The sequence below is a fragment of the Cupressus sempervirens genome, chromosome 5 (assembly GCF_028749045.1).
Source record: "Cupressus sempervirens isolate cs-2001-9-10 chromosome 5, ASM2874904v1, whole genome shotgun sequence".
Lineage (NCBI taxonomy): Eukaryota > Viridiplantae > Streptophyta > Pinopsida > Cupressales > Cupressaceae > Cupressus > Cupressus sempervirens.
Window position 1 is genome coordinate 185,005,887 of NC_143122.1, and position 72,089 is coordinate 185,077,975.

Below are 72,089 nucleotides of genomic sequence, written 5' to 3' on the forward strand. Positions count from 1 at the left end.
AGCAAACATCATTTGTTGTTGTTGGAATTGCTGCTGAAATTGTTGTTGATAAATTATGTGTAAGTCAAGTGGGTCCATATGGGATTGCATGTCAGGAATGTTGCATGTTTGCACCACTTGTGGTTGTTGTCATTGTATTTGATGTTGTTGTTGATATGTGGTATGTGTGTTAGGTGGATGTAGACTTGGTTGCACCTTGGAAATGTGGAGTCCTTGTACCATTATAGGTTGTTGTTGTCGTGGGGGTTGACTAAGTCCTTGAGAATTGAACGTCATTTTTGTATTATGGTTTTGGTACCTTTGTGTTTTAGATGTTCCTGCTTGCGACATCATATTGACTTGACTATGAGATGTGTCCCTATTAGGAATGGGCATAATGTCAATAAGACTTTTCCTTTGTGCATCTATAGGGATGGTTGCACTTGATGTTTCACATGTTGTATTTATGAGAGACTCCATAGTGTTTGATGTCGTAGCACACGGTAAAGTTAGAAGCAAAGGTGTACTTTGTTGATTTGCCTCCAAAGAAGGTATGTCTGGCATCCCCAGAGCATGGGTCCCTTTAGGTGCATCTTGTTGTTGCATCATGTGACTAAAATCAAGTCTTAATGTCCTTTTGGGGTGTTTAGGGATTGGTGGTATTTCATCAAACAAGGGGTTAACATTGATGTGTTCAAATGTACTTTGGAGGATTTCAATTGTTGGTTCTTGATGGGACCTTATAGGTGCCATTATTGTGTTTGAAAACTCCAAAGGTTGTTTTCCCTTGTCTAAGTCCAAATTTATCATGGGTTGGATGTTTTCAATTATTGTATTGGTTTGATTCTTGGACCTAGGACCTTCCGAGTTTGGGTTAAATTTGAAAATTTCTTGTGCTACCAAATGTTTGAAGTTCTTGCAAAAACTTTTATTTTGACATGCCCTAGCCATTTCTTCATCAGTGATGCCATAATGAGTGTCAGAGTCATCACTTAGGTGTACAATACTTTGTTGTATGTTTGATGTGCTAGGTTGGTTGAATTCAAATGAATGTGATTGTTCATCTTCACGTGAGGTTGGTACACTTCCATCTCCTGGTGGCATTGGCATGAATATAGGTTCAAAGTTAGGACTCCATTGAACCATCCCATGTGTGGGGGAAGTGTTTGGAGGAAATCTCATGATAGGTGCATTGTTCAAGGTTTGTTGTGCCATAGCTTGATTATGAGGATCTTGTGGATACATATTCAAAGGGTCTGATAGTAATGGTTGTGATGCCTCGGTTTGGTCTTCGTCAAAGGTTTGTTGGATTTTCTTGCTCTTTCTTTGTCTTGGATGAGGTTTTAGTTGTGCTTGTGCCTCAGAAAATAAAGGTTGATAGAGTTCCTTTGGTCTCTAAGCTGCTTGTCTCCTAGTAAGTGTTGGCATGATACCTAAGAGTGCAAAGAGTAGTGGGTATGCAAGATATGAGTGTTTTTGGGATTTTTAATTGTTTAATAATGTTATGCAATGTGAAGAAATGCTAAATGAATTATGGTTTTGATGTGCAAAGTGAAAATATCCTAGGGATGTTATGCAAATGCAAATGCAAGGTGATGTTTTGAAGTTTGACTAGAGGGGATGAAAATGACTCTAAGGTATGCAAAATGACAATTAGGGTTATGTTTTGGGCTTGGTAATGATACTAAAGGTAGGTGTATGCAAGGTATACTATGAAAAATATGGTGTTCTAGGGTTCATAATGACGTTTGGGACATGCAAAATGAGGGTAAATGCTCAAGAAGGCAATTTGGTTGATGGACAATTTGATAGGGTTTGGTAGTGAAAATGATGCTAAGGATTTTGATCAATGCAATATGAAGGGGATATACCACTAGGGTAGGTCAAAATAACATTTGGAGATGCTAGGGATATGATTATGCTATGACAAGGGTATATGTAAAGTTTTGAACTTAGATAAAACCTTTTGAAAGTATTTTGCCTAAGAGTTTAACCTTGTGATAAAGGACTTTAGATCTTGACCAAAAACTAATAAAAGATGAAAAGATCAAATTGATAAAAGATGAAAAGGTCAAATATATCAAGACATAGATAGATTTTGACCAAAGAAAATGATAATAAAAGATAAAAAGACTAGTCAAGATCCATTATCCGTCAACACTGGGAGATACTCTAAGACTCATACTTGTTTAGATTTTTGACTAAATTCAAAGGTTTTGGGGGTTCAAAATGACGTTTAGAGGACTCAAAATGGTGGTGATGCTGAGTGGATATGTGATATGGACAATGCCTATGATGCAAAAGGGGATTTTGGGTGCAAGATGCGGTTTTGGGTCAAGTGCAGAATAGGGAGGCCTAGAGGCTCCTAGATGCAGTTTTGGGGTCCTAAAGTACAGGTCAGAGGCCCAAAATGGTCATGTAGGTACCCAAGTGCACCCTAATAGTGCCAAGTGCACCCTCATAGTACCAAATATGCCATTGATGTACTTGGAGCCATTTTGGGCACAGTTGGTAGTTTCTGGGCGCAGTTGGTAAGCTAGGAAGAATGTTTGCTGATTCTCAGGGGTATGGTTACCAAACTGACATGTCAGGAAGGTAGGATGCTAGGGTTGATGTTATGATGGCCTAGGAGATGAAAAATGAAGGTTATTATGTATATAATTATGTCTTAATTGAAGGTGATGATGATTAGGTGTTGTAGAATGCATATCTGGGCAAGCTAGTGCAAGGGGAGCTAACTAGGTACCTAAGGACATTGTTGAAGCCCCAAAATGTTATCTGGAACCCAAAACTGGATCTCAGGACCACCAATTGCACCTAGATAGTGAAGAATACATCAATGATGTATTTGGGGCCCAGTTGGGTGCAGTTGGTAGTTTTTGGGCATAGTTGGTAAACTGGGCTGAAATTGAGGCAATTCTGGGAGCTATTGTTTCAGGATTGATGTCACAGGGAGGTAAATAGTAGAGGACAGTGTTAGGGCTAGTATGGATGCTCAAAATGATGATTGGGACACCTAGAATGATGGATAAAGTGGTCAAGATGATGAATAGGTATGCAAAGATGCAAGGCGATGAATGCAAAGTGCTGATTCTGAGATGGGAATGCAAAAACTAAGGAAAGTAAAATTGAACCTAAATGGATGCAACATGAAAAGTAATAGATACTAAATGAGGACTAAAAGGTGCAATATGAAGTCTATATGATGTAAGAATGAAGGTTGGACTAGGGTGAATGCAAGTGAAATCTATGCAAGTGTGAGATCTATGTTTTGCCAAGCACATTGAGGAGCACAAGTCAACATGTTTTGCAAGGTTTGAGTGTGTTGAACCAAAGTTTGCAAAGTTTGATAAAGGTTGAAATGTTTTGGCAATGTGTGAGCTTTTGAAAAGTTCAAATGATATCTAAGGTGTAAATTTAAAAGTTTGGATTTTATCTTGGTTATGTTTTACACACATGCAAGACACATTAAGACAAGAATAGCTGTTGTAAAAAGTTAACAAACACACCACAACCTAGGCTTTTAGGACTATATCCACTGAATTCCTACTTGAACTAAAGTTCAGTCATGCTTATCTAGAGCAAACAACCTAGGATCTTGGCACCACAGGCTCCCCCTTACAGCACACTCACTTCTCAGGGCTACCAAGATCTGCTTCCCAAGGGGCATGACTTCCCAAGGGATTGTTGTCTCTACTAAGGACTGTGAGAATGTAGGATGTCTTCATAGGCATGGGTGACCCCTTGAGCCAGTGGATAGAAAGGATTTTGGCCAATAAAACATGGTTTTTAGTAAGGGCATTCCGTTCGGCAAGTGAATGATAAACTTTCACAGAAGGTCTCCCAGCCCCGAAAACCAGGGTTTGATGCACCACAAGGGTGCTAGAGGAGAGCTATCATGCAGCAATACCGTCGACACAACTTTCACTGTAATCAAATTTTATATAGTGGCTGGAATTTTGACTTGGCTTTGGCTTGTTACTGCTCTGAGGTCATCCCCTGGCATACCCAATATCAAGTATCTTGGTCAAAGGAAGGCCTCCTATAGAAGTTACATGGATTTCTCTTGCACCCAAGATCCACAAATGGCGAGGGGAGAGGATACATCCAATGGAACTCCTAGGGATCTAACACTATAGAAATGTCAAGAAGAAAAGAAAAAGGTTCTTTTTAAGCACCAAACGAAATGTTATCTAATCTAGGAAATCCACACACATAGTTTTGAAAGACACACAAAGTCTTCGACAACGTCTTGCAAAGCACACACATCAGTAGTTTGTTATGATCATATCTTCATCCAAAAATCACCACAGCTTGGAAATAGATCATTAGTAACACAAAATCACCTAATCTATGTCCTAGAGAGTGATAGGAGCTTGAAATGAAGATTTTGATTGGTGCATGTCCTTACCATGAACCTAGGTGTGCTCCGACAGTGCAAATTGCTCCCCAAAAGGCCAAAATGGCTCTGAACATCCCCAAGTGTGCCCAAATAGTGTAGGCTACATCAATGATGTATTTAGGGCCCATTTGGTAGTTTTAGGGCGCAGTTGGGAAGTCAGGTGCAGGGTGTGGGGAAATGGGTGCCTAGTCAAGACCTAGAAATTGAAATTTTTAAAGCTACACTCCCAAGTGCACCCAAATAGTGTAGATTGCATCAATGACATAGTTGGGGCCCAGATGGATGTAGTTGGTAATTTGAAAATAGAAAAAAGAGGCTTTGGTGTCTTTTGGGCTCCTAAAATTGCTCCTAGGGGTCCCAAGTGCGCCTTGATAGAGCAGAGTGCGCCCTAGGAAAAAAGGCTAATAGAATGTATGAAACAAAAACATATAAGCATTTTACTAGACTCCTTGATTAATCTATGTGTGAAAAGGAAGAGCAGATAGTTGTTATACCCTTCCAAGTGAGCTCCTTCCTTGCACCTACAAGCACAAACAAGAAAACCCAAGTTAGATATGCATGTTCACGTTGGGTTCACCAAATGTAGGACCAGAAAATGAGCTAAAAGCATAACATACTATGAGCAAATCACAAACTCAATAATCATACGTTAGCACCCAGTAGTCTACCATGAAAGCCAAACTAAACAAAAGAAAGCAAACAAAATAAAAAAACTCCCTTTTCCATTTGTAGCTCCCATGTCCTTCTTTCTTCTCCAAATGATTGTAGCTCCAAAGTTGCCTATAGTGCACACAAAATTGAAGAAAAATCCTATGATAGTGATAATGCCATGAGAATACTTGAAGTGTGATTTTATGTGAGAGAGAGAATGCAAAATGAAAATTAGTAGAGACTCAAAAAATCAAAGATTCAAGGACTCAAGACTTAAGCATTCTAGCCCCGAAATGAGAGGAAAAGTGTCCATTTTATAATTTTCATGTAGGGTGAGAGCATTGGATTTGTCACCCATAGACATGCGATGTGGCAAGAGATTCCTCTAACACATATGACAGAATATGCCAATTGTGAGATTCTATGACACATGCAAGTCAACTATGGAAGAGAAACTATGATGCGTCATAAGCTTCCTCAACCCACTTAAAGCCAAGAATCTATGACAAATAAGCCAAATAGGGACATGCATAAGAGGTAATAATAATTCCTATGATGCATATGATAGAATATGCCAAAAGTAAGATTCTATGACACACAAGAGTCAAATTTGGAAGAGAATCTATGACGCATCATAAGATTCCTCAACCCACTTAAAGCCAAGAATCTATGACGAATAAGCCAAATAGGGACATGCATAAGAGATAAGAATATTTGATTATGAAAAATCTCAGCCAAGTGTCAAAGGAGAATCCATGAGGTGTCACATCCAAGTGTCATGATGATGAAATATTTTATGGAATATTTGAATTAAAAATCCTTTTATTCCACAAAATAAGAATTAGTAGAAAATGGAATTAATGATGGAAAATAAAACTTAGGAAATTGTAAATTTCCATGGTTTGCAGATAATAAATCAATTAATTAACAAAATCAATTAATTGAGGATGATAATCAGGAAGAATAATTAGTGAGAATAATAGAATTAAATTATGGGTTATTTAATCCTATAGAGAAAACTAGTAGATGATTGGCCAAATTGATTAAATGAATGCGACCGTATCTTTTGATGAAAATGTAACGATGATGGATATCAAATAAGATGATGAAAAGGTAGACCAAAGCCATGGTCAAATTGATTGATTGAATTTGATAACATACCAAGGACACATGACATGAATTGGCTAATATGTAACATTTAACCAACATTGTAAATGCTATAGGATTGAAATTGATTGATAAGGTTGGATCATAATAACACTGATGGCCATTGTCAATATTATTAAAATGGTTGGTGATGCCATGATCTGACATTGAAAGCCTCAACAATGTCAAATATTGCATGACATGAATGATAGTTTGACCTAGCACTGAGAGCCACAATAGTACTAAGGTCAAATTGATAAGATTGATAGGTTGATAGGTTTCCAAGGCACTGAAAGCCACAACAATGCCTAGGAGTAGATAAATTATGATCGATTTGAGATGTTTGATATGTTTTGGGTTGATTAGTTCCCATTTTGAGAGATTTCGAGTTGATTTGGGGTGATTCTGAGTTGATTTGATATGATTTTGAGTTGATTTGATATAATGTGAAAGGGGATATAAATGACAAAATATGGTCAATCTGGCCAAAAGATCAAAGTTAGTAGAATGAGAAAATGGGAAAAATTAGTATGAAGAAGTGATGAGGTTGTAGATGTGAACTATTTTTGAGCATCTACAATACCTTTATCCCATCCATGGAAAATAGGCCCAAACCATGTAATGAGGATGGTGCAATGCGATATATCCTCTCATTAACACAAAAATATGTGTTAATTGGAGGTAGCTCATTGGGTATCTATTCTTTCTCAATGTGTGAGTACCAAAAGGGAACCTTGATGTTGCCTTTGGTCTCATCATCATAAGAACATGACCCCCCATTAGCAAGGAAAAATTGCATGCATTTATCAAATTTTTTAAATTCTTTTGACCTCTAGTTGATCTCCCTCTTTTGGCTATACTACATGTAGAGATTTCATCTACCATTTCCTCATTTCCCTCATTCAATGTAGATAGATCTAACAAGTACCTATTTGGTGGGTCCTGCAATCCATCAAATGGAAAGTGAAAGTGACATATATAAAATGTAGTAAGTTGAAAGTGATTATGCAATTATATTTCTATAATTATATTTTTATATGGACCTTCTTTGTCTATATATACATTATATGATTATATAATATGTCTATTTATAACATACTTGCTTAATGATAAACAAGAAGAATATAAGAAAATTATGTCTATTTATTGACTTATACCTGTTGATCCATGTCACTGTGCACAATCCACGCCAAACAGGTCAAATCTACTATAGTCAATTGACTGTTTGCAAAAAGGGTGACAATCAGACACAATATAAACATTGGTAATTATAAATAACATATGTTGTAATCATTAGAAATGAACACAATAAATATGTAATCAAATTTCTTGAATATGTTAATCATTTGCCTTAAGTTAGCTAAAAATTACATGATACACGTTTGCTACAAATAACTTAGAAGACAACATGAACAATAGGCAACATCGCAAACATGAACAAATTTCCCTTATATATGGAATGCAAGATCGTCAATAGAAGGGGTGACGATGTACCTATAGTCAATTCACTATTTGAAAAAAGGGTCATAATCAAACACAAAATAAACATTGGTAACTATAAATAAAATATGTTGTAATCATTAGAAATGAACACAATAAATATGTAATCAAATTTCTTTCATATGTTAATCATTTATCTTAAGTTCACTAAAAATTACATGATACGTGTATGCTACAAATAACTTAGAAGATGACATGAACAATATGCAACATCGTAAACATGAACAAATTTACCTTATATATTGAATGCAAGATTGTCAACAGAAGGGGTGACGATGTTTGTAGTTATTGATTATCTTCTTCTTCATCATCATCATCATCATCATCATTGCCATAATCACCATCAGCATCACCATCATCACCATCACCATTATCATCATCATCACCACCATCATCATCATCATCACCATCACCATCATCGTCATCACCATCATCCTGATCTTCATCATCCACTTCTTCATCATCTTCAATATCTTCTTCTTCCATAACATTATACTTTATCGACCTTCCTCTTGGATCATGTCTAACAAAAAATGACCAACCCTATTTATTTGGAACCTCTGAGTAAAATGCTTTCTCACATTGGCTTGGAAGAACATAGGGCTCATCTCCAACTAGCTCAAATGACCTTGTATTGATCATTGTAAATCCATTATCATGTTGAATAACCGTTCTATCTGGATCATTTTGATTTAGTCGTAACCTGTACCATTTGATGATGAATAGAACTACTTTGAAGGTGTTAAATTCACTCTCAATTATATCATCCAAGATGCCATAGTATTTATTTTGAGATTGTTGAGGATGTATGTCATTTCTAGATGATATATTGGTGACCTCGAAAATTGTAGTTATCCCAGAATCAAAAGTTTTCTTTGTGTCATCCAACCTTTTTATGCAGAATTTGTGGCCATGATAGTACATAGCTTTGTGGTGCTTGACCTATAATTTTTGAAGTGTGTGTAAATTATTTGCATCATGAGTTGATATGAAACATAAGTTGAGTTATGATCATTAATAAATTTCTACGTACCTCTCCACCTCTTAAACCCTTTACTAGATCAACTACCATTGGCATAACATTGGAATCTCCATTATGATGAGCTTCTGTAACCAATGAAGCAAAACCTTCCCATGTTAATGAGCAACCATTTTGTTGACATCGTTCAATCCATTTCATCATCCAATCAAGATTGTTTGCAATATACAAATGTATTGCATCCCACTCTCGACCACCTGTTTCAAAAAAAAATACACCAATTAAAAATAACTTATATTGAAGATTTATATGAATTAATTAACTAAAATTACATCTTAGATTTACCTCTCACTTTCCTCAATCTACCTTTTCCCATCAAGTACTCCCCTTTGAATTTGTTAATTGAGTTGGGATCCCAAATACGATCTACATGGATGTTTGCTGCAAACTTAGGAAGATATTTAGTAATGTACACCATGGTTTGGTATACCATATATCCCTCCACCATAGAACCCTCGGGATGTGATCTTTGTTGAACCAAGCCTTTCAAAAATTTCAAGTGCCTCTCAACCATCCACATTAACTTGGTTGGTATAGGTCCACACAATTCAATCTCCTCAACTTGATGTATGAGGTAGTGTTCTTGTGCATTGAAAAAACTTGGAAGTAAACACTTTTGCATTTCACACATCAGAAGAGGAATTATTCTCTTCCAATATTTAATATCTTCTTTATTGATTTCTTTAGATGACAACCACCTCATGTATTTTCCAAGATCATATATAACTTGTTTGACATTGTTGGCAAAGTGGTGTGGGAGAGATAGAGGTAGAACGTACTGCAATATTTGTAAAATGATCTTGTCAATATTTTATAAAAGAATGCAATTGAAACTACATGCAGTATATAAATATATAGTGAATACAAAATAACATGAATTACCTTAATAAATGTATGCCAATCATGTGTTTTCAACCCTGGCCCAAATTCACTTTTATTTGATATGACATTGTTTATGTTCGCAGCAAATCCTGTGGGAAATCATATTTTTTTTATGACTTCTTTTATAGCATTGCTCTACTGCTCTGACAATAACCAACTAAGGGCACTTGTATCAATCCGATCTCCATTGTTATTTGGTCAAATACCATTTTTCATTGCATGGTTGGATTCTTCAATGTCACTACAAGTTTTGACAATTTGATCTTTGTCATGCCTTCCATCCAAGATTTTCCATAATGTCTCTGCTACATTCTTTCCAATATGCATAGGATCAAACAAATGCACAATTGGGAGTTGCTCATAGTATGAAAACCTAGTAAATTGTTTAGGATAAATTTTTAGCCCTTTGGAAGTTGGACATTGATGTTTTGACGACCTTCACAACCATCAATCACATCATTAGTAAACAAAACACAATATCGACATATAAATTTGAAACAAAAAGCATCAAATGGAATGACATTACCTTGATGATTTATTTTATTATATGCCAACTTCCATAGGCAAGGTGTCATTCTCTGTGGCTTTGACATAGTCTCTTCTAGACCATTGAAAAGATGTTTTTCGATAATTTGGTACTTATGATTTCTGTGCAGAAAGTGTCTATTCTCATCAAACACCTGCTTTCTTAAACTTTTTGAATGATGAGATTTCGTCTTTGGACAACAAACTGGACATGAAAATGTACCCTTTGTCTGAAGACCTACAAGGTCGTGTATAATTGGATTAAATGTGTTAACTTTGACATACCAAAAAAGAGGTGTCAAGAAGAGAACATACCACAAAAATGTGTTAGCCCAGGGGCATCGTGTATTGTCCATACAAGCATTGCAGGAAATTGAAATTGTCTTTGTCCTATTGGTCTACAAATGTCATACATAGTAACCCCATTCCATAACACCACCAACTTGTCGATAAAGGGTTCAATATATACGTTGATATCTTTGACTTGGTACTTACCTAGTTGAATGAGCAAAAACATTACATAATTATTTTGACCATTTGATGTATTAGTAATAATAAATTAATTTAGATGACCACTAAATCAAAAAATACCTGGAACAATATATGTCAACATTATGTGCTCTCTCTTTATTGACAACCAAGGAGGTATGTTATTGTTGATAACAAAAATAGGCCACACTGAGTAAGTAGATCTCATCTCTCCATAAGGATTGACACCGTCTACTGCCAATGAAAGCTTGAGATTACAAGGTTCTTCTTTAAAGTGTGGCCATTTTCCCTCTATTTCCTTAAATGCCAAACCATCTGCAGGCATTCGCATAATATCATCTTGAATTCTATTGCGTGGATGGTAATCCATAAATTGTGCGAAGCTATTGCACTTGAATAATCGTTGCAGACATGGAATAATGGGAATATGCCGAAGAACCTTGCGAGGCACCTTTTTTGTTAATCAATCTGATTGATATCTACTGATATGACAAGTAGGGCACTGTGTTGCAAATTCATGCTATTTATGATATATAATATGATCATTTGGACATGCATCTATTGTTTGATCCTCCATTCCAATATCTTTCATTATGGCAAATAATTCTCGGTACGAGCGAGGTAGAATGTTTGATGGTGGTAACAAACACTCACCTATCAACCTACGACCAAAAATATAATTTCTTAACTTAAAGAATATTAATTGCTACACGAACCCAATGTTAATTGTAAGGGAACTACAAGTAAAATAATGAAAGAAGATGGAATACTTTAACATACATGTCATTGCTACATTGGATAAACCATTCATAACCTTCAAGAGTTGTTTTGGAGCCTTCATATAGGGACTAGTGTGCCTTCTCAAGTAAAGGTACATCAAACTCTGCATCATCATCACCATCATCATCATCATCATTATCATCTTGATCATTTTGATCATCGTAATCTTCATCATCCTGATCTTCTTCCATGGTATCATTACCTTCTACTTCAATATTCACACCTCCATGTTCCCTTGTTTGGAAATCCGCATTCTCTGAATTGTCATGGTCCATAACATAAAACTCAGGGATGTTGACCTATATGAAAATGATGACCTTATATTAACCATGACCATGATGTCATCATCAAATTGTGTCTTATGTAATTTATAAACTATTAAAATACATACCAAAGGGCAATACTCATTTCCCCCTTCAATGTGACCATATTGCCTACAATGTTGCTCAACTGTTGTGATTAGATATCTTTGAGTCTTTAAGCCTTACACATTTTGCAAGGATAATAACATTTTCCATCACCTTTTCTTTTTAAGTTAGACCACAATCTAGCAATTGTCTCCCTATTTTTTTGTGCATTGATATTGTCAGACATGGTCTTTGTTGAATGGAATGACTCGTTGGTGGAAGAAGGATGATTTGTTTGCAACCTACAAATGGAGTAGTAAGAGGAAGACACATATAAAAAGGAGTTAGGTCTCTGAACCAAGTAGGAGTTAGGAAATGCTGGAGTGGGGTCAGCCCAAGATATTTTGGAATCTTGAAGAACCTGGTAAAGGGTATCTAGAAAGGTGAAAATAAACAAGTATTTTTACAGCTACAAAGGAGGAATCGAGAGCATTATAAATAATGAAGAAGAAACTTAAATCCATACAACTTCACCTCTATTTACAATTTGACCTTTATGAAAGTGAAATATGATAATATACAAAATTTCCAATCACATTTTCACTTTAAAAAAAACACCAAATATACCTTTTCTACAATATGTTCTTCAAATTCTTTGCTATCAAATTCTTTAGAACTGCAAGCTCCTGTGCAGAAAAAAGATGAGATGTACTAAGTAATTTTTGATGGGCAATATTTAAACAAATCAACTATCAAAAAAAAAATTTATGAAATTTAGTTGCTTTATTATGTACTAAAGAATTGGCAAGATGTTCCCAAGTCTATCTATAGAATGCCTGTCTGCATGGTTGTTTGCAAATAGTCTAGTATGGTGCCGCTTTTGAACAACAAAAAATGTCACTGGGGCTAGTAATTTGGCTCAAGAGATGCACAAGCCCATTGACACCACAGAACTTTTAGTTCATCATATAGCATTCAACTATCTTCTTTAACAAAATCCAAAGAGAATACAAACAAACTAATGAGCCATGTCTATCTCAATTGAATAGCAAGTACTATAGTGAGTATTAGGAAACTGACCTTGTGAATAGCATCCAGTTCATAAAGTATTAGGAAAGTGACCTTGCTAATTAGTTTAACATAGATTGGTGAACAAAAAATTCATAATAAAAATCTGATTTTTTTCCACACTTGTTCAAACCATATAATGAAACGACAAAAAATGAATTGTATACAAAGACCATATTGTAGGCTATCCAAGTTGAAAGTGAATAGATGACCTTTATGGGGTGCTGTACCAAGTGGAGCAAGTATGTGAGAGCTTGAAGATGAAGGGCTCCTATTTTGGGGCCAATATTTGGTGGTTTCGAGGTGCCTAGGGAGAAGCTTTGATGCTAAGTCTTAGTTATGTAGACTTTGGCAAATTTTTTGAGCTTTCTACAAGTTTGTACCTACTATATCAACAACCACTATGCCCTATTCGAGACCTTCAGTATTCTAATTGACATCAATTATAAGTGTGCATCCAGATGTTAGCTACAATTGATTGGGGTGGCTTTTAGTGTGTACCAGTCTAATTTGACATGTGTGATGGTAGTATCAACGTGTTATCAACATCTTACATTATTTAGAAGAGGTGTAGTTCAGTGGGTAAATGTTTGGTCATTGTGGGAATGGTATTCTATGCTTTCTGTTAGGTTAATTTGTGTTGTTGTAGTAGTCTAATTTTATAATCTGAATGTTGTATTAGTTTGTTTCAATAATGTTCTTGTTATTTTGCTATATTGTAATGCATGTCAGTATAATGTCCCCTTTTTGACATGACATTCAATAATAAAAATAAAAAGTAAAAATATAAAAAATGAAAATAACATGTAATATAATTATAATTTAATTAAGTTTAGTGAATGATCAAAATGAATGAAATAAAGAGTTATGAGTATTGAAGGATTAAGATATAAAGGAGAGACCATTCTATGAGAAGAGAACATGAAGGAAGCAAACAATCATTTGGAAATAAATTATTATTTCGTGAGGCAGCAATGAAGGGTGGTGACTCAATTCCTTTTGAAGGGTGGAAATTCTTTTATAAATAAAATATAAAGGGAAGATCAATAGAAATTCACCATCAAATGTCATTTCATTCAACTAGATACAAAATTAGAAATCCATTCAAGAATCAATTTATGAAATCATTACACACCAATATATCAAATCAGCATTCATTCAATCATCACTATCAACATTTGTTAAATCATCAATCCTGAATCCATCAAATTAAACCATTCAATTGTCCACCTATCATCAATTGGGAATCAAATATCAAAATAACCAAACAATCAGACCAACAAGCAAAGAATCAGTCACTTATACAGGAAAATATCAACTATTCGAGTATCAACCATTCTAGCATCCAATCATTTAAATATTTATAATTAAGACAACAATTGGTTAAGCATCCACCCATCAATCCTTCAAGAAACGATAATAAAGAGAAATCAAACAATTGACAATGATCTATCAAATACATCAAGATATCGGTTTTGAATTCTAGTTAGTACTTGCAAACTAGAAAATTTCCACTATTCAGAAGGGTGACAAGAATCATAGTCCATCTTGCAAAAATCATTTTCCAGACTGATACATAGGCTTTCTCAAGAGTATAGAGAATAGCCCAAGCTTCCATCTAATTTTTAGAATGAGTACTTAAGGAAGTAGAAAAGAAAAACTAAACAGGGCTTAAAGTTCCACTACTAGTACCACCCATTCTTGTTGGACGTGGATTACTCCTTGAAAACCCATCTATATTGATTTTGAGGAAATCATTTGGGAGGGGAGAAAATAACCTAAATGGTTCACTTTCTTTACTTGCTGAACTCTGGGACCAAACCTATTTTGTGAAGAAAAAGAAAAGCCTTGATCCAAGTGATTAGCAATGTGGAGATCCAAATGAACAGTTGATTGAGATAGCTCTTGTTTTGATAGACCACCCTCTCATGAAATCTCATTCATATTATAATCTTGCACAATCTTATCATAGCAAAGGTGATTATGAAATTGCTGGCCACTACTACATGACATCAGTCAAGGAAAGCCAGAAGCCACAGGATTTTGTGTTGCCATACTTTGGGTTGGGATAGGTTATATAAAATTGGGAGATCTTAAGACTTCTCTCTCAAATTTTGAAAAGGTTTTGGAGGTTCACCCTAAGAACTGCGAGAGCTTGAAAGCTGTAGGCCATATATATGCTCAACAAGGGAAGTGAGAGAAGGCTTTGGAAATTCTAAGAAAGGCAACTAGCATAGATCCATGTGATGCTCATTCCTTTATTAAGATGGGTGAGTTATTGATATCATCAGACCCCAGTGCAGCCTTAGATTCTCTTAACATAGCAAAGTCTCTTATGAAGAAGAGCAGAGAAGATGTACCCATTGAATTGTTAAACAACATTTTGGTTCTTCATTTTGAGCGTGATGAACTAGAGTTGGCTCAAAAAACTTTCATGGAGGCATTAGGAAATGGCGTTTAGGTTGAATTCATCAATAAAAGCCCCAGTATACTTTTCGAAGTTTTTCTTGTGTGTTTAAAGGATATGGAATTCTTCCATCGACTAGAAGAAGAAGGTGTTTCACTTGAGTTTCCATGGGATAAAGTGACAACACTATTTAAATTGAGTTACTTTTTAAATACTATTTAAATATAATTTAAAATATGAATTTATCCATGAGAAATCCAATGAATAGGTGCTCCTGCATCATAGACATAGATGTTGATGCAAGGTATGATGTTACTAACTTCCCTCTTAGCGCCCTAGTCCACCAACTCATACATGAAACCATGGGACAAAAAAGAAAAATGTTGGATTTAAAAGCTTTTTCGATTAGTTATTAGGAGTGTGAACGAGGTCTGCATGTCAGATTTGAATGAAGCCCTAAGATTCATTCAAAGCCCCCACACCAATATCGGCATGGAGGCTTCGAGTGAAGCCCCTTGGGACCTTCATTCAAAGATTTGGCTTCATTTGAAGCCCCTAAGATTTAGCTTCCCGACTTTCCATGTGATTTCTTCATTATGGAAAGTGGGAACCATTATTGTGGCCCTACCCAGGAACAAAATTTTATCACCTAATTTTCCTTTTGTTGACTTCATGATATTTCTATGAAGCAAATAAAATAATAACTAACATTTTCTATGTTTCAAACTTCTATGTTGACTAAAAAACATCTGCTGAAATAACTTTATTTGACAAATTACATTAAAAAATTATAACATTTTTCAACCTAGACTTATATTAGACATTTTATAAGTTACACTAGATTAACATATTTAAAAGTAACTACACATACCTAAATGTGTGCACTACATAAGTGTGCGATAAAAATATATATGTATATTTCAATCTATATTGACATATGTTCATAATCACTTGTATGAAAGGAATGTATTCAAATATTTCAAGCTCATCTTTGTCATTTGGCTCCCCAAAAATGTGAATACAAGTAACAAAATATTATAGAAAGTCAAATATTCAAACTATTTGCTAAATGTTACAAGAGAACGATAGATTGTTCATTGTTGAATATATAAGATATTTCATATACCATAGAATAACTATTTTATGAATGAAAACTTTCATACATGGGATGAAGCATTCTGATTGTTTGAAAGTCTATTGGACATTGTGAGCTTGCATAAAAAATATCAAAATAGTCCTTGAATGCTTGAATGTTATTTTTTCACCTAGAAGTAGTGGTGAATATAGAAATAATGAGACATTTTATTTAATCTACTATATGGATTTGAAGCAAACAAAATTATTATAGCAATTCAATATATTTAATTAAAAATAGTCTAAATGTGTTCATACAAAAACTATAAATGATTATCCCTATTTAATTGATCTTTAGCAATTCCTAGTTTTTCAGCTAATGACCAGCCAAATGAAGCCCATAAAGACAACAAGACACAATTTATACCCAAATTAGCATTTTAGAATATTATGAGTGAACCACTTTTCTTTCTTTGTAGCCTATTTTATCTTGGAAATAGGATACCAAATCATGTTGTTATCCTTGATTTATAATCTTATCCTAGTTGATATTTTCTAACAAAAAATTCAATAATCTATTTAGATAACTTGTCTTTTATAGTGTTAACCATTCTCCAAAAATACATATTTTTTTTCTGAAAATATCTTCAAACTCAATGGAAAGCTCATGATTCAACTACCTCTTGTCTCCTATTGATGTATTTTGGGGATGATATAATAAATAATTCATTCCATCCTACATTGGTAATACTTCTGATTCGGTGAATACATCATTTCATCAAAAAGACTCTTTGCGTGGTGAACCTTTAGTATTTTACCTATACAATAGATAGATCAGAAGCAACAACATATTTAAATATTCTAAATATCTCTAGAAACATATATGTATATATGTAATAATGTAAATCAAATCAATCTGGAATATTTTCAAGATATAAGTTAAATTCTCATGGATCATTTAGAAGTCATATGTCACAAAAATCTTCAAGTGGGTTACAATTTCTTATTTTTGAAAAATAAATCAAATATTGAATAAATTTGAACCTAAGATTTATTTAAAATAATTTTAAGATATATATTCAATAAAAAAAATAAAAATAAAAATAAAAATAAAAAAAGATAATAGAACTATATCATTGAACATAAGAGGAACAAAATTTCATCACTTGACTTTCCTTTTGTTGACTTCAAAATCTTTCTGTGAAACAAATAAAAAACAAATAACATTTTCTATGTTTCAAACTTCTATATTGACTACAAAACATCTTCTCAAATAACTTTATTTGGTGAATTCAATTTAAAAGATTAGAACCATTTTCAACATAAACTTATACTAGATTTTCAACAATTTTCAAACTTCTATTTTGGCTACAAAAGATCTCTTGGAATATAGATCATCCATTGTTAAATATGTAAAATATTTCATATACCATACTATTTAATCTTGCCAGGCTATTTGAATAGCTACATGACACTGAAAAAGAAAATCTTTTGTACAGGCTAATATTGTTCAAGTTTCTTGATTATGTGGATGCATATCTACGACTTGCAGCCATGGCCTAGGCTCAAAATGAGATCCAACTAAGCCTAGAATTGTTTGGGGAGGCACTTAAGGTGGATAAAACCTCAGTAAATGTGATTACCATGCTTGGCAACCTGGAGCTAAAAATAGATCACTGGCTTAAAGCAAAAGAAACAATTAAAACTGCACAAAATATATCAGATGGTAATGATGGTTGTGCTGACATTTCTCTTGGAAACTGGAATTATTTTGCAGCTTCATGCAATGAGAATAAGGATCTAGACGTGGAGGGAATACATCTTGATAAGGCTAGGGAACTTTATTGTAAAGTGTTGGCTCAAAGACCTGGAAATGTCTATGTTGCAAATGGGGCAGGCATTGTGCTAGCCGAAAGGGGTCATTTTGATATTGAAAAGGAAATTTTCACATAGGTTCAAGAAGCTACAGTAAGAAACATCTTTGTTCAGATGCCTGATGTGTGGGTAAATCTAGCACATGTTTACTTTGCACAAGGACAGTTTGGGCTTGCAATGAAAATGTATTAAAATTGTTTGAGGAAATTCTATTTTGGCACTGACACCCAAATTTTATTATATTTAGCTCGATCATATTATGAAGAAGAATAGTGGCAAGATTTTAAAAGAACATTATTAAGAGCAGTACATTTGGCACCCTCAAATTACATGTTACACTTTGATGTTGGTGTTGCCATGCAGAAGTTTTCAACTTCAACGCTTCAAAAGCAAAAACATACTACTGATGAGGTTCATCAAGCATTGTTTGAATTAAAGAATGTACTCTGTGTTTTTAGCCAACTGTCAGTAATGCCAAGCCCGCATACACATGGAAAGTTTCAAGGATTAATATAGGCTGCCCATGTTGTAGCCCTATATGATTGCTTTCACAACCTGCTATCTCCGTGCATTTTTTCTATATGTATGCTAATTTGATTTAAGGAACTGTCAGGCTATGTAATTGTATGATTTGATCATGAGAAAAACTTTGTGGAATAATGAAATATGATACAAGAAACAAGGAATATGCACTATGTTTCAATGAATTTTTAAAAATGTCAAGGTTGATTTTTTAAGATGAGCATCATAGAACTTTACAAAATTATGAAGACAAGGCAGATTTTGTGTTGCTGAACAAGAAAGCATATTTCTAACTAAAGTATTGACATAAAAATTTAAGTAACTGTCCTAGAAAGTTATCTTGACCAAAGAGAGCATATTCTTAAAGTAGTGGCTAGGTAAAAATCCATTAAAAAACATAATATAGCCTAAATATGTCAGTATATGGCAGAGAGTTTTACATGGCATTCCTAGGATAAATAGAATAGTAGTCAAGCCCTATTCAAGAATGAAAAAGCTTGTTATTTTCGAAGGAGAGGACTTCTATCAAGATGAATCATTAAATGTGGAGTGCACTTTGTAATAGACATAAAAGATTGCATGAAAGTTGTGAAAGAGGTGCAAAAGATGCTCACTTTTTCATTGCAGAGTAACAAGTAGTTGGTGTTGCCATTTCTATTAGTGTGAATTATGCAAAGTAGCCAATTGTGTTTGATAAGAAACTTAGTGTCAATTCAGAGGACATCCATTTCAAAGGAAGAAGACATGATAAAGATAAGGCTCTTCAAGCCCTAAGGAGATCAAAAGCATTCAAAATTCTAGAACCCTACATAGTCGAGAGAAGACAGAGTGTGCAGAGTTTCCCCTAATAGTTGAGATCATGAACATAATCCAAATAGGTAGTTTGTGGAAAGTTGCATAGTATGAGTGAAGAATCTAATGAGATGATGCACTGCATATCATAAAAAGTGGAAAAAAACCTCCGAAAAAAACTTTAAAATACCATGTGATTGGAGCATGAAGGAGGTGGCAAGAACAAGAGCTAAAAAAAAAGGGTGATGACATTCAAGAAAGTACAAATGGAAGTCTACAATCATAGAAATAAGTCCCAACAAAGTTTTATTACAATGTTCTACAATCAAACACACCCATCAATGATCTGTAGCAAATGTGCCCTTGTGCCCTTTTTGATGGAGACCAGACTTTTTTGCTTCCCTCGCGCCAATGTTGATGGAGACCAAACTCGCAGCTTCCCTCGTGCCAATGTTGATGGAGATCAGACTTGCAGCTTCGCCGAATGAAATGTGAATTACATTTTTGCCCCTTTTTTTTTTTATGCTGCCATGTGTGTCACAATTCTGACAAAACTAATTGGTCGCAATTGTGACCCACACGGGCATGTTATTAAAAAAAACAAAAATTTTCTTTATAATGCGACCAACCAACCCATTTTAAAAACTTGGTCACAATTTTTGTTCACGATTTAGGGTGAAATGCACTAGTGATTCATCTTTTTCCCTTTTTCTTTGAGTGAAAGCTTGGCTTCAAATGTTTATTCAATGTTCTTGGCAGTTGGAACATAATTGTCATAGTTGTCTAGCTCAAATGTAGTCAATCTTCCAACTATGGCCTCTAAATTTATTTTATGATTTGCCTCACATCTCCTTTCTTGAATTGTAGAGACTCTGATTGCATAAATGGGAAGTAGAGTTCTAAGAACTTTTCTTATAATTGTCTCTTCACTGATATCTCCTCTAGATGCTTTGATTGCACTAACACATGCTTTAACTCTTTCAACATACTTTGCAATATTTTCATCCTCTCTCATCCTCATTTGATCAAATTGTCCTCTCAAACTTTCTGCTTTGGCTCTTCTCACATTATCACCTCCTCCATAGATTTCTTTCAGCTTGTTCCACATTTCAAATGAAGTTTTGCAACCCTTGATGTCATCAAATTCTTCATAACTCAGAGTAGATGCTATATCTATCATCATTTTATTGCGAGTCTTCATTTTAGCAATATCATTGACATATAATGTACCAGAAGGTTCTTCATATTTTTCATCAAGGTACTTCAACCCTATATCACCAATAGAAGCTAGATGAAGCCTCATCAATCCTTTCCATGCAAAGATGTTGTCCCTGTTAAGTCTTGGAATTTCCCTTTTGTAAGACATCGTGATCTTTATCTTAGATCCTTGAAATCTTTTCCTGTAAGAACCAATAGCTTTGATGCCAATTGTTGGAATTAAAGATAGAGTAACTGAGAGGGGTGGGGGGTGAATCAGTTACTAAACATAATTCCCTTAGATGTCTTAAAGATCTAGTTTCTACTTTTACTGGGTAAACAAATGTTGTAACTCGGTAAGATTAAACTATTACTTTTTCAAGAATTCATGCATGTAACTAAAAATAAAGTGAACACAAGAGACACTAGATTTAACATGAAAACCAAATATGGGAAAAACCACCAAGTAACTAGTCACCAATATTTCACTCTTCTGAAGTGAGCCCTGTTACGAGCCAACCCTGTTAAAGGTTAGAATACACACTGTTAGGTGTGACCATGTTAGAGGATTTAATCACCATGTTAGGAGTGGCCTTGCTAGAGGTCTTTAGAACAATTCAATTGAATTGTCACATTATCAGAGGATTTACAAAATGGTTGTTAAACCAACTCTATTAAGAGATTTGAAATCACTGCTACAATGGTTAGAAAGAAACAATGAATTGACCCGAACAAGATGCAATTGAATTTGTTGATTACAGGTCTCTGTTTAGCATCATTAGATCCTTCTTGATCAAATATGACTCTACTAATCCTCAATGATCTCTAATCATCCTTCAAATATGATTTCACAAAAAATAGTCTTTATACTACATTAATTCCACATTCTTCCACTTCATACTTTTAAAATTCACAACTTGACTTCTTACTTATACCATTCAGATTGTCAAGTCAGTCTATTTACATGTTGCATTTACCAGTAATCTATACACCAGTTGGCTATAGGTATTACTTTAAACAAATAAATGTTATTTCATAAGACAATAAAATCCTTTACTGGCCAACCTTTCTCGATAAATACTGCTTCTAGAAATTTCTTGAGTTAACCATCTTGACTCGGTTAACATTGCAATATCCTTAAAATCCTTTGGCTATTGAGCTTTCTCGGTAAGAACTGCTTCTTCTAGATTACCTTAGATGACTGAGTGAGCTCGATAAGAACTGCTTCTTCCAAGTTACCTTTGATGACTGAGTGAACTCGGTAAGAACTCTTTCTGTCACATTTTCTTCAATTACCGAGTGAGCTTGGTAAGAACTAAATTTCTTTGATTACCTTGAAAGCTCGGTAAACATTGTCCTTTGTCTAGCTAACCTTCTCAGCTTGGTAGACACTATCCTTTTCCTTGCTAACCTTTTGAGCTCGGTAGACACTATCCTTTGCCTTGCTAACCTTCTAAGCTTGGTAGACACTATCCTTTGCCTTGCTGACCTTCTGAGCTTGGTAGACACTATCCTTTGACTGATATAGAGCTAGGTCAAAACTTAGAGGAATATCAATCTAGCTCTCTCCTACTCCCTTAGCTCCTAGAGGTGGAGGAGGAGAAGGCAGTGGTAGAGGCATATCTGGTCTCATAGCTAGCTGTGCACCTCCTGAAGCTCATGCATACTATAAAAATTAAGGCACCTATTCTGCCTCATCTAGGAAAAATACAAAATAAGCCATAAAATAATATGCAACTCTTACCATCTATAGCCAAATCTTGTCTTTCTACTGCTCTGCTCTCTGCTCTACCCTCTAGGATACCAACTCCAACTATCCTTGCAAGTCATGGATCTCTCATTCTCTCTACTAATTGTGCATCCCTAATAGCTACCAAGATCTGTAGCTCTCTAAGCTATCACTATGCCACACATATCCTCTCTCTCACCTTCCTTGGAGCCTCCTATGTCTGCACTAGGATATCAGCTCCCATAGAAGGTTGGTCTGACATATTGTCATTAGCCTACTCTATTAGCTACTACTCCTTTTTGTGAAGCATTTGTCATCACCTCTCACCTATCCTACTGCCCCCAAAACTTGGATCAGATCCCATCTGTCGAGCTGGAATCTATACCTGCTAGACCCTATGCCTCACTTGCTAAGGTGCCTACTAGGGTACTTGTGTTGGTGCCTACTATGATGGTCTCTATGGCCCAGGAGCTCCAATTCCCACCAGGTCTATAAAATGAGGGAAGGGATGGCTAGAAAAGTATGCCTTATAGGTTGGTGTCATCCCTACGTCTACCACTACTGGAAGGTAATCCCACTATGTTGCAACTAAGTTGTGTACATCGATCATGGATCTCTCTAGATCGAACCTCTATGATCACCCATGGCTCAAATTCTTCACCAATCATGTATAGGAGCAATGCTCCTATGATATATCCTAAGGATTCCCATACTGATGCCATATATGAGTAAGAGGGAATCTCTCTACAATCTATGTTGATTAGCCTATCAGTGGCCATGATGCAAACATGTAGCTCAACTCTTGGGGTGCATCATCCTAGTCCTTAGTCTCTCTCTAGGGTCACCATATGACAAATACCAGGTCATCAAGATTAGCTCTCCACTGCTCAGTCTTCCCTAGAGTTTTTTGGGTAAGTTGGCCTCTATACCTATAAATGTATGGCTCTAATGACTTCCTCTCATCCTCAAAAATGGGCCATGTCATTGGGAGATGCTCCCATGCCTAGATCTATAGAAAATATACCCTGACGGCCATGCTCCTCCTCTCATGCTAAACAATCTCATGCATCTCACCAAACATATGTGCGAGTATGCATTGATCCCATCCAAATCTCTCTAGGGTATCCACCATCCTCTGAAGCATTTGACCCCAACCACACTCTAATCCATGTTGCCCTCTATCAAGCACCAGGCAATAGCTAATGAAAATATCCAAAAATGAGGACAACTTGTGGGTGGGACCATAAGTATGAAAAATCTCATCCCATGTGATAGCTTTCCCTATAATCAAGTCCTGTTGGAAGATGGCCTGAAGTGCCTTTGTACCTACCCTTAGAACTATATCATAGACTACTCTTGGCCTATGAATGGGATCCACAGTATCCTATATATATCCTCAGGAGTCACTATCATCTCTCCTTGTGGTAGCTGGAATGTGTTCATCTCCAAATGGAAATACTCCACCAATGTAGTCAATAGGTTGTGATTCACCAGCACTATTGGGATCCGACATAGATGTGACAACCCTAATCTATCTATGTGCACCATATCAACAGCATCAAGGTTCTACAAAAAAGCTCCATATGGCAGATAATGAGACCAGAATCCAATATCATCAGAGATAACCTACATACATGAGCAAAAAAAACATGCAACTAGTTAGTATCCACTTGAAAAATCAACACAATAAAAACCAAAATGCAAATTTGCAATGAAACATCAAAAGTTCAACTTTAAATTCTACAAATAACACAAGATTTTTGCACAAAAATACACTTTCTCATGTGACATCTTCATGTGAGAAAGAAAATCTTCACATGAGGAATGATGAACCATTTAGCAAAATACACCCAAAAATTGGGGCTTTCCATGTGAAAGGTGGGTGTCTCCATCGCAAGAAACCTCACTGCCCCATGTGATGATCAACGACACAAACTTCAAAAGACCCTAAAAATTTACTAAAACACCTCAAAATGCATGAAAAATTAAATGTGAGGCAATTTTATCGAATACTCATTGTAGTTCCATAGTCTATCAACTGGTTGTGTCGATGGGAGCACTCAAAATGATGAGAAGACATGAGGACCACCATTTATGCCTTAGAGCTCTTCTATTCATAAAGACAAAAGTGAAAATGATTTCAGAATGACCCTTTGGACTCTTGTATAAGTTTTGACCTAATTTTTTAAGGTGCTCTAATTTGTGCAAAAATCACCCCTAGCTAATTTGACTGCTCTGATTCCATTTTTAGGATAGAATTTCAAAATCTAACACACTTAAATAGCTCAAAATTGCATTTTGAAATTTTGGGACTAACCTGATTGAACACTTGTGCAGTCCAATTATTCTAATAATTTTTGAATTTTGGCATCTTTTCACATTACATTTTCCTCAAAATTTTTAAATTTTCTTGGGCAAAGTCAATTATGGTCAAATTTGGTCAACCTTTGGTCAAACCTAGTCTTCTAGACCTTGAAATCACTTCAAATCGAATCAAAATTTTCTTATGGTTGTTTTGATCTCTTCTATGATCTTTTCAATTATGGATTTCTTTTGTATCTCTTGATACACTACTTTATATCATATTTCTAGTGTGTCATATTTTGATTTCACTCTCGAGGGGGCAGGATGATTACATCATTCAGCCTAAATTTCAACTCAATCTGAATCTTCACCACTCAAGGCATCTTGTTCCTATCTTATGTCCTCATCACTAGAGGCATCTCATCACTTGGGGCATCTTGTTTCCCTCTATTTTGCATCTTTTTCATCTATCCTATCTTTTTGTCAATTGACCCTATTTAATAGTCTTTATTAGAGTTTGATGGACAAGTATTGGGGCAGTCTAAACCCTCACTCTTAAGGATCAAGCCTCATTCTAGGGATGATTCTATGAATCATGATTAGATCTTGTTATGTTTTATGGTTAGGTATCTAGGTGTTCTATCTAGATCCCTTAAGATTAAGCTCTATTCTAGAGATAATCTTTAAAATCTTGTCAATCTAGGTATCTAGGTGTTCTATCTAGATCCCTTAAGGTTAAGCTCTATTCTAGAGATAATCTTTAAAAGCTTATCAATTGGTCTCTGTGTCATTAATTTTGGAACCAATCTTATTACCTCCAGGTATCTAGATCTTCTATCTAGATCCCTTAAGATTAAGCTCCATTCTAGAGATAATCTTTAAAATCTTGTCAATCTAGGTATCTAGGTGTTCTATCTAGATCCCTTAAGGTTAAGCTCCATTCTGGAGATAATATTTAAAAGCTTATCAATTGGTCTCTATTTCATCAATTTCAAAACCAATCTTATTACCTCTAGGTGTCTAGATCTTCTATCTGGATCTCTTAAGGTCAAGCTCCATTCTAGAGATAATCTTTAAAAGCTTATTGATTGGTTTATGTGTCATCAAATTGCAGAATCAATCTCTTTTCTTGATCTATCCATCATGCTTTATAAATTTCTTTGAATTGAACATGTTTCTTGCACATTCATTCAAAGAGGGGCAAAATGTAATACCCAAAAATTGGTTCATTGCCATGACAACCAATTCTAGTCTATTTTGATCAATCCTAAACTCCTATTTTAATGGGCAATTCTTATTCTGATTTTTGTTACTTAAGTGTCAAATGCAGGAAACACTAATCTATATTAATCATATTACTCATTTAATTCCTAAAGTATTGACTTAGATTAGCTGCATTAAACCTATTGATTAAATTCAATTTAATTATAAGTGTTTATACATTAATTTAATTAAATTACTTCTTTAGCTAAGGTACAAAGGAATTAAATATTCTCATTCTAATTGTTGAATTTAATTATTCAATTTAGAATACTCAATTATGAGATCATGTTTAATTTCCTTAAATCAAATATCTTCAATATTCTCTCATCAGTTCAGAAATGGAAACTCTCAGTTGACTAAAATTAGAAAAGAAATTAAATCAATTAATTCTTTATTCCACTCAAAAGAAATTAGTTAACTTCATTTTCATAAGGAAACTTGCCATTCTAATCGAATCTCATTTCTAATATCAACCATTCACCCCAATTAATCTTGACTATTGATAGATTTTGGGAATTTTATTTAAGAGGCTTCTAATCCCTCATTATAGAGGTTGGAATTTGAATTACATCAAATCTTTGTCAAATTGTATACTAACTTATTTTATGTTATCATAGCTTTTCTTTCTTAGCATCAATATCATTTAGTTTAATACAATGCATACATATAGATTAAATGCTTTTTCTTATTTTTAGATTAACACCTACATCTTTCATCTAGATTAATTGCATTATCATATAGCTGCATAAAATCCTTCATAGTAAAAGGTCAAGTTGCCCACTCTTTAGTCTGAGAGTAAGTAGGCAAAATCCTTCTAGTTAGAAGGCAATAAGTCATTTTGTTGGATCTTTTGGATAAAAAATCCAATGTTTATTCTGAGATGATCTTGTAGGTAAGGACTATGTTGAAGTATATGTGAGGATCAGAGGCCCACAATTTCGCATATACACCTAGGGCCAATAGACTCTAACAATACATATAGAGTCGGCCAAATACATCTTTGACAATTATTTTAGATATTTTAGGTAGCCCAATTTTTGAAGGCCATAACTCTCAAACCATTGCTCTAATGGGCTATTATAACCACTTTTTGGAAATGCAAGCTCCTAATCTATAGGCTTACAATTGTACAAGCACCCTTCTGTCGAGTTTTCAGACCTCATTTGAGCACTCTAAGGACTTTAATGGTGATCCTAAAGATTTTTCTACAAATTTTTCCACCAAAAATATGCAATAACTTCTTTGATACCTATGCTTGAGCAAAGAAACTTTTATGGTAGGCTTATAACTCTAAAATGAACCTACCTATAGAAAATGAGAAAATTTTGAGCTCATATGAAAAACTTACTAAAAATAGCAAGTTCCCATAAAAGTTAAGATAGTTATAGCATAATGTATTGATTATTTACTTGAGGTTACAAAATGATTGGCTACACTTAGAAAGATTAAAAGAATAAGGTTGAACAAAGTTCATTTGCCAAGCTTGACCAAGCTAATAGTAGGTGTCGAGAAAAGTTAGTGCAAGCTGAGCAAAAAGTTAGTTGGAGCTGAGTGAAAGAAAATTCTAGTGGATGTCGAGCAAGTTAATAGGTGTCGAGCAAGACAGTTGATGCCGAGTAATTTTTAGTTGATGCCAAGCACCAGTAAAATCTAGTTGATGCTGAGTGATTTAAAAATAGATGTCAAGTAAAATAGTATGTGTTGAGCATTAGTAAATTGATAATGGTGAAAAGATCAAATATTCACCAAATAAAAGTCAACAAGTTTGTTTTCTTGGAACTTGTGAATCAAGAGGAAGATAAGATTGATGTGTTGGTGGCACAGAATCTTATGTAAACCATTGTGGAGGTGAATTCAAATGGATTTTAGGAGAAGTTTCTAGAAAAGAAAAGATATGGGGTAGATACATTGTATCCTACCTAATCCATCAAAAACCCTAATTTTTGTGATAGATAATGAGCAAAAAAAGTGTTCTAATTTCCTATATGTAGGGATGTTTGGTCATGAAGCAAAAAGGTTAGAGAGTTTGGATGTGAAAATATGACAAGGAGAAGGAAGGGGGTTTTCTTCATCAAGTGACCCAAGAGAAGAAGTTTGCAATGATATACTAAGCAAGAAGGATTAAAGAGGATGAATTCTTGAAGGGTGAACAAGCTATCAGAATTGGAAAGATTGGAAGCCTAGTAGAGTTGAGGACTGAATAGTGATATGTAATCTGCAAATAAGGTTGTAAGTTGTATTAGATCAAAGCTCTATTTTTACTTTATAACAATTGTATCAATATAGGGAAAATCCTTTGGTGTAAGGTTGACTTAATAGTCAATAAGAAATTCTTTAATAGGGTGGCATTCCAAGTGAATGGGCTAAAGTCCTCTAACAAGGCTCACTTTTAATAAGGTGATTGAAATCTCTTAATCGGGTCACATTTAATAGTGTGTGTTGTAACCTTTAACAAGATTTACCTTTAATAGGGCATCACCTTAGAAGAGTGAAAAAGGAGTATCATGTTACTAGTGGCTTTTCCCAAATTGGGTTTCCACATTAAATCATTGTGTCAAGTGTGCTGATGGATATGTTGTGTTTTATATTTTACATTTTTGTATGTTGATTTAACAGTAACATATCAATTTTGGTTAACACACAATGAATGTATGCATTGTTAAGAATGTTTTATGGGTTCATTGAATTATTAAAAGTTTTATTTGTACATCTAGATCTTGAATAATTGATTCAACCCCCCCCCCCCCCCCCCCCCTCGCCCGCCCTCTCAATTATTCTAAAAGAATTTCAACAATTGGTATCAGAGCCATCTACTTAAGAGGATTAATTTTAAGATACTAGAAGCACAGATATCAAGATGTCAAAAAGAGAGGTACCCAAGCTCAACAAAGATAACCTTTTTGTATGGAAATGTTTGATGAAGCTACACCTTGGATAACTTGGAGATTAAGCACAATCTTGCATTTCAGTAGAACATGTTGATCCAACAAGAACCATAATTGCTGAAGATTTGAAGAAAAAGAAAGAACACAATTAGGCAATGTTGGAGATTGCCTCTGCCCTAAGCTATGTTGAGTTTGATGATATCAAAGACCTTAACAGTGCAAATAAAATGTGGGATGCACTAGACACCATCTATGGAGGAGACAAAAATTTTCAAAGAGCCAAGTCAGAGAGCCTTAGAGGTAAGTTTCATGACATGAGAATGGAAGAAGGTGAAAATATTGCTCAATATGTTAGTAGAATAAAAGAAGTTGTTAGTGCAAAAAAAAGGTGATACTAGTAAAATAGATGATGATACTATGCTAAGTAAAGTATTGAGAACACTATTGCCTATGTATGCTATTAGAGTCTTTGCAATTCAAGAGTTAAGATGTATGCCATGAAATGATCTAACCCTTGAAGGTCTGGTAGGAAGACTCACTACTTTTGAGTTATCTAATTTTGACAACTAGAGACCAGAATGTATTGAATAAGCTTTCAAAGAAAAATTGTTGTTGAAGGATTTTGAGGAAGTAAAGCAAAACAAGAAGAAAAGAAAGATAAAGTATGCATCCAATGATAGTAGTATAGATGAGGAAGACATTGAACAATTGGAAGCATTGCTAGAAAGAAGATTTCACAAAGGAAAAGGTAAATTCAAAGGTAAGTTTCATATCATTTATTTTAATTGCAATGAAGTTGGTCATATTACTACAAGATGTACATAGAAGAAGAACTTTAGAGAAGGGAACAAGCACAAAAATAGAAGAGATGATGATGGAAGAGGCTACAGAGACAAAGGCAAGAAGTCATGCTACATTTTTGTTGAACATGACTCTGATGAAAATGATGATGAAGTGGTATATGTTGCAATGAAGAATGAATTAGATGAGGATGGGGCAACTACACTTATGACTTGTGTGAACAAGAATGACAAATGGATCATTGATAGTGGATGCTCACATCACATGACTAGAGACAAAAGTAAGTTCATTACCTTAACCTATTATGATGGAAATAGTGTCAGATTTGGTAATGATGCACCATGTTTGATTAAAGGCAAAGGGTCTATCAAACTCATAGACAAGATTTCATGTGACAATGCTTATTATGTTGAAGGATTGAATTATAACTTGTTAAGTGATTCACAATTGAACAATTTGGGATTCAAAGTTGAGTTTGAAAATAAATCAGCCAATATATATGATACAAATGGAAATTTGATTGGTAAAGGATCAAACTAGAAGTAATCTATTATATTTGGATGTAGAAAATGCTACTTGTCTTATTGCAAAATTTGATGATGTATGGCTTTGGCACAAGAGATTATGTCATGTAAACTTTGATAATCTGACTAGTACAATAACATGAAAAGAGTTAGAGGTTTGGCTAAGTTGAAGAAACTAGAAAATATAATGTCCAAACAATGTTAGCTAGGCAAGATGACAAAGTCAAGCTTTAAAAGTAAAGCTTATACCTCTAAGGAAATACTTGAAATTGTTCATACTAACTTGTGTGGACCTATTGAAGTGCAAAGCTACAAAGGAGATAAGTATATAATGATGTTTGTTGACGATTACTCTAGAATGATGATAGTCATGTTTCTAAAACAAAAATTAGATAATTTTCAAAATGTTTAAATGATACTTGGCAAGAGCTACAAAAGAAATAGGTAAGAGTTTGAAATGCTTGAGATCAAATAGAGGAGATGAATTCAATTCACATGAGTTTGAGATGTTTTGTAATGATAAAGGAATCCAGAGATAGACATCAACACCTAAGACCCCTCCACAAAATGGAATTGCTGAAAGAAGAAATAGGTCAATAATGGACTGTTCTAGAACACTCATGATGGATAAAAATATTACTCTAAAATATTGGAAAGAAGCTATAAGTACTACTATATACACCTTGAAATGTGTGCAAATAAAGAAAGGTACTCACTCAACACCTTTTGAACTATGGTATGGTCATCCACCTAATGTGAAATACTTTAAGGTATTTGGAAGCAAATGTTATATTCTTAAAGATGATAGGAGTGGAAAGTTTTATGCAAAGAGTGAAGAAGGTATATTCCTTGGTTACTCCACAAGAAGTAAAGCTTATAAGTGTTTAATTACTAACACTAAAAAAATTATGGAAAGTGCAAATGTGAATTTTAATGAGTTTATAGAAGTACATGAGGTTGAACCTACAAAAGAATCAGAAGCATACAAATCATTTGTATACTATTATGAAGGAATGCCTACTGAAGAAGATGCTACAAATCATGTAGCAAGCCAACAACAAGTCTCAACAACTACTGAGTTGCAAAATGAGGAGAATGCACAATCTAACTCTGAGATTGTCACACATGAAAGAGATGCTACAAGACCTGACAAAGATGCACATAGTGATACTAAAGCTAAGAGACAAAATACAACCACAAGAATTGAGCCTAGACTATCCAAATATGTCAAAAGACACCATCATACAAATCAAATCATTGGAGACAAAGATGCAAGGACAATGACAAGAAATAGATTGAGAAGTGAATCTTGTTTGTTAAGCATGAAGGAACCTAAGATAGTGAAAGATAAGTTGGAAGATGATGATTGGTACAAAGCTATGGAAGAAGAAATTGAGTAGCTAGAAAAGAACAAGACTTGGAGTCTATTTCCTAGACTAGAAGACAAGAATGTGATTGGCACAAAATGGGTATTTAGAAACAAGCTAGATGAGAATGGTGAAGTGACAAGAAAAAAAGAAAGACTACTTTGCAAAGGGTATGAACAAGAAGAAGGAATTGACTATGGTGAAACATTTGCCTCTGTTGCAAGAATGGAAGGAGTAAGAATTCTACTTGCTTATGTTGCATATAAATATTTCAAAGTTTATCAAATGGTTGCCAAGTCTGTATTTTTGAATGACATATTAGAAGAAGAGGTCTACATAGAATAACCAGTAGGATTAATGGATAAAAATAACAAGAACATAGTATGTAGACTCCACAAAGCCCTATATGGATTGAAGCAAGCACCAAGAGCATGGTATGAGAGGCTTCATATTTATCTTGTTAAGATTGGATTTGAAAGAACAAATAATAACAACAATTTGTATCTGAAGACAAATAAAGAAAAAGGTATACTATTATCTGAAATATTTGTTGATGATGCAATATTTGGAGAAGATGCTTTGCATAAAGATTTTGCAAATTAGATGAAGCAAGAGTTTGAAATGTCAATGTTTGGAGAAATCAAATTCTTTGTGGGAATACAAGTCTATCAAATGAAATATGGTGTATATATCACTCAGTCAAAATATGTCAAGGAGATATTGAAGACATTTGGACTTGAGGATTCAAAAATAGTAAGTACACCTATGGTGATAGCACTCAAGTTATCAAAGAATGATGATTCAGTTGAGGTCAATCAAATATTACATAGATCCATGATTGACAAATTGCAATATGTAGTACAACTAGACATGATATTGTGTTAGCTATGGGGATAGCTACAATATTCTTTGCTAATCTTAGAGAGAATCACTTGATGGCTATAAAAAAGGATAATGAGATACTTAAAAGGAAAAGAAGAGTATGGCTTATACTATAAGAAGAATGAAAAGTTTGAACTGAAAGCCTACACTAATGTTGATTGGGCTAGAAATATTGATGATAGAAAGAGCACCAGTTGAGGAGCATTCTTCTTAGAAAGAAGACTTGTTACATGGACTATAAAGAAGTAGATTTGTACTTCCCAATCTATTGTTGAAGCAGAGCATGTTGTTGCTGCTAGTAACTGCAAAAACATTGTATGGATCAAACAACTCCTTAAGGGAATAAAGGAAGAAATCATTGAACTAGTGACACTTTATCATGAGACTACAAGTGCTATAAATATATCAAAGAATCCTATAGTGCATAAAAAGACAAAGCACATTGTAATAAAGTATCATTATGTAAGTGAGTTGGTTCAAGACAAAGAGGTGAAGATGGAGTATATCAACACAAAGGAGAAAATTGTTGATATCTTCACAAAATCATTACTTAAGGATGTTTATGAGTATTTGAGAGGTAAACTAGGGGTGATACCCCTATCAAAGGCTATGTAAAAGATAGAGAGAGTACCCTGCATCAAACAAGCTAACATTCATTTTATACAAATTGATGCAGTTGATCTTACTTTAGGAACTACCTAAAGTAATTACAGAGCTATAATTACAAATTAGTCACTAGCAAGGTGCGAGAGGGAGAAAATTGAAGATCTTGCAAAAGCCTATGTATGCACATATCAAAGACACCAAGTGTTGTGTATATGTCTTTGGCATTATTGTCAAAGAGGGAGAAAGTACATTAGTGCAAGACAACAAATGGAGAGAGTACATCATCAAAAGATCAGAAGGTTGAAAGAAAGAAAGAGGGAGAAAATAGGAAACAAAAAGAGGGAGATATTCATATATTCTTCTGATCCATGAAAGAAGAGAATGCTATATATTGTAACCTAATCAGAAGAGAATTCTTGATAGAGGGAGAAAGTTTAAATCAAAAGCTTTATTTTTAGTATTGCCTTACTATTTCAACCTACTTAGTTTGATGGAACAAGATGTTCATCATTTATTTCACTGGTTGATCAATTTGGTTTGCCATCAATGCCAAAGATGGAGATTGTTGATATATGATTGGAAAGATCATTTGAGTGGAAAGAATGTTGAAGAACATTGTGTTTTTCAATCAATGTTTTTCACTGATGTCAAACCTACTACATGTTGGTAATAAAATTACTTATATGTTTCAAGCACTATCACTTAGTTGACTAATGAGGAAGATTTGATCAACAAGATGTAACAAAAGTACCTAAAGGAAAGGTTGAGTTATGATTATGTATTGAAGTGTAAGAATCAGTTAAGATAGTGATAGTATAATGTATTGATGATTTACTTGAGGTTACAAAATGACAAGCTACACTTAGAAAGATCAAAAGAATAAGGTTGAACAAAGTTCATTTACCAAGCTTGACCAAGTTGATAGTAGGTGCCAAGAAAAGTTAGTAGAAGCTGAGAAAAAAGTTAGTTGGAGCCAAGTGAAAGAAAATTCTAGTGGATGCTGAGCAAGTTAGTAGGTGTCGAGCAAGATAGTTGATGCCGAGTAATTTTTAGTTGATGTTGAGCATCAGTAAAATCTAGTTGATGTCGAGTGATTTTACAATAGATTCCAAGTAACACAGTATGTACAGAGCATCAATAAATTGATAGTGTTGAGCTGCTACATTATGAAAAAGATCAAAGATTTTCCAAATAAAAGCCAATAAGTTTGTTTTCTTGGAACTTGTGAATCAGGCGAAAGATAAGATTGATGATCTGGTGACACATAATCTTATGTAAATTGTTTTGGAGGAAAATTCAAATGGATTCTAGGAGAAGTTTCTAGAAAAGACAAGACATGGGGTAGATACATTGTATCCTACCTAATCCATCAAAAACCCTAATTTTGGTGATGGATAATGAGTGGGAAAAGTGTTCTAATTTCCTATATGTAGGGATGTTTGGTCATGAATCAAAGAGTTTAGAGAGTTTGGATGTGAAAATTTGACAAGGAGAAGGAAAAGGGTTTTTTTCATCAAGTGACCTAAGAGAAGAAGTCTACAATGGCATACTAAGAAAGAAGACTTAAAGAGGATGAATGTTTGAAGGGTGAACAAGCTATCAAAATTGCAAATATTGTAAGCCTAGCAGAGTTGAGGACTGAATAGTGATCTATAATCTGCAAGTAAGGTTGTAAGCTATATCAAATCAAAGCTCTACTATTACTTTATAACACATGTATCGGCATAGGAAAAATCCTTTGGAGTAAGGTTGACTTAACAATCATTGAAAAATCCTTTAACAGGGTGGCATTCCAAGTGAATGGCCTAAAGTCCTCTAACAAGGTTCACTTTTAATAGGGTGATTAAAATCCCTTAACCACATCACATTTAATAGTGTGTGTTGTAACCTTTAATAGGGTTAGCCTTTAACAGGGCATCACTTTAGAAGAGTGAAAAATGAGTAGCATTTGATTGGTGGTTTTTCCCAAATTGAGTTTCCACATTAAATCATTGTGTCAAGTGTGCTAATGGATATGTTGTGCTTTATATTTTACATTTCTACATGTTGATTTAATAGTAATATATCAGTTTTGGTTAACACACAATGAATGCATGCATTGTTAAGAATGTTTTATGGGTTCACTGAATTGTGAAAAGTTTTATTTGTACATCTAGTCCTTGAATAACTAATTCAACACCCCCCCCCCCCAAGTTATTCTAAAAGAATTCCAATAGAAGGAAAAAGAGTTAGCAACATTAACAATGAGTGGAGCTTAAGATGAGAGAGGAAATGCCATTTGGAAAGAGATAAGGAAAGTAAAGATCCAAGAATGGCCCAAGAATAAAAAGAACAATTAGATGAACTGGTAAGATAAAAATAAGAATAAATGGTTATGATGGAACAAAAACACCTCTATATGAGACAAGAAAACAATGCTATGCATGAACAATATCATGAAAAAATATAATTTTTGGAAGTTTTGGCTTGAGAATGAAAGAAAATGAAAGCATAGGTGTGCTAGCCAATGGATGAATTAAAGGATAAAAAAGAAAAGAAAAAAAGATAGATGAATTCCATTCAGAGCATGAGGAAGATGGAAGAGAAATTAATTCTCTAAGGAAGATTGAGACATCAACCAATCTAGGATTCAAGGTATTCAACAAAATAGAGAAAGGAGAGTCTTTAGGAATGAAAGACTTGAATTTGAAAAAGAACAAGAATGATAAAAAGAGAGATAGGACATCCAAAAAACATGCTTATTACTTTGGTGGTAAATTAGGACATAAACCAAATAGTTGTTGTCATAGGAAAGTAATATCTAGTCTCAACATGCTATAAAGGATACCACAACATCTATTACTGATATGATCATAATGAAAATGAGTGAAGGGATCATTAAAATTAGGAAACAATAAGAGGATATTTTTACCATTGTAATATGTATAAAAAAACCTAAGGATTATAGGCCAAAGAGTCATTCAAATCATTCTTCTATAAATATAGTAAGACATGTTAGAAATTACAAGTATGTTGAACATATTTTCTCTACCTATGATAATAATGGCCATCTTGCATTCCACTACTAGATAAGATCTCTTCACAAGAAAAATACTAGAACATGGAAATGTATATGTGTGACATGCTATAGATGTCATAAGATTGGTCATGTTGCCAAAAATTTCTAGACCAAATACAAATCTAAACAACAACAATATGGCAAGAAAGGAAAAGAGAAGATCATTGACATTGAGAAAGTCAACAATGACTTTGCCAAGCTCCAAAAAAAGAAGAAAGTAGAAGAAGTTGAAATTAAACCTACACAAATTATGAGCTTAGTGATAAATAGTGACACTTATGAATTAAAACAAAATAGAAAATCTTAGGGGGTTATGAAAGTAAGTAAAATCTTGCACTAGTCCCTGTATTTAAACTGACGAGTCACAAAATGTGATCTAAACATGAACTAGACATTTTAAAGAAGTCTAACATGCTTTAATTATGAAGGTAAGACAAGTACTCTCCAAAATTGTGATGCAATAAAACATTAATTACATAAATTAAGAGGTAGGTCAGAATCATTTTTACCATAGAAACCTTAATGTTACTATTTTAGATCTATAAATAGGCACATCACAAGGTGATTATCACTTTTATAACCTAAAATCTCTTGAGCTTACATATTCATAAAACCCTAGCTACCAAGTGTGATATTATTGTGAGAGTTCAGTGTGATTCTAAGGAAGATGTAAATAGTTACCTAAGAGAAAGATCTAAGGATGCTAGTGCAAGAAGCAACAAACTAGTTTATCAATCTAATAATGGAAAGGGAATTGTATGAAGTTGAGATGATAGATAAAAATGAAATTATGGGAACCCTTTCCTCACTCCCAAGTAATTTTATCCTCATTTAGAATGTAAGTTTATATCTAAAGGTAGAGATATGTGAGTTGGGAAATAAGGAAAATTTGAGAGCTACATCAATCATTCAGTCATAATAGAGCATTGAAGCTAGAATTTAAAAATCTAGAGGTAGCTATCCTATACCATGCCATGGATATCCCTAATTTATTTTGAATTATTATATTTGACCTATGATAACTAGGGTGAGTGATCAATACATATAGATTGAAAAACCCTACAAGATCAAAAAGGAGGTGACCAAGAGAGTCACATGGTTTAGTAGAATGATAAAGGAGATGAAAATAAAGTAATATTCACCAATAGAAGTGATGAAACTTATATGGTTCCACCATGATGTATGTGTGTGTTTGATGAAAGGTATCACTAGCCAGAGAGTAAAGTATGTAGAAAATGTGGTCACATAATGGCTCCATCATTCTAGCAAGAGTAATATTGTGCCAATAAAAGTGTTATATAGAGCACACCATATCATAAATGAGTAGACCCCACTTGATATATATATATATGCAAATATTGGAAAATATACTAAAAAAAAAGAGGGATTACAACAATCACATTTTAGAGTATCATACTATACTAGTAAGCATTTTATTTTTCTTTAGAAATGAATTCCCTAGATTCTAGAAATTTCAATGGAAGACAAAAAGTTATATTACTACACAAATCACTAGAATTTATAATAAGTTGGAATGTGATGGTCATCAACTACCTGATCTGTGTGTTCCTACAAAAACTAGATCATACTATGGTGAGATTTTTATTTTTTTGTTGATGATTATTCTAGGATGATGTATGTTGTATGTCATCAGGAGAAATTATATGCCTTTGATAAGTTTATGATTTAAAAAGAAAATGTACAAAATGAATTAGGATTGAATCAAATGTCTTGAGGTAAGATAGATGAGGATAATTTACATTAGAAAAACTTAATGCTTATTGAAAAGAGCATGGTATATTTTGACAAACATCATCTCCTAACACTCTACAAAAAAATAGAGTAGCAGAAAGAAGAAATATAACAATACATGATAGAACAAGGACTATGATGTTTAAAGGAATGGTATCTCATGTTCATTAGAGAGAAGCAATGATTATAATGGTTTACAAATTAAATAGATTTTAGATCAAACATATTATAGGTAAAATTTTATATGATCTTGGTTTGATCATGTACCTTCATCATTATTGGTAGTAAATAGCGAGATGCAAAAAAAGTATCCTATAAGTGATGGAATATTTGTTGGATATTCTATAAAGAGAAAAGCATATAGGTGTTATAATTTGAGATTGAGAAAGATAATTTAAAGTGCTAATGTGAATATGGTGAGAGATTTTAGATTCAAGAAAGATTTTTTTGGTACTAGCTAGTATTGAGTAGGGGGTTATCACTACTAACTCCAAAAATAGTTATTCTCTTAACTATTTCAAACACACTAAACAAAAACTAATTAAACAACAATAAAACTTTGAATATAGTTACTTAAAAGCATATAAACTCACACACAAAAGAATTCAACCATGGAAAAACTAATTTGTGGATAAAAACCCTAGATGAGAGGATGAAAACCATAGTGGGGATAATATACCCACTTTCCTTTTTATTGTAGATAAAATGTTGTGTAGTTAAAATCTACTGGGAACACATTTGGTTAAGAATTTCTGCAATATTTTAGGATTATAATCATCCTGTTAAGGGTATACTGTTAAAAGATTTTAGAACTCCTTTTAAGATGCACCTAGTTAGAGGATTTATTATATGATTTCTACTAAAGAATGCTTGTTTAAGATCTTACACAATTATTACAATTGTTAGAGAGAAAAAAATGTGATCTAATATATGTAGCACATTTTTCCTAATAGATCTCCAACAAATACCATTAGAAGATAATGCGATCTCCTCTTGTTAATTAAGTGAACTCTATGATTTTCTATATATCAGTCTTCTTCTCTTTATCTTCTTGCCCCTATATGTAATGCACAACTCTACATTTGAGTTGGTGTATTCTTACATCTCATTCCTATACTCAATGGCTCTAGTTCTTCATTCACTTCCACCTTCAAATATATTGAACGTATCATCTTACACTTTAGTTTCACATCACATATACTTATGCACCTCTTAGTATACACTAACTTCTACACTTTCTAGGACTTTTTTCCAGTCATCTTTAGCAACACTTTTCAAATGTGTGAAGTCATTTTTATTTATGGGTGTCAAAACCCTAAAAATTTATCTTTCTAAAAATAGTGAATTAAAATTTTGAATTGAACCACTAAGTAGTTCACAAATAAACTATGACACCTATGTCATAGGGTCTAGACTAGTAGCTCTCCTAGTCTTTTTTATCTCTAGCTTCAACTCCCTCGTTCTTTCTTCTTTTCACCACTCTGTCAGGTTGCTAGTCTCATTTTTTTTTTTTCCATGTATGCATCTACCATGTCATTGTGATGAATCTTAATTCTGACTATAATAGTATTCATCTCATATTCATCTCCAGTGCACATTGGTCAATATTTCTACTGGTACACGGCATGTTATGTTGTTCTTGACTAGTTTCCAATCAATGACAACACTTTAGTGTGTAATTAATTGACAACACTAGCTACCCTTCATAATAATAATGCTATTGTTAAGGTCAAAAATAACATTTTATTTTGACTCATATAATGAAATGAATTTGATATTAGCAAGTTAGAGTTAGAATTAGAATCATGAGAAAGAGTATTTCTTTGAGATTTACAATGGGATACTATTAGAAAAAATTGGCTAAGGTAGATATTGAATGTTGTCATTTATGAAAACATATATTTTAGTATGAAAAATATTTACCTTGAAGATGAAGTCATAGCATTCATACATAGTATATTTTCTATGTATCAGTTAGTTTATCTCATAGAGAAGATACAATTTTGATATGCACAATTGATAGAGAAATTATTGGTATGTGTGTAGTTAAATAAAGACAAGATAGAATTTCATAATGACATGTTCAAGTGTGTGAGTCAGTATGATTCATATGGAAGGAGATATAATAATTTCACCAGTTGTGATGGTATATAGACAAGAACCAAGTATGACAAGAAATGGTTAACTATGGATTAAGGAATAATTTTTTTTACAAAATAATTACTTAATTAATTATGGATGACATCCTAGATGTTAACCCTAAGAAAAAAAAGTTGTAATAATATCTTTTCTTAAGCATGTGAAAACTTGAAGGTCATTTGGATAGTATTTTGATAATCGCAAAGGTATAAAGGAAAGTTTGTAAGTACAAAGTAATGTATGCTTCTAAGAAAAACTATATAAACTTTATATGATGTGAATTTTGATGTATGATTAGAGACATGCAAGTTTTGTAAAGAACAACAAGAGTTATATCAAATATTGAAGATATCAACAACAAGCAAAGAGGTTTTTTTTGTATCTATCTCTTGTATCAAGGAATTACATTGTATATTGCATATTAGGGAGGTGTGCCCTTCTTGCATACACTTTTTATTTGTATATAACAACTCCTAATAGGGCTGAGGATTCTAACAAGGTTTGTGTCCTCTAATAAGAACTGAGACACTAAATGATAAAGGGTGATCCCCTTAAAATCATAAACACATAATAGAAACAACAACCAATTTGAGAACAAAATATGCACTTCTTATTTGTGTCACAAATGCAGAATTACAAAACTCTCAAGTATAGTATGCTAACCCACATGGGCACCTTCATACAATAATTTGCAAGACAAGTTGTGAAATATCACCTAGAGCTGTCGTAGACAATGTTTGGGTCTTTCTTAAATAGGCAATTTTATGCTGCATGGCAAAGATTCTAGACATTGAAACTTAATACCTAGGGTTGATAGACCCTAACAATACATATAGAGTTAGCCAAGTACATCTTTGACAATTATTTTAGATATTTTGGGTAGCCCAACTTTGAAAGGCCATAAATCATGAACCATTGCTCTGATTGGCTATAATAACCACTTTTTAGAAATGCCAACTCCTGATCTATATGCTCAGAACTATGCTAGTGCCCTTCCGTCAAGTTTTTGGACCTCATCTAGGAACTTTAAGGCTTCCAACGATGAGCCTAAAGATTTTTCTTCAAAATTCTCCACCAAAAATCCGTAATAACTTCTCTGATACTCATGCTTGAGCAATGAGATTTTTATGGAAGGCTTACAACTCTAAAATGAACCTTCCTATAGAAAATGAGAACATTTTGAGCTCATATGAAAAACTTACTAAAAATAGAAAATTCCCATAAATAGTAACCACCCTATCAAATAGAAAGACTGAAATACAAATATTTTTGGGGTGATGCAAGATTTATCATACACCTAGGGTAATTTGAGAAGTGACTCTGTCACATCTCAAGTGTTCATAGGAAAACCAAGATGGTTAACCTCCTTTTTTGCTAGCCATGATGAATCCTCTATTGGCCTCCCTTTCCATTTGACCAAGTATTCCTCATAAGTTTTGTTCCTTGTACTTTTTCCAACACAACTGTCTAGTATCTCCTCAATCTCCTTTGTAGCCAAACTAGTTGCTAGAATGCTCTACTAGATTTTTGCAACATCATCTCCATCACCTCCTTAATATTACTTTGTTAAATCTAAAATATTAAATACTGGAAAAATATTCAATTCAACAGGAAATTCTACTTCATACATATTTCCATAATCATGCCATTTCACTATCTTGCATAGGCCAAACTTCTTCATCTTTAGCTTGTTATATGTACCCACTAGAAAATAGTCCTTCCTTAAATGAACCATGACTTCATCTCCAATCTAAAATTCCTTATACCTCCTTTTTACATCTACCTTAGACTTATACTATGTATTCATCTTTATAATGTGCTTCCTCACCTCCTCATGGATGTTCCTCGAATGTTTAGAAAAATTTTGTACTTCAACACTACTTATCTCTTCTTTTTCAAAGTGCCTCAATTCAGAAGCATTTCTAGGACTACTCCCATATACAATCTAAAATCGTGATTTACTAGTACTCCTATTTATAGAATTATTATTTAAAAATTGTTCATATGGTAAAATTAGATTCCATCCTTTTGGCTTGTCTCCAACCAAACATCTCATCAAGTTTCACAAACTATGATTCACAACTTTTGTCTATCCATCAGTCTGTGGATGATGTAATGAACTAAACTTCAAATCTATCTTCAACTTCTTCCATAATGTATGCTAGAAATATACAAGAAATTTGGTATCTCGATCTGAAACTATACTCTTTAGCAAGCCATGTATTTGCACCACTTCTTTGAAAAATAATTCTACTACATGAACAACATCACTACTCTTCTTGCAAGGAATAAATGTGCCATCTTTGAAAACCCATCAACCACCACAAAAATAGAATCATGCCTAGGTTGAGTCCTCAATAATCTAAGAACAAAATCCATGTTGACATCCTCCTACAGCTTCTCTAGTACAGATAATGGTTGATATAATCTTGTATTCTACTTCGCTCCTTTCACCATATGGCATACTCTTTCAAACTTCTTCACATCTTGCTACAACTATGGCCAATAAAAATCTCAGCAAAAAGGCTATGGTTTTATCCCTACCAAAAATTTCTAGCCAATCCTCCACTATGCTTCTTCTTGATGAGATTCTCCCTCTTTGAACTTCTAGGAATGTACAATTGGATTCCTTTGAACAACATACTATCCTAGATCATGAAATCCAACCACCTTGTCCCATCAAGTGTAACAAGTTATGTACAAGCCTTCCATACTTCACCAAAATCAGAATCATCTGGATACAAAGTACTAAGTTCCTTGAACCCAACCACCTCTATCTTCATTTCTATCATCAAAAGTTTGTCTTTTACTAATAGAATATGCAACTTTGTTAGACTTCCCACTCCTATGTTTCAAATTAAATGTATAACTCTACAAAAACTCAACCCACTTTAAATGCCTTTGGTTCAATTTTCCTTGACTATTCAAATATTGCAAAGCTTGATGATCAGTATACAAAACAAACTCCTTAGGAATAAGATAGTGTCTCTACTTCTTCAATGCTTGAACTATAGCATAAAATTCTTGATCATAAACATAATATTTTCTTTTTGCATCATTCAACTTCTCACTAAAATAAGCAATAGGTCTACCTTCTTGGCTCAAAAAAACTCCTATTTTAGTATCACTAGTATCATAGTCTACTTTAAACACCTTAATAAAATCAGCAAGTGCTAAAACAGGTTGCTCAGTAACTTTTTATTTCAACAAATTAAACCTCTTATCTACTCCTACAATCCACTTAAACTCTTTCTTATCCCCTCTCATTATTTCAATCAAGGGTCCACAAATACTACTAAAACTTCTTGTGAACTTTCTAAAAAATGTAGCTAGTCCATGAAAAGATCTTACCTTTTCCCTACTCCTTGGATTAGGCCATTCAAGGATAGCCTTCACTTTCTCTATATCCATTTTGGACCTTCTATTGAGACAATAAATCCCATATACACAAAGTCCTTCTTTACAAAACTACACTTCTTCAGGTTTATCGACAACTTTTCTTCCCTCAACATATCAAACACCTTGTGAATATGGGTCAAATGCTCCTCCAATGCCTTACTAAATATCAATATATCATCTAGGTAAACAATAAAAAAATTACTCAGAAATTCCTTTAGTGCTTCATTCATAAGCCTCTTGAAAGTGCTCAGTGCATTGGTTAGCCCAAAAGGCATGACTAACCACTCATACAGTCTTTCCCTTGTCTTGAAAGTAATCTTCCAATAATCACCTTCTCTAATAAAAATCTAATGGTATCCACTCTTCATATATATCTTCATAAAATACTCAGCTCCACTCAGATAGTCCATAATATCATCCATCCTTGGCAATGGAAATCTATACTTTACTGTGATCTTGTTGATAGTGCACGAATCTATGCACATCCTCGTTTTTCATTTTTATTGTGTGGTAATACTATTAGTATAGCACATGTAATTAGAATCTCTTGAATCAACCCCTTTTGCAAAAACTCATGAACTTGTCTATCCAACTCTTCACTTTTTGTTAGTGTCATTCTGTGCACTGCTTTGTTCAGCGAACTGGCTCCTAGAACCAAATTCATTTGGTGATTGATCTTCCTCACTAGGGGAAATTTTTTGAGTACATTATCTAATACAATATTACAAAATTATCCCAACATATCTACAACTTATGTAGGTACCTCCTCTACTTCTTCTTTACTATCTTTTGGAATTATAGAAAAACACACATGCTCATAGTTCATACCCTTGAGAAACTCTTTTCCATCAATAAAGAATATTCTAATAGCACTACATACCTTTTCTTCTTTATCCTTCAATGGTTTCAACTTATGTTTCACTCCATCCATGGTTAGAGTGTAGGTATTTTCTCACCCATCATGTACAACATGCATGTCAAACTATCATAGCCTACCCAACAACATATGACATGTATCCATAGGTATGATATCACATAGTACCCCATCTTGGAAGCTTCCAATCTTGAACTTCACTAAACACTACTCATTGACCATAATCTTGTGGTCATCTCGCACCCAAGAAATATGGTATGGATGCAGGTGTTTTTGTCTCTTCAGCTTCAACTTGGTGAACATCATTTTTGACACTAGATTGTTAGTACTTCCACCATCAATGATCACATCAAAATGCTTATCTTCACATCTGCACCTCATGTGAAAAAAACTCCTTCTTTGATCAGGTTCATTCTCACCACTCAAAAGGACTCTCCTGTTAACTAGGACTTCTCCTCTTTTAACATCTTCAGAATGTAAAGATTTGGCATCTTCATCAACATGTGCAACTCTAGCTAGACCTTTATTTTTTTGATATTTCATTCCTTGGAATTGGGTACATTCAAATTCTCTATGCCCTTCTTCTCTATAGTGAAAAAATTTCCCATAGAAGCCTCCTCTTCCAAATCCTTGTCCTCTACCTCTTCATCTCTAATCTCTATTGTTCTGATCATGGAAACGATTAGAATTGTTTCCCCTTTGGTTTTGATTGCTACTTCTAGCCATATTCTTGTTCTTCTAGTCATCATTATGACCCCCATAAGATCATCTACCGGATCTTCAACCATGACCTCTTCCACTATTCTTATTATCAAACTTCTTTCTCAGTCTATTCTCAAATCTTAGGGAAAATTGGTATGCCTCCTCAATATTGTTCATTCAAACCAGAATTAGCTTGTCCTAAATGCTTGGCCTTAACCCATTAAGCTAATAGGAAACTTTCTCCTTATTAGCTTCTGCATAGCCAGTTCTAATGAGAACTTGGTTGAACTCTTCGGTATACTCTTGAATAGATTTTCTTACTTGCTTCATTCCTTGCATATTATTCAATAGATAAAGCTCATAATGCATAGGAATGAATTGCCAGTTCATTTTAGATATCATCCAATCCTATCTAGTGATTTTTTCCTTTCCCTTTCTATTTTGCTTTAAGTAAACCTCTTGCCACCAGATCTTTGCATGTCCCTTCAATTTTGTCTTTGCAAACTTGACCAAATCTAGATCCTCATTATCTTCATACTCAAAGTACTCCTCTAGTTTATTGATCCAATCAATCAGCTCTTCTCGGTTAATATTTCTTGAAAATGTGGAAACTTCAAACTTAGGTCTTTTTCCAATCTTGGAGATGGCCCTAAAAATCCTCTCTTCCTCTGGGTTTAGAACTACCTCTTCTCTGGCATTTTCTTCTACTTTGTCCTCATCCTCGCTTTCATCTCTCATAGGAAGATTTATTCCTCTTCACATTTTTTCTTCCAATGCTTGCATTTTCTTTTGGAGGACTCAAAAACCTTCAAGTGTAACACCTACAACTCTTTTTCTACGCTCTCTTCATGGAGGAATTTTTATGCTTCCAGTGAAACCCTAATGCAAACTACTTCACAATCAACAATCTATCTACACACTCAACCCAAAGCATGGTCTTGGTACAAACTACCTCACAATCAGTTATCTATCCACACACTCAAAAACTCTAGCTCTAATACTACTTGATGAAGGGTGCTCCCCTTAAAACCATAAACTCATAACAAAAGAAAAGAAACAACAGCCAATGTGAGAACAAAATATGGACTTCTTTTTTGTGCTATAAATGTAGAATTACAAAATTCTCAAGTACAATATCCTAACTCACTTGGGCACCTTCATTACAATAATATGCAAGACAAGTTGTCAACTATCACCCAGAGCTATCCTAGACAATATTCGAGCCCTTCTTAAATAGGAAATTTTGTGCTACCCAAGAAGGTTCTAAAAATTGAAACTTAATACCTAGGGTTGATAGACCCTAATAATAGATATAGAGTCAGCCAAGTACATATTTGACAATTATTTTAGATATTTCTAGTAGCCCAACCTTGAAAGGCCATAAATCACAAACTATTGCTTTGATTGGTATTATAACCACTTTTTAAAAATGCTAGCTCCTGATCTACAAATTTAGAACTATGCTAGTACCCTTTTGTCAAGTTTTTAGACATCACCCAAGCATTTTAAGGCCTCCAATAGTGAGCCTAAAGATTTTTCTACAAATTTTTCCACTAAAAATCTGCAATAACTTCTCTAATACTAATGCTTGAGAAATGAGATTTTTATGACAGACTTACAAGTCTAAAATGAACCTTCCTATAGAAAATGAGAATATTATGAGCTCATATGAAAAACTTACTAAAAATAACAAGCTCCTATAAATAGTAACCACCCTATCTACTAGTGCTTATTAAAATAGAAAAGACTAAAATACAAATATTTTTGGGCTGATGCAAGATTTCTCTTACACCTAAGATGCTCCTACATCACTATATACATGTAATAGACTCCTAACAAGGCCAATATCTTTAACTAGGTACTTTTGATTAGTGGATCAATTTGTGGGTACCACCCCCACTAATGTGTTCCCTTAGCCAGGGTTTCCCTAGTTAACACAATATGGTGTTATGATTTCTCCTGTTGCATGATTATGTTTACTTCTTAACTTAATGAGTTTTCTTTTAGGTGCAAGTTATAAGGCAATTAATAATATCTAGGTTTGGGTTAAATTTTGTTGAATACCTATTCACCTCCGCTTCCAACATTCCCTATTTTGAACAATTAGTATTAGAGCATAGTTACTTAGAATATGCTTAACAACTTGAGTGATATCCTTATGGATGTGGAATATTTATAGAAGAACCTAGATGAGTCTCTTGAGAAGATCAATATCATCACTAAAGAAAGAGATAACTTGAAAGAAAGATATGAAGATGCAAAAGATTTCATTGGTAAGCTAAAAGACAAGATTGAACATCTCAAATCTAGAAAGGAACCTAAAGATAAAATTAAGGATAATGATAAAATTTCAAAATTGATAAAAGAAAAAGATATTTTGAAACTTGAATTGAAGATCATTGAACTAAAGTTGAGTTTAAAGAAAGATGGTAGAAAAATTGAGTCAAATCTAAAAACTTAGAATGGCAATCTTAGATCCCATCTTACCAAAGTTACATCCAAACTTGAATCCACCAAGTTATAATATGTAGAAATATAGAAGTAAAACACTATTGTGAAAGGAGAGCTAACCCAGACTAAGAAACAATTAGAAAAGTTATATTCTAGTAGTGAGAAAATTGATGAGAAATTATATTTTTAGAGACCTTCCTATCATAAGACTAGTCTTGGATATTTATTGGAGCCAAGAAATATGAAGCTAGAAAGGAAATTGGTTTATAGATTCATCTAAGAAGATTGTACAAATTGACCAACCTAAACAAATTGATGAATCTAAGCAACTTGAGAAGACTAAATCACCTAAGGAAGTAAGGTACAAATTCAAAGATAGATTCATTTCATGTAATGAAATTAGTCATATGAAAAGGGAATGCACAAGTAAACCATTTAAACATGTCACTATTTTTTATTGTTATAATGGTCATGATTTTGGTCATAGAGAAGTTGATTGTAAGAAACCTAAATTTGATAGTAATAGTATCAATAGTAGAATGTTTAGAGGTACTAACCCTATCGGAGAAAGAAGGAGATCTAATGAAGGAGATAATAGAGAAAGGAGGAATATTGTGTGTTCCAAATGTAATAACTTTGGGCACATTACCACTAATTGTAGAGTACCTACTAACTAGCCTGGACCTAATTAAAGAAATAATGCACCAGTATGTCAGCTATACAATAACTTCACTCATATAGAAAGATTTTGTAGAATGGATATGAGGAACATCAATAGGAATCTAAGTTTCAGATGGAACACTAACAAAAATGTCAAAAGGAATGATAGAAACAATAACAACTAGAAATATGAGTTGAGAGAGCATATAGAAGAATTGAAGGAAGAATTTGTCAAAGCCAAAGATCCATTCAATTCACATGTAATAGTAGAAGAGAAGTCATTTGATGTACCTGAAGGAAGACTAAAGTTGGAAATCATATGTGATTCATGCTATTTGAATTAAGCATCTTTTATAATTGAAATAAGCATTAGTAAGACCAAAAAAGGTAGCCAACTAGGAATTAAGACAATTAGAAATAACTTTTTATGAATTGTGTACTTGTGCAATTAATATAGAGATCAATTTGATAAGATTTAAGATATGTGAATGAGATATTGTGCACCATTTTAGTGTGTTAAGAGTTAAGGGGTAGTAAAGAACAAAGTGAAAGTGAATTGAAGGCAAATTGAAGTGGAAAACTCACAAAACCTGAGTTACACAAAAAATTGAGGTATTTTATATTTTACACAAGAATTGAGCTATAAATTGCATTTAGAATTTGATTGTTAAAATGGACAAAAAATCTTAATCCATAATGTTGTAAAAGAAGCAAGACATAAGATTAAAATTAACCTAGTAAGCCCTTAGCAGTTGACCCTAGCCTCACATTTTCTAAAGTTTTGGAAAGAGTCATTCAATTAGAAGATGCGAGTAGTTATTGTTGTAACTTAGATTGCACCCTTATGTTGAAAATTAACTTCAATCAATATAGTGAAACATGGGATGCCATGATAAGGTTCGGCTTCCTTTGAGCCACCTATTCAAACTGACTTTAACTTGATAGGAAAATGGGTAGAGAGAATGCATGTAACATAAACTTAAACTAGAAATGAAGGCGATTCACCAAAACTGTGAGGTGATTCAAGTTTGAACTAAAACCACAACTAGAAATGAATGCAACAACTTGGTCATAGAAAAATCCTAGTAGCATTAAGTGCATGAAATATAAAAAGGTGCAGGATTTAAAAGAAGGAAACTTGTTCACAACTTTTCAAACCAAAATTACACACTAATTACACATATTTTTCTGAAACTATCTCTCACATGCCTCATAAAAACTTAACTTTTAAGCCAAGGATTTGTAAAAATCACACTAACTTAAAGCTATAAACACTTACAATACAAGTCAAAAATTAGATATAGAACCAAAGAGGATCATTGCTATAATATTTTTAGAAGAATCAAAAGCTCAAAATCAGCACCACAAAAAGGGACATGAGCTAAAAACAAGACTATCTTTCCAAGGGAAAAAAAATGCCTCTTGCAATGAGATAATATGCAAGAACTAACTAGAATAATACCCAAGAATGGGGGATAAATAGGTCTAAACCCCACAATTTGCATTATCCCCAAAATTGGAAACTAATCAATGATTTCCATCAAATTAGCTGAAGATTGCAAATTGTCATCCTCATGAATCATGTTGCAAAATAAATTTGACATCTTCTAGAAAATTAGTTGGTATGTGTATCTAACTTTCCCTTTTATGCAATTCCTCCTACCCATTATTTTGGGAAAAATAAATTCCACCAACACTGTAATATTTGCATTTTAAAAAATATATCTAAATAGGATTATTTATATAAAACACCACTCATTCAAATATTTGCATCTATAATAAAATCCAAAATATAATTAAAATACCCTTATACCCACTTTGGATTTGATTTATTAAAAAAAACCCTCTTCTAACACTTAGAAAAATAAAACATTCCCTACTATGCATATTAAAATGCCACCCCTTTTTATGAATATATTAATACATTTACATATATTACTATTAAAATAAAGGAATATGAAGAGGAAAGATGTCCTAGCTGAACTCAAACTTTGACTAAAACAAGGAGGAAAAGTTTCCATTGTGATAGTGAGATGAACCAGTTTCTCTAGCATCAGTTTTAGAAATAGTAGGAACTTGAATGCATAAAGGTAGGTATTCAACTTTGCTTCTTCCATTTGGTCAATCTTTTGTGAAAATGAAAGGATTTTTTGGATTTATTTCTCTAATTATTTCTTTATAGGAAAGATGACCTCTTCCTATCACTGGTAGAAGACCTCTTTATATTTATTTTTTGTATTTTTCTATAGGAAGACATCTTGTTCTTTTCACCCATTCTCTTTAAAATATGATAACTATAGAGGTAATGGGTTGCATGTTTCATACTAGCTTTTACTTTGTTTTAATGCGTCTAACCTCTACACTTTGATATGAATCATGACATGCAAGCTAGGTTTTGGTGCATGCATCTATTGCTTTGATATCCATTGCATGCTATAGAAACAAATGTCTAATTTTTCCCATCACTTATCTTCAAATGAAATGAGAGTTTGGTTATTAATGGTTGTGGCTACATGTACAAACTACGGTATCATTTTTTCATATGGTTTTGCTAATCCCATGCATATTGTAGGCCTTGGCTACATTTTTTTATTTGTAGCTTTATTTAAAATCTCATTTGCATGCATATATGAATACTTTATTTTCTCCATAGGAGGTGTATATGCAGCTTTCTTTCATTCATGTGTGAAACTTTTGGTTACTTCTGTTCATATTATGTATAAACAAGTTGTATTTACATAATGGATTCCATGTATTTATGCATTGAAGGCTTTCTTTATTTTAGCATTCCCGTGATTTGGCTACAATATATATTGGGGATCCATGACATAATTATTTTTACTAGATTTGTACGTGCATGCTTATTGGAATCAATGAATGTCACATGCATATAGATTTGTATGCTATAGGAAGAAAATGCAAGACTACACCTTCATTATCTAAGGCATTAACTTCATTACTATTTATGAAGAAGGAATATCATATCTCTATGGAAATCTGGTTTTGTTACAGCACATGCATGTTTCCTTTACAATCTTTTCCTCTTTTTTATATTTTATCTTATGCATTCTACATTATTTCTCCTTTGTTGTCACAATTTTGCACTCATGTAGCCTTCAACCTACAAGGTTCCTATTGCACTTTTCTTTTCTACATGATTTATTTTCCCTCTTCTTGTAGCATTCCTTATCTTATTATTTTTTTCAGCCTACAATTTAGTTCTTATTTCCATGAAAGCTCGTGTAGCTCTATTTTGGTTGCATTATTCATTTTACTTTCTTTGCTATATGAATTGTTTTTTATGTAGTTATTAGAAAATGAATAAAATGACCCCTTAGACCTCCATAAAAAAATTACTAGTAAGAACAAATTTTATTCCTATCATCAATATCTAATGTCTCACCAATTTTTAGAGCCATAGGAGTCCATATGTGGCTGTACCAATTTTCTAAAGTGGTTGTAACATTGAAACTGCACACTGCCTATAGCATTATTTGTCTCCTGTAGCTCTTTCATAGTACCTCTAAAATACATGATGAATCATTTTTCTTGCAATAATAGTGATCCCCTAGGCCTACTTCTATACCTCTAATAGAATTTTTCTCTTGGCTGCAAAATTGAAACCTTTGTAAGTGTTATTTCCCAAAAAGTCATCAATCCAAGAAGGAGCTCAAAGAGCTACCTCTCCGATTTTGTATCTTCTAAGTGAGAGTATTTATTGCATTTAGAAAGAAATAATCAACATGTTCTACCTACACATGAAAAAACCATTGTTAGATAAAAATATGGCACTTCGTTCTCCTTTGCATTGTACCTTTCATCATTTTACACTTGTCTTGGGTATAGATAGTTGGATATCGCATACTATAGGAATGAATATATGTATGCATGACTTTAAGATTAAATTGTATGGTATCAAACATTGCTTAGATCATTTTAAGATCTAACCACACTCCACCCCACACCCACTGCCCCCCCACCCCCCCCCCCCCCCCTTTCTCCTCTAAAATCCATATAGATTATGTAGCATTTGGACACTAGCAAGATGCAGGGAGAAAAAAATGGTCAAATTCTCCAAAGTTTACACAGGCAATGTTTGTACCCTATACTTCTCCTATTTTTATGTATGCATGTATTTGTCTTTATGATATGCAATATGTGTTTGGCTATGCTCATGGCCTATGTAAGCCCATGCATTTTCTTTGACGATCTTTTCATGCACCTTACATTATGTAAACTTGATATTTTAGCAATATATATGCATAATGTTTAGTTATATCTCTTACTTTGTATTTCTCTTTAGTATGCTTCATTACTTCATCTATACTTTTCATTTCATGCAAAAATGAAAAACAAATCTTAAATAAGATCACTTAATAGTGAAAAACTAGGGTATTGTAGATAATAAATAAACCTAGTAATTAGGCCTCTAATGGCACCAAAATGAATGAACATGAAAAATAGTAACATTTCTAGCAACTTCTAATGAATGCTTGCCTGCTGAGCATCATGATCACTTACCTTTTATTATCCATTGGGCATTTAGTCTTGATATCTTAGAAATGATCTCAAAAGTGGAAATTACAAATTTCCATATGTTACTTGTTGATCTTCTTCTATAAAAGATATGTTCACTAATGATGAATTGCCTCATTAGATTGACTGAGAAGACATGGCCTCAAAATTGGCAACAACAAACAACAAAAATGAAACCAAACTAACTACATGGGATGCATTAGGTGCAAATTTATTTCTTATATTTAACCTCATAAGGCCAATTGTGAGAGGCAATTCCCATGTCTTTCTATAGTTCTCCTCAACCCAATCATATGCAAAGGTTAGCTACAAACAATCTCCACTGACATGAGCTTGTCTGAAGGATAGTGTGATAGCTTCTTTTGTTGCAAGAGGGTTTCAGACACTTGGATATAAATGTGTTGTATTCTATGAACATGATTATTGCAAAGATGAAGGCACCATTCACTATTTTGTATTCAGGGCTCTCATCTAGGAGCTTCTTTTGTACCAACTATGGGTACACAATACTTGACCAAGCACTGGGGTCTTTTATGATTCCTCTCCTTAAGTGTAGCATATAAGAGGTCATGTAGAATCATGGGTTGCTCTAGACCAAAGTTAGTTTCTCATCCAAAGATCTTCTAATAAAGGTTCCCTAGTTGATCTTGTGGACCCTCATTCTAATTGTCTTTATGAAATGCACCATACATATCTCCAAATGGATTGATGCAAAAAGTTTTGGAAATATAAGAGGAGTAATTCGGGGGGATGAATTAGTTACCACAAAAAAAATCCAAGATCCCTTAAGATGTCAATACAATTCAAAACCAAACTCTTCTGAAACTTAAATGATGTTGTAACTCAGTTAACATAGGACCACTCGATTAACACTAAGAATTATTGTCATGTGAAAAATACTAAAATATTTACTTCTTAATATGTTTAGTGTGTTTAACCTTAATTAACTTAATTTTAGAATCATAAAGAAAATAATCATTAACACAAGAGACACCAAGATTTAATGTGGAAACCAAATTTGGGAAAACCACCAATTGTAGCTAGTTACTATTTTTCACTCTTTTGAGGTGAGCATTGTTAGGAGCCAACCCTATTAAAGGTTACAAAATACACTATTAGGTGTGACCCTATTAAAGGATTTAGTTCACCCTATTAGGAGTGGCCTTGTTAGAGGTCTTTAGACACTTCAATCTAGAAATTCCACCTTATTAGAGGTGGTAAATAGTTGTTAAGCTAACACTATTAGGAGATGTGATTCACTCCTACAATTATTAGAGATTAAAAATGATATGACCTAATTGTTGATGCAATTGTATTTTCTGATTTTAGATCTCTATTTAGGCTTGAATACTTGATCCTTCTTGATCAAAATGTTCTTTGTACCTCGGTCAACTCAGATACTCTGATATGCTTCCAATTCGCTTCCTTGATTTATCATTTCAATCACATACTTCTTCTATAATTCAATCCTCAACTTGACCCTATATTTATATGTTTTAACTTATCAAGTTAGCTTCAATACACTTTCAAATAAATGGAATTCATCCCATGACTTAGCTAGAACTAACCAACAAAATTGTTAGATCAAATATACTAATATAGGAAAATCCTTCGTTGGCTAACCCAAGTCAGTCAACACCAAATCAGAAACAACTTTCCTTTTGACTTCCTTTGGTAAATGAGTGAGGTCAGTTAACACTGGTTCCATGCAGGCTTTCCTTAGATGATTGAGTGAGATTGGTAGACACTGACTCTGAAATTGGTTAATATTGAAACACTCATCATACACTAGAAATTCCTTTAAGTCTTGGGTGAGCTTGACATACACTAATTTCTTGGTATATACTTGAGATTTTTGTAACATTAAAGGCAACATACAATTGAATGATTGTATACAACAAACTCCCTCTTTGGCATTGATCACAACACAACATGTCATGATACATAGAAATTTTAGAGCAAAATAGAAGGATAATATCCTTAGTTTCATTTTGATTCTCATCCATGAGAACTTCCTCTATCAGTGTGAACTCCCTTTTTTATCAGTCTCTAATTACAATGACTACACTAGAAAACTCTCCTTCTTTGATATCTACTCAAAATTTCTAATATGACTTCTCAAACATTCACAAATATTTCTCTAATATATGACAAAAAACTTCTCCCTCTTTGACATCTTGTGCCAAAGACAACAATCCATGTACTTGATGTAAATGTCAAGATATTTTTGGAAGCATGAATGTTGATGATATTGCTATGGGAGAGTATTGTAGATATGTTACTATGATATTATGTTACATTCATGATTGATTTTGACATTGATGTCAACATAGCAGTTTTCTATGGTTTATGAAAGAAAAGTAGCAAGAAGATCAAGTTGGTATAGATGGTTAGTTGAGTATCCTAACTATCTAATGTTATGGGAGACACTTATAAGTATCTAGTATATTTAGTTAACATTAGAAGAAGAAATGATAAGTTTGGAAGAAGTTATGTAAGTTTTGGTGATGTATGTTATGAGATATAGTTCACAGAGGTATGTTTTGGTTAACCTAACATATCTCTTAGAAGAATTATTATTCTAATAATTGAGGTTAAGGATGTGAAGAATACATGTTGGTGATGACATGGCTAAGATTACTCGTCATAATATTGCATGTACAAAATCTATTCAAGTTGCAAGGTGGAAGATTAATGTTACCACTAAGAGTAATGTGTTCTTAATGTGGTCCTATAATGATTAATTGAGAAGGTCTAATAGTTGACTTAGGGAATTATTTTATGGACTTTGTATAAAGGAAGGACATATCCTTTATCATGATGTATGATATTTTATGGTATTATATAAATAAGAATTAATTGTAAGCAGTAGAAAGAGTGGAATGTGAAGTTGAGCAGAGTAGAGCGGAAGTGAAGGAAACCTCATTGCCGAGGTTGTTGCTGAGTGATCAAAGGTTTAATTATTTGGATCTAAGGTTTGTAACCTAGTCTACAAGGTTTGATAGTGATTGGTTTAGTTGATAGAACAAAAGAAAGAAGAACATAACAATAAATTGCATGTTTGAGTAGTGAGCTCTTCTTGTAGTTGAAATTGCATATTTGGGTAGTGGGGTCTTCTTGCATACATTGTACTACAACTCCTAACATAGTTGGCACAACTCCTAACAGATTTGGAATATCCTAACAAGGATTCAAAGTCTCCTAATAGGGACTCTATGTACTAAATGCTATAATAGACTACTAATAGGGTCCATCCTCTATCAAGGAATATTTATATTAGTACATCATCTTGTGGGCATCATTCTCACAAGGTTTTTCCCTCTAATCAAGGGTTTTCCTAGTTAACATATCTAGTGTAATTGTTTATGTGCATCTTATTATGGTTTTTTTTTACTTTGATTGAATGGTTGAGTTTGTTTAAAAAAGATAAATGTTTTAATTGTTGGAAACTAGTCCACACCCCCCTCCCCCCACCCTCTTAGTTATCTTGGTGGACTATTGTTTCTAATAGTGAAAATTCATATGTAATCTTCTCTGACAATACTGCATCAAGTTGATTGATCTTAAACATGCTTGATTGATTTATCACTAAAATCTAATTTGTGAGTTTTAGACAAGGGAATGACCCCTAGCTTATCTCTTAGATACAAAAATGTATCCTTAGGTAATGGCTTGGTGAATATGTCTACAATATGTTCTTTTGTATTCACATATTCCAATATCACCTTCTTTTCTTGCACTAATTATCTTGAGAAATGACATTTTATTGCAATTCTCTTAGTTTTACTATGCATCACTAGATTCTTGGATATGTTGACTGCACTTGTGTTATCACAGAAGATAAAAACTAGGTCCTTGATGTTCTCCTTCATACCTACCAATATTTTTTTGAACACAATGTTGGAACAATTGGCTTCTACAACAACATATTCTACTTTTGTTTTAGACTGAGAGATATAGTTCTACATCTTGCTTGTCCAAGATACTAACCTCTTTTCAAGAAAAGGTGCTCCACCACTAGTTCTCTTTCTGTCATCAACACTTCATACCCAATCATCATCAGTGAATACTTTTAATTCAAGGTTTCTTCCTTTCTTATATGACAAACCATAATCTTTAGTACATCTCAAATATCTTATCCTATTTTTATTGTGATCATATAATTTTCTTTAGGATTAGTAAAGAATCTAACCACCATACCAACTACTAATGCTATATCAGGTCTTGTGTGTACTACATGCTAATTTTTTCCAATTATTGATCTATATGTAGTCTGATCTACCACCTTGGAAACATAATTTTTGGAAATCTTATGTCTAGTAGACATCGGTGTTCCAACTAGTCTAAAATCCTCCATTCCAAATTTCTTCAGTATCTCCTTGATGTATTTTTATTGAGTAATGTACATACCATTCTTCATCTATTGAATTTGTAAGAAAACAAAGAATTTAATCTCTCTAAACATTGACATTTCAAATTCCATACTCATTTCCACATAATTTTTTTTGTAGAAATCATCATTTCAAGTAAATAATATATCATCCACAAAGATTTTCCCCAATGCAATCTTCTTATCTAGTCCTTCTTTTATGTATAGGTTTATGCTATCATTAGTTCTTTGAACACCAATATTTATGCAATAATTATGTAACCTTTCATACCAAGCTTAGAGGGCTTGTTTGAGATCATACAAAGATTTGTGTAGTCTCCAAACTATGTCCTTTTTGCTAGGATCAATGAAACCTTCTGGTTTCTCAATGTAGACTTCCTCTTCTAAGATTCCATTCAAGAATGTTGACTTCACATCCATTTGATATACATTGAATCCTTTGTGCACTACATATGCAAGGAGTCTTCTAACACCTTCTAGTCTAGCAATAGGAGAAAAATTATTTCCATAACCAATACCTTCATCTTGAGCATAACTCTTGCAAATTAGACTTTTCTTGTTTCTTGAAATTTCTCCATTCTCATTCAACTTATTTATGAATACCCATTTTGTTCCAATTAAATTCTTTTCCTTGAGTCTAGGAACAAGAGTCCATGTTTTGTTCCTTTTAATCTAATCAATCTCTTCATTCATTCCCTTAATCCAACTTTCATCTTCTAATGCATCTTTGAAAATTCTAGGTTCAAACTCAGTAAGAAAACATGTATCTTTTAATTTTTCCCTTTTCATTGTGTCTTCTAACTAACGTCCAATGATTTTCTTAGGTGCATGATGTCTTTTGACATATCCATAAAGTTTTTGCTACTTCTTTTTGAATTCACTAGGTTCACCATGATCTTCTAAATAATGCTCGAGTCCTACTATTTGTGACTCAAGACTATCAAACAACTTGGTTTCCATTGGCTGAAACTCAAGTCCTTCTAACTGTGACTAGGGTCCTTTAGATTATGACTGGGGTTGCATTGGTTGTAACTTAGGTTGAACTAGGGAGTTAAGGGACTTGGGTGCTGAAGGCTGTTGATTTCCATTTGCTTGAATTTTAGGTAAAATATTAGGCTCATAGTAAACAAATTTTTTATAGTTTTCAGGTTCTTTCCTACTTTTCTCTTCACACTCTCTTCTCAATTTATCAATATTTATATGTGTTATTTCTATAACTTTGTGAGTAGATAGCTTCAAACATTTGTATGCCCTTCTCTTATTAGAGTATCTCAAGAATATGCCTTCATCATTTTTCACATCAAATTTTCCTTTCCTTGACTCCTTCAAAATATAACATTTGCTTCCAAATAATTTGAAATGACAAAAATTGGGTTTATAGCCATAACATAATTCAAAAGGTGTTTGATATAAGTCCTTCTTCAGATGAACTTGATTCAAGGTATGAATTGTAGTGTTGATTACTCCCTTTTGATATGTGATAGCAACATTCTTTCACTATCATCAGCGTCCTTGTGTACTCCATGATTGATCTATTCCCTCTCTTAGCAATGTCATTCTAGTGAGGTCTACTAGGTGTAGATACCTTTCTTTTGATTAATCTTTTTTGGAAATATGGTTAAGAAGATTTCTTGATAGTTTCCATTTATGGAAACATATGTTCAACATTCCATTTATGCATTTAGAGCTAGAAAATTATCTAAGTGTTAGACAATTACGACAGCACAGAGACATATATGATGTGTACAGATGACACACTTTGAATTACCTTATGTGTAGTTGAGGATAGCTTTATGATAGTATCATGATTACATATGCTGGTGTGCAGATGTGTATGGACAATATGATGTAAGTTATAGTTGAAATACTAGTATGGGTATTTGATAGAGAAGAATATAACATAGCAAAGAATTGAGTTGTATAACTTAAGGAATTATTTAGGTGAAAAAAATTACTAAGTCATGATGAGTTGAATTTGTGGATATTATTCCACAAGTTATTTTATATTATATCAAGTGTGTGAAGACATGAAGGTCGACTGAGTAGAGAATTACTAATTTGTGAAGTATTAGTAAAGATCTTATATTGCATAGATAAGTGTGATATATGTGAAACTTGTATGATATGTGAAATATTGTACAAATATCTTGAAAGATATATGAGCCTTATGTGATTCTAGATCTGATGTATGATCAGAAAAAGTGTGAATTAAAATAATCAAAAAATATTGTATGTATATCTATCTTGCAAAGAAATTTATTATATAAATGCATGTTAGGGAAGTAGGCTCTTCTTGCATATGTTTTATTTGATCCACCAACTCCTAATAGGTTTGAAGACACTCCTAATAGGGTTGAGGCTTCTAACAAAGCCTAGTCCTCTAACAAGGACTTGAGACACTATATGCACTTCATAGACTCCTAATAGTGTCAATATCTTTAACAAGATTCTTTTGTTTAGTGAATCATCTTGTGGGTATTAGCCCCATTGGGTTTTTCCCTTAGCCATGGTTTCCTTAGTTAACAAATAATGGTGTTATGAGTTCTCTATGAGTATGGTTGTATTTATTGGTTAGCATTGTTGGTTTACTTTCATATGAAAGTTATAAAGTAATTAACAATATTTAGTTGTGGGGAAAAATTTTTAGAATACTAATTCACCCCACCACCCCACTCTCAATATTATCTATTTCTAACAATTGGTATTAGACCATAGTTACTCTAAATAATATTAATAGCTTAAGTAAGAACCCTATGGATATGGAATAGTTAAAGAGAAACTTTGAATAATATCTTGAATAGATTAACCTTCTTACAAAAGAAAGAGATAACCTAAAAGATAGGTCTCAAGATGCAAAATTTTACATTGGAAAACTAAAACACAAGATTGATAATCTAAAATTTAGTAAGGAATTAATTGTATAGACTAGTGACAATGATGAAGTAGGAAATCTCAAGAAAGAAAATGAGATCTTGAAACATGAATTGAAAATTGTTGAACTTAAGTTGAGTCTTAAGAAAGATGTTAATAAGAGTGAACCCAATTTGAAATATGAGAATGCAGACCTTAGATCCCACTTGAGTCAAGTAACATCTAAATTAGACTATATTAAGATTGAGAATGCATAATTAGAAAAGTAAAATATCATTTTGAAAGGATAATTGACACAAGATAACAAACAGGTAGAGAAACCTTATAACAATTGTGATAATAATTATGGGGAGATATTTCACTAGAGACCTTCTTATGATAAGATGAGACTTGGATATCTTATTGGTGAGAAATCAGCCAAGAAAGTTGAAATTAGAAGAGAACTAGATCTAGTTGTTGATTCCCCTAAAGAATCTGCTCTGAGTAAGGTAGAATCAAGCATAACTACTAAAGTATCAAAAAAGATTAAATTAGTTGATTTTTTAGTGAAATGTGATGAACCTAAGAAAATAAAGCAAGTTGATAAACCTAAGCAAGATGAACCACCCAAGGAAGTGAGACATGAGTTTAGAGTTAGATGTTTCATATGTAATGAAGTTGGTCATACGAAAATAGATTGTACAGGTAAGTCTTTCAAACCTATTACTTTATTATAATTTTCATGGCTGTGGACATAAAGTAGTAGATTGTAAGAAACCCAAGTTTGATGGTAATAATGCAAATAGTAGAATTTTTACAAACACTAACCCTGTAGGTAATGAAAGAGGGAGATCATAGAGTAGATCTAATAATGGAGGAAGATCTGATGGAGAAAAGATATATTTTGTGTGTTACAAGTGTAACAATCCTGGACACATTGCAACGAATTGTGGAGCACCTAATAGTCTAAATGAAACCAATCAAGAAATGAATACACCTCTATGTTAGCTATGTAATGAATTTAGACACAGAATGACATATTACAGAATGGATAGAAGAAAGTTCAATAGGAATCCCAATTATAGAACAAACAATGACAGAAATGATAGAAGGAATGGAAATGGTCATAATAACAGTAAGAAGGAAGAAATCAAGGAACATGTTGATGAATTCAAAGAAGCATTGTGAAAGCTAAGGATCTAGAAAGTTCTTATATAGTTTTGGAGGAACAATATTTCAATGCACTTGATGGGAAATTGAAGTTGGCAATTATTTGTAACTCATCCTATCTAAATTGAGTAGTTGTAGTAGAGATAAAGTGTTAGTTGGTCAGAACTGGTGTTAGAGAAAGGATTAGAATTTGTGTAGTTAAAAGAAGGTAGAAAACATAGAAAGGAAGCTATGTCCAAATGCACAAACAAAGATATGATCTCAAGAAAACATGAGAAAGAAAACAAAATTACTAGTAAACAAAGACAACTTGTGAATTTGTGGTAGATACACATTTAATGCATAATGTGATTTGAAATTATCTAAGGAATGCAAACAAGATTGTAAGGTCCATTTGATCATGCAAAGTATCTAGAGTGAATTGAAGAGTGATTTGACAAAAATTTTAAGTGTAAAAAGAAGTTCTTGAACACAAAGTTGTAGAAGCCCTAAACATGACTTTTTAAGATATTTTATGGAGCTTGAATTAAGCTTTCAATGGATATGGTTAGAGATATAATGGCTAGATAGTTGTTTTATGATGTTAGTAAAATCCCAAGATATGTATTCAAGGAACATCCATTTTCTTCTCTTGTGAATGATCCATTAGGTGCATTTTTGTAAGTCCCACAAAATGTGCTTTACATAGAAGATATTAGAAGTTATATCCAATGCAATATTGAGAGTATAGGAGATGAGGATATACACAAGGACTTAGGAGTCATGTGTAATAATGAACTAACTTTGAAGTTTGAGTATGTGCACCTAAATTATTTGAACCTAGTGAAGTGTATGTTTTATACTGATTTTAACAACCATGATTGGACCCAAATCATTTTGAGTAGGGTACATAATGAAATGATCTGGTTAGGAGATGAGTATGCCACAATTTATAATGACCTAATTTACAAGGACACATGACTAAGTAATGAGGGATGCAATCCTATAAATGAAAAGAATGTAAGGAATATGGTTGAAACATAACCTAAATACTAGATTTGATGGAAGAAACATGAAGATTGATACAATTTAGGAAAAAGGAGTAAAGTTATTGAGGAAGATGTTAGGATACATGTTTAACTATGGTTCAAGGGATAACTTAGTACCAACTATATTCTTGCACATAACTTATATAATGGCAATTCAGGGAAGGAAAGTGAATATGTGTGAGATAATCCGATTACAGTTGTTGGACAACATTGCAAAATTGAAGAAGACCAAGAACACAATATTCAGATTTGAGTCCTTACTGACTCATTTTTTCTTTATTCAACAAAGAATTTCTTATGGATGACTAATTTGGAGAGCAATGAGTGTGCAATGAAGTCAGTAACTCAATGCTACATATCAATGCTATATAATGTTAGAGATAATGACATTGATATAATGATAAAGAATTTCAAGACTAAAATGAAATAGAGGTACATAATATTTCCCTCCATGGTGGAGAAGTATAAGGATGATAAATCCTTCATGGTGGAAATTGGTAACACTTGCATGGAAGTTGTGGAACCAAGGGTGAATTTCATAGAGCCCATGGGATATGAGATGAGTGCAAAACTTATGAAGGGTATGCAAAGATCATACTCCAATCTAAGGACACTGAGTGCCCTAGATAGGGAACCTATGAAGAGAAGATGAGAGAAGTTCATTCTAAACTTCACAGTAAAGAGATAAATAAGAGTGTAGAAAATAATATTGATTCCATCCTTAAGGAATCAAGTATAACTCATGAGTAATTTAATGAAGTTAAAGGCATTACACTAGAAATGAAGGGAAATAGCCAATCTAAAGTGATAGGAGCAACTCCTATTGTTGTTGCAACAACTTTTGAAGGTGCAACCATTGCCAAATAGAGTGCCCAAGTGCCATATATAGTAGTTGCACAAGTGAAATCAATAAGAGCAAGAAGTGATCAACCAAGGAGGTAGTCAGAGGTGGAAACACCTATTGCACAAAGAAAGTTAGAAAGACTGGTGAAGGTTAAGAAAGAACCAACAACATCCACCAAGAAAGGGTCAAGAAGACCACTAGTGGACCAAGAAAGAGAAGGAAGACACTATAAGTTAGTGATTCTAAGGATGAACCTAAGGATAGACTAGTAAAGAAAGCCATGCAAGAACCTAGGACACTAATAGGAAAGAAAGCATGGAATCCAAAGGTAGAAAACCTTAACATGCAAATCATTAATGATGATAATTTTGTATAGTTAAATAAGTATTATAGTTTGTATAATAATATGGATAGAAGGCAGCTAGAAAATTTCATAGTGAGGAATATGACACTACTACATTTGGACCCAAATTACAATGGTAGGCTCTCACAATTGGGACCATCCTATTGTTGTCCAAGTGACTAAGCAAAAAATTGCTTCCCATTGGACAAGCATCACCATTTTTTCATAATGGATTGTGAAAGCAAGCTTTTCCATCATAAGTATGAAGCCAAAATTCATTGCAATTTGGTAGAAGCCAAGGCCAAAAGGTCATCATCACATTGTTAGTTGCAATAGGAGACCATTGCAATTGACATCGTAATTACAATGGTATGAGACAATAGTTCTATGGGTATGAAAACTTCCTATCATGTTTATCTCTCCCACTTGCAATGGATATGCAAGGGTAATGCTCTTATTCTAATAGTGTTCTATCAAATATACCATCAAAATTGTGACAGACTATTGATATATGAAAAAAAAACATTTTTTCTTTGTTAGAAATACATTTTACAATATTTATCACACACATATGTCATTTAGCACAGATCATGTAGTTTCTTCTTTAGCCCCTCTCACACATATTGTGTTTGAAATTCTTCTAAGTTGTCTAATTAATACTACTTCTGCTCAAGCATTTCATAGATAGTATTGCATTTCCATTTCCTTTTTATATTACTGATAAGAAGTTCAATGTCGTGATTATTTCTCCATGCACACTGAAAAATAATCACAATGTTCCACTTCTTATCTACAGTAATATAAAAAGGAAATAGAAATGAAACACTATCTATGAAACTCTTGAGTAGAAGTATTATCAATCAAACAACTTAGAAGAATGTCAAACACAATTTCCCTGAGAGGGGCCAAAGAGGAAACTACATGACCTATGCTAAATAGTGTACGTGTGTGATCAACATAGTAAAATGTATTTCTAACAAAGAAGAGAAAACATTTTTTTAACATGTTCTAAATAATGTATACTAACATATTGCGAGTATGATCTTAAAATTAATCATGCTTAATAACTCACAATATTATGTTGAAGATCGTGTGATTGAAGAACCCATTGTGATAGTTCTAGGTTCTTTTGTCATAGTTTGAGGTCCTCTTGTTGTTGTTGATGGTGTCACTAGAAATCCTTTCCTTGGTCCTTGTGATGTTATGTCCACTCTACCTATTGGTGTTTCAATGGGAGATGTGTGTCTTCCTTGCTCATCTCTTTCTTGGAGGTTCCTCTTTCTCATATGGTTTTGGTCGCAACTTCTATTGGTGTGGTTGTCCTTGTGATTGCTAAGATTTAAACTCTGCCAGCATGTATATTCCATCCTTGAATTAGTATTGTGACCTTATTGAATAGAATACAAATCAAACTAATATTCAATAGAGGTTAATTGAAATCAGATCACAAAAATTAATCAAAATATAGTACTCTTATTTTAGTACTTAATTGATGGAGAAAGTGGCATCAATCACTGTCATTGCATCTTTGTTCGAAATCCTCCCCTTCTCATCCAGGATGCAAATACAAGGTGTTTTATAGCCAACAATGGAATATATCTCAGAGTTTTTTTGATGAAGGCCACTCAAACTAGTGCATAAGAAGACATGTCTTACCATGTTGACAAGCATTTTAGGCCCTTTTGTTCTAATTTTTTAGTGCTATAGAAAACTAAAAAGATTTTGGTCTCAAGAAAACAAATAATTGATGACAGAAAGAGGAAGTCTTAGAGTTGTTAGGTGTATAAGTTGGGATTATAATGGGAAACTTAGATGCTAATGATTTATCATAGCTCCCAACATATATGATTTGCATGTCTTTTGAAGTAAATTGTAGCTGCTCCAAGTTCTTCCCTAATGTTTCCAATTTGTAATGAGTATATTTATGATTTATTGAATTGATGAGGAAGATGAGGGGGATTTATGGTTGAAGCAATGATGAATAGAAGGGGCATTAATAAGAATCAAGAAGAAAGCCTTCCTCATATATATTTCTAATCATCTTGATAGATCTAATCTTTCCAAATGGCTAAGATCACCAAAATGGTCTGAAAGTTTTCTTAAACTATCACACCTTGAAAGATCTGGATATTTCACTACTAAAAGGCAATGGAAATCACTGCACAATTCCTCTAGTTTACTAATAATTTTAAGGTTTCTAGTGAGCTAAGTTTCCCAAAACCTAGAGGCTTCCTTAACAACCTCTTGCAATTACTCAGTCCTACTAGGTAGTGAAAGTCATTACACAATTCTTCTATGCTCTCACACCCTACTAAGTCTAAATGAAGATGCCCAATTTCAGTGATCCCATGGATTCTACATGTAATCAACTTGAGCACATTTAAATTTTAAAAGTTTTGCAATGACAATTATGAAGGTTATTTCACAACTCATCACTACTAAAGAGAAAAGTGGGAATCTATTAGCAAAGATAAAGTGCAAATTTATGACTGTATAGAGGACTATGCTTTCTCTATGTATAGATTTATGAGTATATAAAGGACTATAGAAGGATTATAAATTGTGAAATTATAAATATTACATGCTTTCTCCATTAAGCGTTCCATGTCATATAGACTTTGCGATCTTCTACTTCCTCCCTGTAATATTATTCAACATAAATAAATGAGTTTGACTATGGTATCCTTCTGCATTGCTTAAAACCAAGAGATTCACATAGTTAGTTGTCATGCAATCATAGGTTAATGTTGAGTTTCACTTGGTTTCAAGAATAGTTTAATATTCTCTACTAATTAGGGCCAACCCCGTAAAGGTGGAAGCTCATTTGCGCCCCCCACCCGCAACATCTACATTCCTTGTTAACATCTAAAATTCATTCATTCTTTTAATAAAATGTAACAATCATGAATTATCACATGATAAAATCTATTAACACATTAGTTTCATTGGAACATTCACATTAACATTGAGACATACGATTCATTAGAACATTCAATAAAACATAAATAAAACATCTATACATAAACATCAGTCATTATCAAATAAGTTACATAAGTTTACATGAATCAATTTTTTTTTGTCATTCCTTATATTGTTGCAAAGGAATATCCATGTCATCATTGATATTTATTCTCACCCATAGATGTGCACTCATTATGCTTTGTAAAGGTTAGTCCTCTACAATAACAAATAAAAGGGTTAATTTTAAATAAAAAAATTGAGACTTAAAAGATTTTAAAGAACATTGTAGTGCTCTTTGTTAGAAACAATAGTCCACAAAGATAACTAAGAGGGGGGAGGAATGAATCAGTTATCCGATAATTAAAACATTTATCTTCTTTAAAAAAACTTAGCCATTCAACCAAAGTAAATATCAACCATACAAAGATGCACATAGACAATTACACCAAATATGTTAATTAGGGAAACCCTTGATTAGAGGGAAAACCCCGGTGGGAATGATGCCCATAAGATGATGTACTAATATTAATATTCCTTGTTAGATTATGAACCCTATTAGAAATTTGTTACAACATGTAGTATAATGAGTCCCTATTAAGGAGACTTTGAATCCCTGTTAGGAGATTCCAACCCTATTAGGAGTTGTGGTATAATGTATGCAAGAAGAGCCCACTGCCCAAAAATGCAATTTCAACTACAAGAAGAGCTCACTTTTCAAAAAAGTAATTTAATGGTATCTTCTTCTTTCCTTTGTCCTTTCCTTTGTCCTTTCAACTAGACCAATCACTATCAGACCTTATAGACCAGGTCACAAACCTTGGATCCAAATACCAAACCTCTGATCACTTAGTAAAACCTTGATAATGAAGTTTCCTTCAATTCCACATTTCTCTTCCAAACTTTGCATTTTGTACTCTCTACTACTTTCCAAACATTCACAATTTCATGCCCTAAATTTGTGAGGAAAAAACACAACCAAAAATATATTTTTTTGGTAAAATGTACTATAGATTTTATGTATAGGTCTATACTTGTTACAAATGTTCTATCGAATGGTGAGTAGTCCATATAATAATTTATATTCCCTTGAGGGTGTTGGAAATTTATTAATTTGATCATTTATTTTTAGGAGATTTTAAAGTTAGTTGATGTAACATAATTGGTTCCATTCAAAAACCTGTGTTTCAAGCTTCCCATGAGAGGTCAACTGGTTGTCTAGCATCGATAGCAATAATAAGTAATAATGATAGAGTTACATGATGTTATTGTTATAAACCTTTCACCTTCTACACTCTAATTAGGACACTCCATAAATGCAAGTAAAGTTCAATTCCTATTTTACTATAGTTACAATGGTTCTAGAGTTTGCGAATGTGGAAATGTTTTATAATTGTCCTAAATGTTTCGAATGCAATTGCCCTACCACATACATACCTTTCCCACTTACTTTCCATTTCCATTTAATTTCATATGTATATCCCCTTAATTACCTCCTTATCTCTTATCTTTTTTTTTTCTACCTTGACCATTTTAATTAGATACTACTAACTAGGTATCAATTATTATTTATTTATTTTTTATTATTTGTCCTTTTTAATTTACTAATTAACTCCTACCTTTCCATGTCTAAATCCATTAACCTATATTTTTCTTTAATATATCCCATGCCAACTTAATTATTTAAGCAACTATTAACACAACACCTTACACCCCTAAACAATTCCACTAATCTCTTCTTAATAACAATTTTATTTTAAGCATCCTGGTAAGTAGTAAAATACATTATAAATTTCATTCTCCACTAACCATAACTTGATTTCTTAAATTTACTAACTAAATATTCTTATGTCCTAACTTTTACCCCCTAACTTAAGCTACACATAACAAAACTCATAAAGTAACTTACTATAATGTGCTACTATCCCCCGTAGACTCATCCAAATATTTCAACCCATATAACATTACCCCATTTATCCAAACCTATAATATATCTACATCTAAAATATACTATTTTTTCATTCCTAACACTACCCCCATTATCCCCTAAGCCTACCCACTTCCCAAAACATCTACTCCCTAGGTGGACATTTATCTCTCCTTACCAAGGTGGGACACCTAGGAAAGTCCCCTTTGACTTTATGTCAAGTGCAGACATAGGACATGAGCTTCCAAAAGTTGATTGTTGAAGTGGGGAAGTTGTTTCTTTAAGTTTGTCTTTATCTTTGTTATTTTAAAGCCAAAATTTTATGACCACACACACTAGGTGCCTTGGGAGATGAAACCCATTCAAGAGTGGAAACACTTTTTTCAAGGCACATCACACTTCCCCCTAGGACAAGTGCATTACTCTTGATCCAAGATGGAAGGTGGCTTGGGGTTTGGGACTAACTTATGTTAGTAATGTTCCCCCCCATGATTACTTGTCACATGTGCCTAAGTCTTCCAAGAAAAGGTAAACACTTGGGCAGGTGTGGTTTTATATAAATATATTTTTATATTTGGATTTACTTTATTATTTAGTGGGGAATTTATAGGGTACTTCCTAGTTTTTTTAATATTGAGGGTGCACATTTATTTTCTTTTGATTTGGCATAGCCATAACTTGTATTTTCTTTTTTTGTTCAATGTTTTCAAATATGATGATGCAAGGATCACGAGATTAATATGGCCTCTTCTTACAAACAATCTAGGGAGTAGGTCATAATTATTATTTGAGCCTTACACTTAGTACATTCATTATTTTATTAATCCTTCAAGCACAAGATTCTTGGTATATCCTCTTTGATTAAAATATTACTTTTTAATCTAGGGGAGGGAATTAAATTCATTTTCCAGAGGGTTAATAGGCACCTATAGGCTTGTCCCTTAATGGTTTTTGAACTATGTATTCATTCTCAAGCTATTTTCCCTTTAACCCTACCTTGGAATTTCTAGTGATTATGTTGAAGAAGTGATGATGTCATTGTTGAGCTGTCGTTATGCACAATGTTAAATGGCAAGAATTCTCATGAACTCCTCTCTTGAAAAGTTGATCGTGTGAATCAACTCCAGGTTTCTAGGTGATCTTGCGACCTACTAGAATCTGTTCAATTGAGGATAAATGTGATTGTTCACAAGGAGGCCTTTTCTAGTTCATTTTGATTTTGGATGAGATGAAGAATCTATGCACTTTTTCAAAATAAAACATGCCAAAAAAAGAACTATGTTTTTGTATTTTTATGCTTTTTATGAATGCAATCTAACAATGCAACTAGTATGAAGTCCTATTCTAACAAGGGGGTTAATAAAGGAAATAACAAGAACTTTAAAGAAAATAACATGAAAGTAAAATCCTAATGGACATAAGCTATAGAAAACAACATGTCTGTGAGTTAATCTTTCAAAGAAATCAGTAGGTAACCAATGAAAGTAGGAGTAGCACTTCCTTAATTCCTCTGATGCAATCGTCGGTGAGAAACTTTAGTAATTGTATGATGTTTCAATCTTCATCAAATCACAAGGCCAATGAAAGTGTGCTCATGCAGGATAAAGAGTTATGCAAGCATAATTTGATGATTTCTTCTCAAGCTATATAAGTTAGTAAAATTCATAAAACTATAACAAACACTAGAACTAAAAAAAATCACAAAACTAGAAACAAAGCAATAAACTTTTGGCTCAATCACAATTCCATGAAGATAAATTCACAAAAAAATGACACAATTAGGCAAGAATGACTACACTCCAAATGCAAGCACCAAAAGCATAAATTTATTTCAAAATAATGGTGGCCCCAATTACATATTACAATGGATTATTTATAAGAAATCATCTCCTCAATTTGTGTTGAGAGTGAGAGATATCTTATGCAATAAAATTCTTTTAATTTAATAAAAAAAACTAATTATATACAAACTAAGAATCTAACTAGTGCTTAGTAGGACTCCATCCATTTTTTTATTCATTAATTGGATGCATGAGCCTTTACATGTCAAAAAAAAAGAATTTATGAGAGGAGAAAGAATGAGAAAGCCTTCAGTCAAAGTGGAAGTGTATGGAAGTGAGAAAAATAGAAGTTAATCCTTCATTAGGAATTTGTCAGAGTTAAACTACAATTAGAATGCATTTCTAATGCATGGAAAGCTTTATTTTTGGAACTCGTAGTTAACTATTAGAAAAACCTCTAGAAATGTGCACTTGTAGAGCTACACACTTACAGAGCTATGAACCTCAAAATGGTCCAAAATCTCAAAATTTTATTGAGTGTCAAAATTGAAATTTTGGCTTCATCCCAAAGCTATGTCTAGATGTTTTTCCTTGAATTGCTCTATAGTCTTAGTAATCTTGGTTGCATCTGGTAAATCTAAAGCCTCCTATTTATCTTTAATCTTTTGTCTATAGTTGTCTACCTCAATTCGAGCCTCAGAAAAATCCTTGAGTTTGGTCTGTAACTCTAATAAGGCTTCCTCTATTCTAAAAGCCTACCAAATGTCCTCATCATTAGAAGCTTTCTCAAAAATATTTCTAAATCTCTCCACTACTACCTCTACTAGCAATAACTTTTCACATTCCTCGTCCTCAAAAATCTCTAAGCATGCATCACTATAATGCCTCTCTGCTTCCAAAATTCACTCTCAGGCTTGGTCCTTGAGCCGATGGATTTTCGCATGTAATGTTCCATTACTTTAATACTATCCACAATATTCTCAATCCAATCTTAATTAAATCCAACTCCTCCATTGTATATACATCTATCAAAATCCTATATCTCTACCCCTTTATGGCTTGTAAAACTTGTAAGTCTTTGCTCCAAGCATGCACTTCATCCATGATACTAAAATCCTACTTCAAAATTGCTATCATCTTATTTACATTATCCTACATAGTGTATAGTAACTTCAGATTCCCTTGGGTGATCAAAACACTCTTTTCTTCAAAAATTTATCGCCATTGCTGACAGGCTTTAAAAAATGGTTGCAGATGCACACCCCTCCCCTCTCTGAGTACATCATTTAGGGTCTCCTCGAGGTGATCAAGGTCTAGGGGACCAAAAACTTTGGCTAGATATCCTCTTAGGATTTCATTTTTCCTTTGAAGTTTTTTGAGTTCAACCCCTTCCTAGTCCATGCTTCTAAAAACTTCCTTTATCCCCATTGCCACCATCAATCTAGCCATATCTAATGTGGGTCTCCCAAGCATGACCTCTTTGATCTGATAATTGTGTGGTTACAAGCTTTTTTTATATACATTAAGAGGAGAGATGTCCACTTGAGAAAACAAATCTTGATCCTGAGTGATGTTGATAAATGCCAACGGTCTTGCTTCATGTGATGGGGACTCAAGTTTATTCAAGACCTCAGCCAATTCAATGATATCCTCCTCATTTGCACAGAATCGTGGCTTCATGCTTCTCATCATTTCTTTTCTTATCCACCTTGGAATCCATTCACTTGAAGGCCTACCTCAAGAGGATGAAGAAGTATGTTTAGCTACCTCCTTTCCCTTATCATTCCTCACCAAAGTTCTCCTTCTATGGCCTCCATCTCTGTGGATCCTGTAGCTTGCACCTCAGTGTCTTGGGAGGCTTGTTGAGAATATTCTACTATTTATCCCTCTTTTGACACTTCATCAATTTCCATTTTTTGTGGCTCCTCCTCTTGTGAAGGCTCCCTTGGAGGTAGAGAATTAATTGAGCCTTTATGTACCATCATGACTTTTGGTGGGGATGGGGGAATAAGATCAGGATTTTGTGATTCTGGAAGCATCTACATCTAGTCCTCATGTTGGGGTTCATCTATAGGGGTATCCATGATCTTATCCCCAACCAATTCTATTCCCATGGGCATGAGGTCAAAATCTAACATTTTAAACACACCATCACTCTCCACACCCTGCTCATCCACCCATTGTTGTACTT

At 33.4% G+C, this 72,089-nt stretch overlaps 1 pseudogene; it reads left to right on the forward strand.

Annotated features, from left to right (window-relative positions):
* The first annotated feature begins 14,736 nt into the window (after nt 1-14,736).
* Nucleotides 14,737-18,356, forward strand: LOC149555030 (protein CTR9 homolog pseudogene; annotated as a pseudogene).
* Nucleotides 18,357-72,089: the final 53,733 nt, after the last annotated feature.